Genomic DNA, 65476 nt, shown 5'->3' on the forward strand with positions numbered 1-65476 from the left:
CTTCTCCTTGTTCCCTCCATCTTCCCCAACATCAGGGTCTTTTCCAGGGAGTCTTCTCTTCTCACGTGGTGGCCAAAGTATTGGAGCCTCAGCTTCAGGATCTGTCCTTCCAGTGAGCACTCAGGGCTGATTTCCTTCAGAATGGATACGTTTGATCTTCTTGCAGTCCATGGGACTCTCAAGAGTCCCCTCCAGCACCAGAATTCAAAAGCATCAATTCTTCGGTGATCAGCCTTCTTTACGGTCCAGCTCTCACTTCCATACATCACTACTGGGAAAACCATAGCTTTAACTATATGGACCTTTGTTGGCACAGGGCAGTTTCCAATGTTTCGACTGAACAAAAACCTCGGAGGAATAATAATAATAATAATAATTTTATTATTTATACCCCACCCATCTGGCTGGGTTTCAACCTGGCAGGACCGGGTGCGGAATATTACTCCATTAAAGTTTTCCAGTATTTAAATGGTATCCACATTGTGAGGGGGGGGGGGTTAAAACCCCGTACGAAGTCCCCCCACACACACCACCAGCCCATGTCACGCTTGGTGAATGTTCAACACCCTCCAACGGCACTTCATCAAGGGAGTTCACCGAGAGTTCACGGTGGGTTTAGTGCGTCGAGGGTTAATGGCAATATCCACATATTGAGGATTGCTAAATAATGAACTTTCTCCGCCGATAAATTTGGGCCTGACCTATAAGAAATCTTTTAACACGCTTCAGAAGAAAAAGAAGGATGGCCTGTTTGGTTTTCAAAATCGGTTTTCATCTCATTGAGTGCGGCCATTTACACATTTGCATTCCCTTCACTAAATTGGGCTCTGCCTATAGCCATCTTATTGTCGCACAGTTTGATATTATGCAAGCAGTTTGTTGATCTGCTTCTTATTCCCCGAACCCTTAAGTCAAAGGTGGTGAACTTCCATCCTTCCAGGGCGTAGGAAGCGTGTCACCTGAGAGGGTGACGAAACGGGACACTGCGCGGGGTGGTACTTACCGCGGGGCCAGGCCTGTGGCGCACTCGAGCCACGCATCTTTCCTGGGAGTGACGCAGTAACTCGGGGCCCTGCGCTGCCCAAAATAGCAACATGAGACTTGCATCCGCGAGGCGGACTCCATGGGCAGCTCACAATGCCACCCCCCCCCCCGGGTGGATTGCTGTGGTGCCCCCGCGCACAGATTAACATGCCCCCACTGCTCTGGCTGCCCCTTCCTTCCTTCCTTCCTTCCTTCCTTCCTTCCTTCCTTCCTTCGCCATGGCTCTCCTCCCCCTTGTTTATTTCCCACAACAACCCTGTGAGGTAGGTTAGGTTGAGCATGTGCTGAGCCCGGGGGTAACCCATGCAACGCAGTTAAGGACCGGACCAGAATCCGGAGTTTCCGCTAGGAGTCAGTCTGATGGGGCCAAGGCAGGACACGAGGCAGGAAGCCAGGCAAGGACTGGTACAGGGTCTCAGGCAGGATCTGGCATACAGCAACGTTGCTCCTGGGGCAGGGTCCGACAGCCTTTTATCTCTGTCGGGGTAACGGCCGGTCCTGATCCCCTGGCAACTCACCTCCCTGTCTCACCCGAAGGCGAGCACTCCTCCTGCAAGTACTCAGGTCTCTCCTTAGGCTCAGACCTTAGTCTCTGCAGCTCGGGAGACGTCGGTGGGTTACCAGACCCAGAGGCCGCCTCAGCCTCCCCTGACCCAACCAGTAGTGGAGCAGCTGAAGGCAACGAGGTCATCCCCACATCTGGAGCCAGGGCAGGCTCAGGCCCCTGACTCGGCCCAGCTGGTGCTTGTTGCAGGGGAACCTGTGCAGACTGGGACTCTTCAGGATCAGGCCCCAGGCTTGGCTCAGATGATGCCTGAGGCAAAGGATCCAGTGCGGACCGAGACTCCTCTGGTTCCAAGTCTGAGCCCCAGTCCCAGGCCATCACAGAGTGACAGTCACTGGTCCTATGTCACCCAGTGGGGATTTGAACCCTTGTCTCCTAGGTCCTAGTCCGACGCTGAAGCCATTACACCACATAGGCTCCTAGGCTCTTCTCTTGGTTCTGCCATGCTCACAGGGACACAGGGACACAACCAAGGTTGTGGCTGTTTCCAGACTCTGGAACTCTTGATCTGGAGAAGCTAGGCTGACTCCATCCTTGTAGTTCTTCTACTGGCAGGTGGAGAGCTTCTTGTTCCAACAGGATTTTGGGAACTGTTTTTAATGAAAAGGCTGGTGCACCGCTGTTCTTATTGTCATAGAATCATAGAACTGTAGGGACCCTGAGGGTCATCTAGTCCAACCCCCTGCAATGCAGGAATCTCAAGTACGGCATCCATGACGGATGGCCGTACAACCTCTGCTTAAAAACCTCTGAGGAAGGAGAGTCCACCACCTTCCATCCCACTGTTGAAATGCCCTTACTGTCAGAAATCTCTTTCTGGTGTTGAGTCGGAATCTCCTTTCTTGTAACTGGAAGTCATGGGTTCAAGTGCTACCCTCCGGAGCAGGAGGAAACAAGCTTGCTCCATCTTCCATGTGACACCCCTTGAGATATTTGAAGGTGACTCTCATATCTCCTCTTTTCCTGGCTAAACATACCCGTGGATGCTTTAGTTGAGATTCCTGCATTGTGGAGGGTTGGACTGGGGGTCCACTGGGGGTTCCCCAGTACAATTCCATCATTCTATGCTTCTTTGATCTCCCCAGGTGTATTGCCGCAGGTGAGGGACAGAGAGGAAATGGGTGTTTCTTGGGGTTTCTGTTTTCTGCTGCTGTTGGGCTCTTTTTCGTTCAGGAACCCTATATCTGTGTACATAATTATCAGTTAGTTATTTGTTAGTTCAATGTCAGAGCATTTTACTGAAGTGACAATTGAGCAGATGGAGTGTAAAGAGATTTTTGAGTGATTACGTATGTGTTTGAATTAGTTTTATGCGGCATGAATGCTTCGTTTCGTGCATTTTCTTTCAAATATGTAGGTGAATGAATTTGGGGGACGTAGTGTACATTTCCCCCTAATATCTATGCTGCAGAAGATAAGGCTTCACTAATACAGTTCCGGGCATTGAGATATAGATAGATAGTAGTTAAGTAGGTAGAGATAGATGATAGATAGATAGATAGATAGATAGATAGATAGATAGATAGATAGATAGATGATAGATAGATAGATGATAGATAGATAGATAGATAGATAGATAGATAGATAGATAGATAGATAGATGATAGATAGATATAGATAGATGATACAGTGGTACCTCGCAAGATGAATGCCTCGCAAGACAAAAAACTCGCAAGACAAAAGAGTTTTTTGTTTTTTGAGTTGTTTCGCAAGACGAATTTCCCTATGGGCTTGCTTCGCAAGACGAAAACGTCTTGCGCCTTTTTCTTAAAACCGTCAATGCATTCCTATGGGAAACCGTCAATGCATTTCCTATGGGAAACCGTGCTTCGCAAGACGAAAAATTCACAAGATGAAAAAACTCACAGAACGAATTAATTTCGTCTTGCGAGGCACCACTGTAGATGATAGATAGATAGATAGATAGATGATAGATAGATAGATGATTGATTGATTGATAGATAGATGATAGATGATAGATGATAGATGATAGATGATAGATAGAGATAGATAGAGATAGATAGATTAGATAGATGATAGATGATGATAGATAGATAGATAGATAGATAGACAGATAGATAGATAGATGATAGATAGATATAGATAGATGATAGATAATAGATAGATAGACTGTGGTACCTCGGGTTACATATGCTTCAGGTTACATACACTACAGGTTACATACTCTGCTAACCCAGAAATATTACCTCGGGTTAAGAACTTTGCTTCAGGATGAGAACAGAAATTGTGCTCTGGCAGCACGGCGGCAGCAGGAGGCCCCATTAGCTAAAGTGGTGCTTCAGGTCAAGAACAGTTTCAGGTTAAGAACGGACCTCCGGAACGAATTAAGTACTTAACCCGAGGTACCACTGTAGATACAAGTAGAAAGCAACACTCAGCGTTCAAGATGTAACACAGACCTTGGAAGACTCACTGACTGACTAATGAGCTGACATGCCTTAATCACTGATATAGATGGCAGTGGGTTGTTGCCATAGCAACTGACTTGGCTGACCTTGCACCTGGTGCCTTATCTCATGCATGGGGCGATTTGCACCCATGAAAAAAATTAACTCCTTCCTCCATGTCCAGTTCCTCCAACATGCTCTCGTGTTCATGCCCTTGGCCTTCCCCTAGTGGGCATTTGGTCAGCCCCTAGGAGAACAGGATGCTAGGCCAGATGGATCATTGGCCTGATTCACGAAGCTCCTCTTGTGTTTTAGGACAATGCTCTAAAATGTTGCCATTTATGAGCTGCTGTCTGTGCCCAGGATATTAGAAGCAAAAATGCCGCGGCTTCAGACTCTGCCGTTAATAAGCATCTGGTGCTTATTAAAATGCTATAATGCCCCGGCATTTATAGCAGAGGATGCTCACGGCACTGTTTGCAACCTTGCCCGGGAGCTTCTCAGTAGATTTCGGGAGGAGGAGGTGAGGGCCCCAGCCTTGTCTCGATAAAAGAGGCACCTCGTTGAGATCGTCAACTTTGTGATTGGCACCCCCGCCACCTCCCTAAAGCGTGGCAGGAGGGCCACTCTCCATTTTTATTGCCTGTATAATTCCCTCCTGGGTTTCCTTTCTTTGGCGGTGCGCTGCTGAATGAAACAATCTTCAGAAGAACCGCCAACTTCAAGGCTTCTCGAAGCCGGAAGGGAAGTTTTAAATTAAGTCTCAGGCTAGAATTAAAGAGAAAAGAAAATAATTCAGAAGCAATCAATGTGCCGCATCATGAAATGTGGAGCTAGCTATTATTATACTTGAAGTCTTTGGAGAATCAGATTTTTAATTTTACAAGGTACCTCTGAGATTATAAAGCTTGACCTCTTGTCCGGCTCTTGCCAATTATATTTCCTCTGGTTGTTGCTATATCAAGCCTCTGAAATTGCACGCTTGGTCAAAGCACGAGTTCCTGGAGAATCTACAGTCCCTGCAGAAGAATGGCAGAGGAAAAAGGAACATTTTGGCAAGTTGTGGCTCTGGTTATTACAGAGGCACACCTACACAGATAGGCAGTGGTTCTCCAAGGTTTTTGATGAGGGTCTCTCTACCTGAAGATGCTGGGAATTTGACCTGGAGCCTTCTGCATTCAAAGCAGCCGCTCTACCCCTCAGCTATGGCCCCCTTCCTGCTGGAAGTGCAGAGTACTCCTCAGAGTAGAGACAGGGGAGGAATTTGTTTCGTTGGAATTTTAGTGGGAACCTAATTTGCACATGTGGGACGCGGGTGGCGCTGTGGGTTAAACCACAGAGCCTAAGACTTGCTGATCAGAAGGTCGGCAGTTTGAATCCCCACGACGGGGTGAGCTCCCGTTGCTCGGTCCCTGCTCCTGCCCACCTAGCAGTTCGAAAGCACATCAAAGTGCAAGTAGATAAATAGGTACCACTCCGGCGGGAAGGTAAACGGCGTTTCCGTGCACTGCTCTGGTTCGCCAGAAGCGGCTTAGTCATGCTGGCCACTTGACCCAGAAGCTGTACGCCGGCTCCCTCGGCCAATAAAGCGAGATGAGCGCCGCAACCCCAGAGTCAGTCACGACTGGACCTAACAGTCAGGGGTCCCTTTACCTTTACCTTTACCTTTAATTTGCACATCCTGAACCAATAGGTGCACCAAAATCCAGCTGTCCTTTGAAATTCACCTTTAACCAAAACAAGCCTACAATAATGCATCATCATCATCGTATATTACTTATACCCAGCCCATCTGGCCGGGCCTCCCCAGCCACTCTGAGTGGCTTCCAACAGAATACTAGAAAACTCATTAAAACATCAAACATTAAAAACTTCCCTAAACAGGGCTGCCTTCAGATGTCTTCTAAAAGTCAGGTAGTTGTTTATTTCCTTCACATCTGATGGGAGGGTGTTCCACAGGGTGGGCGCCGCCACCGAGAAGGCCCTCTGCCTGGTTCCCTGTAACCTCAAATCTTGTAGGGAGGCAACCGTCAGAAGGCCCTCAGAGCTGGACCTCAGCATCCAGGCAGAATGATGGGGGTGGAGACGCTCCTTCAGGTATACTGGGCCAAAGTTTGAAAGGTCAGCACTAACACTTTGAAACGTACTGGTGGTTTCCTAAAAAAGCTCAACAATATTGGGGGTTTTACTACAACTGATTCCACATACCGGTGTCTCTTCAATTGTGTGTGGGACTCTTCTTTGTTTACTTATATTTATTAAATAACAACTACAGATGCATACATTGGGAAGCGGGTGGCGCTGTGGTCTAAACCACTGAGCCTAGGACTTGCCGATCCTGCGACGGGATGAGCTCCCATTGCTCGGTCCCTGCTCCTGCCAACCTAGCAGTTTGAAAGCACGTCAATGTGCAAGTAGATAAATAGGTACCACTCTGGCAGGTAGGTAAACGGCGTTTCCGTGCACTACTCTGGTTCGCCAGAAGCGGCTTAGTCATGCTGGCCACATGATCCGGAAGCTGTACGCCGGCTCCCTCGGCCAGTAAAGCAAGATGAGCGCCGCAACCCCAGAGTCGTCCGCAACTGGACTTAACAGTCAGGGGTCCTCTTTAGCTTTACAGATGCATACAACCATATATGAAAAAAAAACAGAAATACAGCAATTGTTTATAACAAAGCAAAAAGATTAGTATGATAAACATTGTCCTGGAATTTACCATTCAAAAAATAAAACCAATAAAGACCATTGTTCTAAAAATCTATTTGTTTCTTTGTTGCATGCTTCTCTACGTCCATTTAGTCATGCTTAGGGCATCACAGGTTTTTTCAGACCTTCCTGAGATTTAAGGGGTCACCCTTCGTTTTCAGTCTTTCTTGGTCCATATTTTTCTGCAGCAAAAAGTAAATGTGGTGTTATTTCCAGGCCCTCTTCAGGTACAATTTTTTTAATAGCCTAGAATGCTAGAACTCTTGTGCAACGGCATTAGGTCTGAACCACACTGTGAGTTCAGCGGACCAGTGGCATTTGGATTTGTGTAGCCACAGACTGGGATCTTCAAATCACTGTTCCCCTCCCTTTCTTTTGTATTGAAAGTTTTATTCCTGTCACAACTAGGTCAGCCAGAGTTCGGTTACAAACTACAAATATCGGAAGGGCAGCAAAAAATAGACTGAAGTCAAAGAGCAGAAAGAATGCTAGCACAGAAACCACCTGCCTCTCTCTGTCTCTCTCTGCTATTTGGGGAAAAACTCCCAAAGTTACAAAAGGTGACAAGGGCAGGTTAGGGCTAACCCATCCGATATTGATCTCCTTTCCTTCACAACAGACCTGGTGGAAAAGAAGCAGTTAAAAGCATTTGGTTCAAAAGAGGAAGGAGCAAAGCTAGGCTCGTGATTCTCTCTTTCTCTCTGGGGGCCTTGAGATTCAGATATCAAAAACTGAGGCTGAGACCTGCTAGCACATCCCCACTGATTTCTTTCTAGGAGGCAATATATTATTATCATCATTGTCATCGTCATCATTTTGTTTTGGAAAAAAGGTGCCCCTGGGCACATTATTATTATTATTATTATTATTATTATTATGCCACTCCTCAAAAGATCTCAGGGTAATTCACAAGATAATATATGCCCCAGAATGCCAGCTTCACAAACAGGGAGGGTGTTTTTGGACTACAACCTCCACCATCCACAGCCAGCATAGCCAATGATCAAGGATGATGGGATCTAGAGGCAGCAATATATCTGAATGGCCATTGCTGGAAGCCACTCGCAAGTTTCCCACAGGCATGTGGTTGGCCCCTGACCTTCTTGTGCATTCTAGGAAGGCATAGGAGTCTCCCACTAGCCCACAGATGACAAGGCTCATTAGGTATAACTGTTTAATTGACACTGAAATGGAGAATGCCTTTGTGTATTGCTGAAAGGATTTAACTGGAAGATTCCAATGAAGCTCAAGAAAAGCAAGAAGAACACTCTGAGCAACTTGATGGGTTGATAATTTACTGCTATTGTTCTCTGGTAGTTCCAACAAGGTGTTTAACTTTAGATCACATGGGAGGCTATGGCACTGCAAATACACCGTCTTGGAAGGGCGGTGGCTATGGGAGTAAGGACGTGGAAATGAGTCTCTTTAAAAGAGTGGATCCAGCCACAGGCAAAATGCAGGCTGTAAGGAGAGAGACCTGTGCTCTGAGGTCTGTTTGGAACCTCGAAGATGCTTCTTTCTAAGAAGATGCTGAGCCAATGCATGGATGAACATATGTTTTACCAAAATCTTTGGATGTATCTGTGATGTTTTTGTTCTTTTGTGAAGAAAGTTCTGCAAGTAAACAATATGATAGCCATCTTCCAATATCTTAAGGGCTGTCACATGGAGAAGGTAACATGCTTGTTTTCTCCTGCTCTGGAGGGTAGGACTCGAACCCATGGCTTCAAGTTACAAGGAGGCAGATTCCGACTCAACATCAGGAAGAACTTTCTGACAGTAAGAACTGTTTGGCAGTACAGCAGACTCCCTCTGGAGGTGGTGGACTCTTCTTCCTTGGAGGTTTTTAAGCAGAGGTTGGATGGCCATTTGTCAGGGAGGCTTTAGCTGAGATTCCTGCATTGCAGGGGGTTGGACTAGATGACCCTTAGATCCCTTCCAGCTCTAAGATTCTTTGGTTCTAAAGCTTTGAATAAAATCGAATGGGTCTGGGCAATTTTTCATTCCATAATGAGTCAGTTTTTATTCATCCAGTTGCTTCAAGCTGCACAATGTTAATATCTGCACTAAGGCTGAAAGCATTATTTGAGACCTAAAGCAGTATAACAATCCCAACACAAATCTTGCTGTAAGCACGGTGCTCCCACCATTTCCTTGTTAGGAGCTCACCGGAAGAGGATTCTGGACAGATCATAAATGGCAATGGGAATATATATGCTCCACTAATTTTGTTCTTTTCAGATCTCTACGAATAAACCTGTTAAATAATAGCAAAGGTATTTTTTAATTGCCTGTCTGAATCCAAAAGCTTTGGTCAAATGTTTTGCTGCAACCTAGATAAAAGCAGGGCTTGGGAGAGACCAGAGTTCGACTCCTTCCTTGACCATAAAGCTTTCTTTGAAAGCCAGTCGCTGCCTCTCAGGGTTGATGGGGGGATTACCGTATTTTTCACTCTATAAGACACACTTTTCCCCTCCTAAAAAGTAAGGGAAAATGTTTATGCGTCTTATGGAGTGAATGCAGGCTGCACGGCTATCCCACAAGCCAGAACAGGGAGAGGGAGTGCTGCGCAGTGCTCCCACTCGCTGTTCTTGGCTTCTGGCTTAGCCACACGAAGCTTCCGCAGGGCAGCGGGGAGCCTTCATCCCGCTGCCCTGTGGAGGCTTGGCGGGCTACCCCAGAAGCCAGAACAGCAAGAAGCTATCCCAGAACCCAGATCCCTCTTGCTGTTCTGCCTTCTGGGATTCAGAATATTTTTTTCCTTGTTTTCCTCCTCCAAAAACTAGGACGGTTGGTGCGTCCTATAGAGCGAAAAATACGGTAAATGAGGAAGGAAAGAACCACACACATGTCACTTCGAGCTCCTTGGAGGCAAAAGTTGGGAGAGAAAGGCAATCAATTAATTAATTGAAACATCTGGAAAAATATTCCATTACAGATGCAGACTGGGGAAAATTTAGTTGAAAGATGAAGGTCTTCTGTATCAAAAAGACAACAGAGCTGGTGTCTGTGTATTATTTAACAGGAGGGAATTCCCTTCTTGCTTTCTGTAATGGTTCTTTAGAATCCCAGCTGCAGCAGTAATGCATAAACGATTACTAAAGTATAAAATTATACTATGTATAAAATTACTATGTCCAAGGAAGAGAGAATGTATTTTACGAAAACAAATTTGTCGAAAAGCGCATGGTTTTTATTTCCTTCTGGAATGAGGCGTTTGATGATTATATGAGACCATAATCACTGTCTAAAGATGTAGGATCATATTCATGGTTTTTCTTTAGTTCAGATAGCTATGTTTTGCTTTTGCTTTCTGCGTTTTTTGAAAAAAAATTACAGGAGGTGACCATTTTGTGCAAGGCTTCCGTTCCTGGAACCCTCATGTTGTTGTTTAGTCGTTTAGTCGTGTCCGACTCTTCGTGACCCCATGGACCAGAGCACGCCAGGCACTCCTGTCTTCCACTGCCTCCCACAGTTTGGTCAAACGCATGTTAGTAGCTTCGAGAACACTGTCCAACCATTTCGTCCTCTGTCAGCCCCTTCTCCTTGTGGCCTCCATCTTTCCCAACATCAGGGTCTTTCCCAGGGAGTCTTCTCTTCTCATGAGGTGGCCAAAGTCTTGGAGCCTCAGCTTCAGGATCTGTCCTTCCAGTGAGCACTCAGGGCTGATTTCCTTAGGAATTGATGGGTTTGGTCTTCTTGCAGTCCATGGGACTCTCAAGAGTCTCCTCCAGCACCATAATTCAAAAGCATCAATTCTTCGGCGATCAGCCTTCCTTATGGTCCAGCTCTCACTTCCATACATCACTACTGGGAAAATCATAGCTTTAACTATACGGACATTGGTTGGCAAGGTGGAGGCAACGAACCCTCATAAGCCCACCTTAAGCGCACATATGCACACATAAGCCCATCCTGCCCCCATTGCACTCCCAGTTCCTCCTCCGTTCTGCCCTATTCCGGGTCCAAAAGCATCGCCAGTCGTGCGTCAATTGGATGTGTGCAAAATTACGTATGCAATCACAGCAGCAAGAATACTTGTGGCAAGAAACTGGAAAAGCGAAACAACACCAACAATAACAGAATGGCAGACACTTATGATAGAATACTTCCAACTAGCAAAACTGATGGGTAAAGTCAGGGGAGCTTTAAATCAGGAAACATATGGAGAATGGAAAATATTTAAGGAATATATAATATTATATTGTACAAATGATACCATCTTAGCAGAACTTGAATGATGCTTGTGAACAAAAATGAATGAAACGAATACCTTAGTGGAATATATGAAAAAGGATATAACGCAAAGCTGTGCGACAAAACCGTGATAATAGAAATAGTATAAGGAAAACAATTGGAAGTTTTAAGCAGAAATTTTTATTTGATGAACATGATTTCTTATAAATTTTTGGTTTTTTCTTTTTTCTTTTTTCTTCATCTTTTCCTTCTTTTCTTTTTCGTCTTTTTAACTTTTTTCTTACTCTTACGTCGTGATGTTTTTTCTTCTGTATTGGATTTTTCTATACTTACCTTTGTTGTAAATGATCATTTATGTCTGTATTTTAAACCAATAAAGATTTACCAGGGAAAAACAAAAAAAGGATGTGTGCAAAATTGCCACTGCCCGTAATAAGAACACTAGCAAAAAAACGAGAGGGTTAACAACGGCTCCTACCCACAATGGTAGGGTTGCCATATTTCAGAAAATGAAAACCAGGACACCCCAAAAGTTTAGGAAAACCCGAAAGTTGTTGAGCCAAAGAACTTGTCTAAGATCCAGGAGAAAGTGCTACCTTTCAGATATCCCCCCCACCCCACCCACCCCCAGACATCAATTCCACCTTTGAAATCCCAGTAATATCTGGGAATATCCAGACATCTGCCAGCCCTTTGTTGTTGTTTAGTCGTGTCCGACTCTTCGTGACCCCCTGGACCAGAGCACGCCAGGCACTCCTGTCTTCCACTGCCTCCCGCAGTTTGGTCAAACTCATGCTGGTAGCTTCAAGAACACTGTCCAACCATCTCGTCCTCTGTCGTCTCCTTCTCCTTGTGCCCTCCATCTTTCCCAACATCAGGGTCTTTTCCAGGGAGTCTTCTCTTCTCATGAGGTGGCCAAAATATTGGAGTCTCAGCTTCAGGATCTGTCCTTCCAGTGAGCACTCAGGGCTGATTTCCTTCAGAATGGATAGGTTTGATCTTCTTGCAGTCCATGGGACTCTCAAGAGCCACAATAGCTATGTTCTGCCTCCTTGGTTGGGGGCAGCAATGCTTCTGAACACCAGTAACTGGAAAGCTCAAATCTTGCTTGCTGGTTTCCAGCAGACATCTTGTTGGCCACTGTGAGGCCAACAAGACGCTGGACTAGATGAGTCGGTGTTGTGACCCAGTAGGTTCTTCCTACATTCTTTTTTTAAAAAAAAATTATTAAGAATTTCAACATAGCAAATTATCCAAAAGTATCATCTTCATCCCCCCCCCCCATTTTCCTCCTCCCTCCTCCTCAAAGGCCTGGAAACAATGCCTTATGAGGAACGGCTAAGGGAGCTGGGCATGTTTAGCCTGGAGAAGAGGAGGTTAAGGGGTGATATGATAGCCATGTTCAAATATATAAAAGGATGTCACATAGAGGAGGGAGAAAGGTTGTTTTCTGCTGCTCCAGAGAAGCGGACACGGAGCAATGGATCCAAACTACAAGAAAGAAGATTCCACCTAAACATTAGGAAGAACTTCCTGACAGTAAGAGCTGTTCAACAGTGGAATTTGCTGCCAAGGAGTGTGGTGGAGTCTCCTTCTTTGGAGGTCTTTAAGCAGAGGCTTGACAACCATATGTCAGGAGTGCTCTGGTGGTGTTTCCTGCTTGGCAGGGGGTTGGACTCGATGGCCCTTGTGGTCTCTTCCAACTCTATGATTCTATGATTCTAACCCTCCCTCCCTCCCCCCAAGACTTCCCTCAGCTCCTCTCTCTGATTTTTCACTACCTGTCATTCTCTGCATATTGTAGAATTGTAAAGATCCTTAAATTATCTGTCTATTATGTTAATCAATAAATTTGTGTATGTTTATTCAAAACCTGCCAAGGAGTCCAGTTCATTTGGTTGTTTTTAAATGTAATTTGTAAAAAGTTCCCATTCTTCTTTGAAGTCACAGTTGTCCTTGTCTTGCAGTTTGTATATCAATTCCGCATAGTCCATCAGTTTCTCTTGCCACTGTTCTTTTGTCGGGGTTTCCTCATTCTTCCATCCTTGTGCTATTAAGACTCTTGCTGCCGTTGTTGCATACATAAATAAATTCTTTATTTTCCTTGGCAGGTGTTTTCCTACAATCCCTAATAAAAATGCTTATGGGTTTTTTGACAAATGTTAATTTAAACATTTTCTTCAACTCATTATAGATCATTTCCCAATTTTATTTTATTTCTCTACATTCCCACCACATGTGGTAAAAAGTCCCTTCTTTTTCTTTGCATTTCCAACACGCATTTGACAGAGTTTAATACATTCTTGCCATCTGTACTGGTGTTATATACCATCTGTTCATCATTTTCATATAATTTTCGTTCAAAAGAGAGCAATCTGTACCTTTTAAGTCTGTTTTCCACAGTTTCCCCCAACTTTCAAATTGTATGTTATGACCTATATCTTGCACCCATTTGATCATGACCGATTTCACCTCCTCATCTTTTGTTCTAGCAAAATACTATATGCACCCTTCAGCAACTTCACTTTCCCTTCTATAACTTCCTCTTGAAATCTAGGCTCTTCCTGTGTTCTTATGTGTGGTCCATAGATAGAAGCAGAAGTGTCTACATAAAAACACACAGCCAGAGAGACAGAGCCTGTAAAGGTTGCATATTTAGATCCAGCTCTCCACAGAAGACCTGTTCCCAACATTTGTCTAACACCCAATCGGTTTACCAGTGGAGAAAACCAATTGTGCATCTCACCTCTCGCTCGGAGACCTAAATCTCTTTATAATTAATACACAAACTCTCGGCACAATAATTATCTCATTAAGTTTTCATGATGCCGAGAATGTTCTCGGGCCAATTTAAATGCCTCGCCTGTGCAAAAACAGAGTCTTTAAAAACACAGATTTATGTGGAAATCAATACTAAACGCAGGCTGCAGTTGTTATAGGATGCTGGGGAATTGGGGGTGGAAGGAATGCCCTCTGTGATTTCAACCCTCCCCAAAGTACAGCCCCCAAAAAGAGGATGAATTACTGAGCATGAGGGTATAATTGCTTTGCTGGTTTGGGAATGGTTTATCGCAGATGGGCGGTGCACGAGGTGAAACGGTTTCTGCCAAAAATAGAAAGGGAAAAAAGCACAACAACCCCAACCAGCCCAGAATAGTATGTCTGATTGCATTGTAATGGTGCCTTCAGGGGCGAGATTAGACTTAAGTATCACTTTGAAGATTCGCAGTGTTGTTTTAAGACCTACTTGCCTCCAGGAGGTTTTGCTAGTGATTTCCGAGTTGTTGCACAGACATCACTCAAAACTTGTCTTGTTTATTTACATATGCAATATAAGGGAGCATTATCAGACCAGCGGTTCAGACTTGTCCATTGAGATATTTGGTGCATCAATGATAATCTTCTTCTCCTTCTCCTCCTCCTCCTCCTCCTCCTTCTATCTGACCCCCCTCCTATATATTGTTGAACTACAAATCCCATCATTCCTCCTAACCCAATGGCCATGGTGGCTGGGTAGGGGAGGATCTGTACCACAGCTGTCAACTTTTCCATTTTCTTGAGAGGAATCCTATTCAGAATAAGGGAATTTCCCTTTAAAAAAGGGAAACGTTGACAGCTATGATCTGTACCCAAATCACCAATGCATGAGTGCTATAAAGGGAACTCTATGATGTCATATCCTCTAAATTTTCTGGGATTTCTGGGAATGGAGTTGAGAGATGACCTAACCTGGGGAGAAAACAGTAAAGACCTGATGAAGAGAGCACAGCAGAGGTTATATTTTCTGAGAATCCTCCGGAAAAATAATCTCTCAAAGGACCTGTTGATGGCATTTTACGATTGTACTGTTGAGAGTGTATTAACTTATGGTCTCTGTGTGTGGTTTGGGAGCTGCACGGTCAGGGGAAAAACAATGCTGTCCAGGGTTGTAAAGACTGCGGAGAGAATAATTGGGTGCACTCTTCCCACCTTGGATCAAATCAAACTGACAACTGGGAAACACTGGCCTGCGAGTGCTCCAGTTGCAGAACAGCCTTTACCAAATGTGTCAAGGGCTTTGAATACACTTGAACGCAGGACACAAGAGAGAAATGTGCTAGGAGGAAAGCACGCTTGGAAAACCCTACCATGATCAACTTCCGCCTGGAAACCAATGTCCCCACTGTGGAAGGACGTGTGGATCCAGAATTGGCCTCCACAGTCACTTATGGACTCATTGTTAAAACCGTGTTTATGGAAGACAATCTTACTTGCCAAAGAAGAATACTTTTAAGGCACCCCAGGCTCCCGACTGGAGGAAAGGCAAAACAGAAACGGAACAATTGAATAAGCCTATAAATATTTGGCTTTTAAAAATAAGCCACTAATGCTGCAGTCCTGCGCACACTTGCCTGGGAATAAGTCTTGCTGAACTCAATAGGGCTTACCTCTAAGTAGGTAAATTGATTTATTTGATTCATTAAAGGGTTTTTTAACTGTATGTCTTCACTTAGGTCTCAGGGCGATGGCCAAGGAAAGACCCAAAATGGTTCTACAAGGATTCTTTAGTTGGTTCTTTAGTTGGTTCTAGTTGTATTTAATGGTTCTACAAGCATTACAGAACATTGGACTGGATGTCCCTTGGGATCTCTTCCAGCTCTACAAATCTAACCATTAAATACAAATGTATAGAGTAGCAAATGTCTGCTCAATGTAAAGGTTCTTAAGAGTAACAGTCAGGGGCGTCTTACCCATAAAGGCTAGTGGCGCAGGGCGCCAAGTTCTGGAGGGGGCCAGGGAAGAGGCGGATGCTGGACATGGCGTCTCCCGGCATCAGCTCGCCACCCTCGCCCGCCTCCGCCATGCCATGCCGAAGCAACGCCACGCCCGAGGCCTCCACCTGCCATGGCCACCATGGCACGAAGCGGCCAGCTGAGCTGGGAGCCACTGCGTCAAGCCTCCATCTTTTCCCGGCCAGAGGAGTCACCCTCCAGCTGCTGCCCACCTCTTCCAGCCCCACCGGCAGAGCCGTCCTCCCTAAAAAATCTCTGGGAAACGGGGGAGGGGGGAGCGCCGAAGAGAGCTTTGAACCACAGCACCGGAAATGGTTAATAGTAATAGTAATGAACTGACTGGTTTCTGTTTGAAAACCAAAACTGGGAAATATCCCACACAGCTCTAATAAATCGAACTAATAATGGCATTCAACACTTGCCGATGTGGTTTTCAGTTACATTCGCAAATGGGTTTGTGTGTGGCGGGGGGAAAACATATGTCATTCCTCCGCCTGCAATCTGAGAAGCCATGTGTGACTCTGAGCCATCAGCCGCCAGGCAGGGAGGATGAATCCCCTTCTTTCCCTGTTTCCTCCTGCCTCAAAAACGATAGATCTCAACTGCCGCTTACACCTGGCAGAGGACAGCAGTGGGGGAAATCAGTGGTGGTGGTGATGGCGGAAAGCACATGGAAAGAAACAGGTCATACATGCAGGTATCGAGGGGCGTTGGGTGGCTGAGTGACTGTCATGGACTGGTTGGACACAGAGGAATGGCGAGAGGAACCAGGTGGGAACCCCTGAGGGAAGAAGGCTCAGAGCCCGGGGATTGGTGGTGGGATGATGATGAGTGGTCAGAGGGAGAGGACTGGGAAGAGGAGGTGTCAGAAGCTGGGGAGGCAACAGGGCTTAGGGAGCGGGGAGAGTCTGTGGCAGAGAGAAGTCCAGAATCAGAAGATAAGATGAGATAAAAAGGTAAAGGGACCCCTGACCATTAGGTCCAGTCGTGACCGACTCTGGGGTTGCAGCGCTTATCTCGCTTTATTGGCCAAGGGAGCCGGCGTACAGCTTCCGGGTCATGTGGCCAGCAGGACTAAGCCGCTTCTGGCGAACCAGAGCAGTGCACGGAAATGCCGTTTACCTTCCCACCAGTGTGGTACCTATTTATCTACTTGCACTTGACATGCTTTCAAACTGATAGGTTGGCAGGAGCAGGGACCGAAGAATGGGAGCTCACCATGATGCGGGGATTCGAACCGCCGACCTTCTGATCGGCAAGTCCTAGGCTCTGTGGTTTAACCCACAGCGCCACCTGCATCCCTTTTAAGATAAGATAGATAAGTTAAAACTTTATTCACATTAGCCAGTGGCCATAGCAACAGTAAAACATTACAGTATACACAGAAAAGGAAGTTTGATATAAGAGCACAATTTAAAGTCCTGAATCAGCCGTCAGTTAGTGGCCCTTATTCTGATTGCCCCTGCTATGAAGATAGCCAACTTTGCTGTTATCTGCTCATTTTGATCTGATAGAAGAAAGGACATTGTGGCAGTGGTTGAGCGCCCTGGGATGGTGAGTACGAGTGGGGTGACGATCTCATTCCTCAGGTCTTTGTAGAGAGTGCAAGACAGGAGGAGGTGTTCTGCTGTTTCGGTGCTACCGTCTCCAAAGGGGCAAAGACGTTTCTCAGGCGAGATCTTTTGGAATCGACCCTCAAGTACCACAGATGGCAAAACATCCAGTCTTGCTAGTGTAAAAGCACACCTGTATTTTGGGATAATAAATTTGTGCAGATATGGGGCCAGAGAATCAAAATGGAGAGGTGGAAAATGAACATACCAAGAGCAGAATTTCCTTATAGTGGCCAGGTTGTTCTGATGCTCTATATCTTTTAGACGTTGACCATTTAGACTGTTTGCTTTAGTAGGGCCCATAGCGAGTAGGTGTTGTGGGGATAGGCCACTAGAGAGAAGTTTTTGATAGACAGTTTTAAGCCAGGCACTTTTATGGGAGTCTTGAAGTACTAAGGATAGTAAACCGGGGAGATTTGAGTTTAGGCGGAGCCAGAAGTTAAGAGTTCTTTGCTAAGTCCGTACTTCTACTGAAGGGAGGCCTGCCTCCAGTCTCAATGATGGGTTTGGGGTGCATGGAGGTAAAATCTGCCTTAGAAACTTTGATTGAACAGCTTCCAAAGTGCTAAGGTGGTTACCAGTCCAAATCTACGCCCCGTATAGTAGCTGTGTTAGGGGTTTAGCTTGGAAGAATTCTAGGGCTGATGGTATATGTTTGCCACCCTTTGTATGGAAAAAGAGAGTCAAAGTCTTGGCATTTTGGGATGCTTTTTCTTTTGCACATTTTTGGTGTGCTCCCCATAACCCTCTGGACTTAAGGAAGATAAGGTCCAAATATTTGAAAGCTTTGACCTGTTTGATTGGCTGATTGTCCATACGCCAACTGTGGGGTCTATATTTTCTTGAGAAAACCATAACTTTGGTTTTCTGATAGTTTACGTCCAGGTGTTCTCTCAGAATCAGAAGCTGAAGCAGGAAAGGTGAGGGAGGCCAAGAGGCAGGGATGAGGCAGGCTGGTGAAGAAGCCAGGTGGTTGTCCCCTCCTGCTGTGACACGCTCCCTTCTGCTCTGGTCTCCCAGAACCAGGAGAGGCATGAAGCGAGAGGAGCAAAGATAGACATGCAGGCGTAGTCTCCAATTGCTTGGGAAGGACCCAGGAGTGGGTGAGGCTTAGGCTGCTGTGGGGAGGTGGTGTGATGGCCTGGGAATTGGATTCAGAGGCTGAACCTGAGGAATCCCAGCCTGCATAGGAGTCCCTGCCTCCAGGACCAGCTGAGCCGGAGCTGGGGCTTGAACCTGAAGGGCCCTCACCTGTCCCGGATCCTCAGGAGAGGACACCAGCTGAATCTGCTCTGGCTCCGGAGGTGATCGAGGACCCATTGCCTGCAGGTGCTCCACTCTCAGCCCCGTCAGGGGAAGGTGAGGTTGCCTCTGGGTCCAGTAACTAAGTTCTCACAGGAGGAGTGCTCGCCTCCAGGCCAGGAGAGGCGAGTCACCTGTGGACTGGGACTGCCCTATGCTTCGGGGCAGATAAAAGCCAGCCAGCCCAGTCCAAGGTTGCAGGAGCAACACTTTTGGTAACCTGTTCCTGCCTGCACCCTGCCCTGCTCTCCTGCCAGAGTTCCTGACCACACCTGACTCCTTGCCTTGGACCCAGCTTCAGCCTTGACAGACAGCCTCCATACCGCACCCTTGACCTCGGACTGGACTTGGACCACGCCGCACGGTAACACCCCCGGGACCAGCACAGGCAGGGACCTTCAGTTCCTGCAACTAAAGGTAAAGGTAAAGGACTCTTGGACGGTTAAGTCCAGTCGAAGGTGACTATGGGTTTGCAGCACTCATCTCGCTTTCAGGTCAAGGGAGCCGGTGTTTGTCCACAGACAGCCTTCCGGGTCATGTGGCCAGCAGGACTTAACTGCTTCTGGGGCAACAGGACACCGTGACGGAAGCCAGAGTGCACGGAAACGCCATTTACCTTCCCACCAGAGTGGTACTTATTTATCTACTTGCGCTGGTGTGCTTTTGAACTGCTAGGTTGGCAGGAGCTGGGACAGAGCAATGGGAGCTCACCCCATCACGGGGATTTGAACCGCTGACCTTCTGATCCACAAGCCCAAGAGGCTCAGTGGTTTAGACCACAGCGCCGCCTGTGTCCCTAGTTCCCACAACTGCCTCATAGGGGAAAGCGATACCAGGATGAGTTTCTGTACCCATTAGGCCTGGCACTCCTGAGCAGACCCTGTTTCTTCTAATAAAGAGTTAACTTCACTTACTCTGTGTGATTTATTGCTGCCTCGCTCCTGACACCCTCTTCTGGCAGAGACATGGTAGTGCAAGGGAGTGGGGAACCCGGGACCAGAGCGCCAACACTCCCTTTACACTTTACCCAGGTTACATCCCTCATTGCTCAGTGACCTCCTTGCCTGCTTTCACCTGCTTGGAATGTGACCTTGAACTGTGATAACGGCTTCTCCCTGTAACCCATGTTGAAGCAGACATGGAGCAATGGATTCAAGCTACAAGAAAGAAGATTCCACCTAAACATTAGGAAGAACTTCCTGACAGTAAGAGCTGTTCGACAGTGGAATTTGCTGCCAAGGAGTGTGGTGGAGTCTCCTTCTTTGGAGGTCTTTAAGCAGAGGCTTGACAACCATATGTCAGGAGTGCTCTGATGGTGTTTCCTGCTTGGCAGGGGGTTGGGCTCGATGGCCCTTGTGGTCTCTTCCAACTCTAGGATTCTAGGATTCTATCCTTGTTATTAAGAGAAGAATGTATTCATCCCTTTTTCTTCATAGTAGTGGAGCAAGTTCAATAAGCCTGCTCTTCTCGGAAAGTCCCAGGAGTCATCCTGGAAGAGGAGGCAGAGGGGCCTCTCCACAGGAGCTCAGATGTTTGTCTTAAGCCTGTTTTCAAGACTTACAGATTCTTCCCCCACCAGATATTGCTGCGGGGTGCAGCAGAGAATTCCTGCAAGGAACTGTTGAGCTCTATCCTGATCAGAGCATGTCCTTGGATGCTTTGAAATCTCTTGAACTGTTAGATCTTCAAATTATTATTTTCTTCTTTTGTCCAGCGGAACCCCTGGGCTGCTGAAGATGCTGTGCAGCCCTGCTTGATGTATATTCAGTGAGCCATATATCTATAGCTTAGTGTGTAAATTATTTGTTGCTTATGTTTTCTTCACTGGGTGGGCTACTGCAGCCAAGGGATGGGAGGTCCTCAGTCCAGATGAGATGGGACCTGGCTACAACTGGTGAATAGTGGTTATACCTGCATATTCTGTGTTTCACATTTCTTCTCTCTGCAGTCGTTTGCTTTTCCTGCCTCCTAAACCGGAGGTGTTTGCAATCAGGCCATAGTAGCTGCACCAGCATGTCAAAAGACGGGGCCGCCTGAAATTGATGGACCATGCAGAATTAGATAAACTAACAGGAAGGATTCGAAACCTGAGGGACCAGAGATTTCTCTGGAGTAAATTTATGGACTATTTGAAAAGTAATTGTGATGGACAGATTACACTAGTAGGTTTGCAAGAAGTTTTGTAAGGTGAATTATTTGAAATATTGCAAAAAAAAAAAAGACAATGAGGAGAATTAATAGTTAAAGATAACTAAAGGTAATATGAAGAAATGCATAATAAGTGATAAGAATGGAAAATCATCAGAGGCGTTGACGGAAGTCAAAAAAATATTGTATAAGATATGAAGTTCTGTTGTATGAATATTAATTAATATGTTAAAAACTAATAAAAATGTATTTTTTAAAAAAAGAAAAGAAAAGACAGGGCCACCACTGAAAAGCCCCCTCCAAGCAGATGAAAACCACCATCTTGTAATGGGACAGTGAATTGCGGGGCAAATGTTGACTCGGTTCTAACTTGACCCAGAGAAGTCGGATTCTACAACCTGCAAATGTACAGTCAAGCAGTGGCAGAGCTTCATGCTCTGGCACCGGGGGGCGGAGACCGGGTGGGGGCGGGGTGGACTGTCCGCAGGGGTAGGGTGCCCAGCAAGGGTGGGGGGGCAGCCGCAATGGCACCCTGCCAGAATCATGCTGGCGGTGGCGGTACGCTCCCCCTGCACTCCTCCTCCTCCGCCAGTGCAGTCAAGAAACAGCGTTGAAATCTCATGCCCTCCAACCCCCCGCTGATCAAAATTGGGAGGCTCAGTTTTGGATCCCGAACTCTTGCAGGAGTCACCTGACTCATGCAAGGCGGAGAAAATGAGTGTCTTTTGGTCTGGTGCCCTGGCGTGAGCTAAATAAATTGTGTGAAAGCACTGGACCAAAAAAATTGGGACATTCTGGGTTGCAATCAGAAGCTGGGATGGCTTCTGTAATTCTGGGCTGTCTCACTCAAATCAGGACAGTTGATGGATATAGGATCTGCCTTAGGGCTGAAGGCAGCCCTGTTTAGGGAAGTTTTTAATGACTGATGTTTTAATGTATTTTCCATATTTTGTTGGAAGCCACCCAGAGTTTTTGTTGGAAACCAAGCCAGATGGGTGGGGTATAAATAAATTATTATTATTATTATTATTATTATTATTATTATTATTATTATTATACTTAGAAACTAAGTAAAATAAGGGTCTCTCCAAGCCCTACCTGGAGGTGCCAGAGGTTGAAACCAAGAACTTCTGCATGAAAAGCAGACGCTCTACTACTGAACTATGGCCCTTCTCTAAGCCAGCCTGATCTTACGGGGTGGGGGACTCCAATGACTCCTGGATTTCAGCAAGCATGGGGAGGGTTGCTATTGGGTGGGCCTGTGCCAGAAGTGGCACCCAGGTCCCCTCAGGGTTTCTTGAGAGTAAGCTGGCCACTCCCAATGGACCCAAGACTAGGGCTGATGGCAGGGAAGTGTGGCATTGCTGCAATCCAGAGGCTAAGCAGGGGAGCATTTGGAGAGGCTCCAAAAGGCACAGGCAGTACTATATTGTTGTTGTTTAGTCATTTAGTTGTGTCCGACTCTTTGTGACCCCATGGACCAGAGCACGCCAGGCACTCCTGTCTTCCACTGCCTCCCGCAGTTCGGTCAAACGCATGTTAGTAGCTTCGAGAACGCTGTCCAACCATCTCGTCCTCTGTCATCCCCTTCTCCTTGTGCCCTCCATCTTTCCCAGCATCAGGGTCTTTCCCAGGGAGTCTTCTCTTCTCATGAGGTGGCCAAAGTATTGGAGCCTCAGCTTCAGGATCTGTCCTTCCAGTGAGCACTCAGGGCTGATTTCCTTCAGAATGGATAGGTTTGATCTTCTTGCAGTCCATGGGACTCTCAAGAGTCTCCTCCAGCACCAGAATTGAAAAGCATCCATTCTTTGGCGATCAGCCTTCGTTATGGTCCAGCTCTCACTTCCATACATCACTACTGGGAAAACCATAGCTTTAACTATACGGACCTTTGTTGGCAACGTGATGTCTCTGCTTTTTAAGATGCTGTCTAGGTTTGTCATTGCTTTTCTCCCAAGAAGCAGGCGTCTTTTAATTTTGTGACTGCTGTCACCATCTGCAGCACTATATGTGTGTGTGTGTGTGTGTGTGTGTGTGTGTGTGCGTGCGTATTATATATATTAAAAACTGTAGAACTGTAGAGGTGGAAGGGACCCCAAATGTCATCTAGTCCAACCCCCTGCAATGCAGGAATGGTGTTTGCAATGCTCTCCCCCCCCCCTTTATGTGGCTTTTTCTTCTCTTTTTTATTTTGTTTTGAACGGCATCTTTTATTATTATGTATTTTTGCAAAAGGGTGTTCTGCATAGATAGAGGGCCAGCTTTAATACAGTTAACCCACTCTGCTTTCTTGAACTGGAACTCTGCATATTGCAAATTGTGATAATTGTATCCCCTGATTCATTGCTTGATGCTCACTATCTGGGGAGGCGGGGTTTGCAGTGCCGACCTTTGAACCCCTGCGGCAAAATTCGTAGATCTGGGACTCTCCCTTAGGAATGCTTGTCAGCCACAGCCTGGAGCAAATGACAGAAGAGGCAAGCTGGGAGGGTGAAAGTTGAAGAGTTGTATAAGCTCACAAAATGCAGCCTGGCCCCTCTTAGCCTAAGACTAAGTGAGAAAAGCCCTGGAGAACCTAGCTGCCCTGCCTGGGTTTTGGGTTACAAACCTGCCCCCGCTTCTCATGACATTTTGACATCTGCAGTTGAATCACCCAACCTGCAGTCTGAAAGAATTACCCAGGGAAGGCCCCAGATTAATTTTTCTGTCAGGGAAAGTGAGAGCCAAGGAGTTTTTCCAAAGTTGCATTCTGGATTTTTCCTTACAACTGATTACAGTGGTACCTTTGGATGCGAACAGGATCCGTTCCGGAGCCCCGTTCGCATCCTGAGTAGAATGCAACCTGCGTCTGCGCGTGCGTGGGTCGCGATTTGCCGCTTCTGCGCATGTGCGTGACGTCATTTTGAGCGTCTGCGCATGCACGAGTGGCGAAACCCAGAAGTAACACATTCCGCTACTTCTGGTTCGCAGAGCGTAACCTGAAAATGCTCAACCTGAAGCATATTTAACCCAAGGTATGACTGTAGTGTTGGGACGCGGGTGGCGCTGTGGGTTAAAGCCTCAGTGCCTAGGGCTTGCCGATCGTAAGGTCGCGGTTCAAATCCCCGCGGCGGGGTGCGCTCCCGTTGTTCGGTCCCAGCGCCTGCCAACCTAGCAGTTCAAAAGCACTCCCGGGTGCAAGTAGATAAATAGGGACCGCTTACTAGCGGGAAGGTAAACGGCGTTTCCGTGTGCGGCTCTGGCTCGCCAGAGCAGCAATGTCACGCTGGCCACGTGACCCGGAAGTGTCTCCAGACAGCGCTGGCCCCCGGCCTCTTGAGTGAGATGGGCGCACAACCCTAGAGTCTGTCAAGACTGGCCCGTACGGGCAGGAGTACCTTTACCTTTACCTTTATGACTGTAGTAATATCAGTATGCAAACAAAACACTTGCAGAAATCCTTCCATTGCCAGGAAATCCCCTAGATCAGGCACGTCCAACAGGTTGATCGTGAGAATCAACCACCAAAGCATCTTAAGAAGAGCATAAGAACAGTTCCCTGGATCAGGCCAACATTGCTTGGACTACTGCAATGCGGTCTACGTGGGGCTACCTTTGAAGGTGACCCAGAAACTACAACTAATCCAGAATGCGGCAGCTAGACTGGTGACTGGGAGCGGCCGCCGAGACCACATAACACCGTCTTGAAAGACCTACATTGGCTCCCAGTACGTTTCTGAGCACAATTCAAAGTATTGGTGCTGAAATTTAAAGCCCTAAACAGCCTCGGTCCAGTATACCTGAAGGAGCATCTCCACCTCCATCGTTCTACCCGGACACTGAGGTCTAGTGCCGAGGGACTTCTGGCGGTTCCCTCACTGCAAGAAGCCAAGTTACAGGGAACCAGGCAGAGGGCCTTCTCGGTGGTGGCACCCGCCCTGTGGAACGCCCTCCCACCAGATGTCAAAGAGAACAACAGCTACCAGACTTTTAGAAGACATCTGAAGGCAGCCCTGTTTAGGGAAGCTTTTAATGTTTAATAGGTGATTGCATTTTAGTGTTTTGTTGGAAGCTGCCCAGAGTGGCTGGGGAAACCCAGCCAGTTGGGTGGGGTATTAATAATAATAATAATAATAATAATAATAATAATAATAATAATCCCATCTAGTCCAGCATCCTGTTATCACAATGGCCAACCAGATGCCTGTGGGGAAAATCCACAATCAGGATTCGAACACAGGAGCAACTCTCCCCTCCTGTGGTTTCCAGCCACTGGTACTCAGAAGCATCACTGCCTCAAACTGTGGAGGCAGAACATAACTATCAATGCCTGGTAGCTATTGCTAACCCTCTCCTCCATGAATTTGTCTAACAATGCCACTCAGGTTGGTGACCGTCACAGCCTCCTGTTGCACCCAGGCCCAGATGGCGGGGGGCATATGGGCCACTTGGATCCGGGCCTCCGATTCCAAAGGGGGCCTCGGTCAGCATATTCACAATCACAGGGGATGCACTGGGGCGAATGCAGAGGCACAAAGGCAGTGGTGGCGGTGGGGGGATTCCCTGGGGCCATGGCTGGCAGTGCGAGAGGAAAGCTTCCCTGGCGTCCAGGGCGGTGCCTGTGATTGGCTCCGCAGAGGAGTGCGGAATGGGCGCTGGGTGGGTGGAGGCGACCAAGACTCCAGCAGCCAGCACCCCACGAACGTGGTGGTGGACCATGCTTTTCATGCTGTTGAAAGTTGGTGAGTTTTTGTTTGAAATCTTGTTTGCCAAATGACATAAACCACAATAAGGTGAAGTGGCTTGATTTTTCCTGCGTAATTGAAGAATTCGCAGAAAAGAAAGCTAGGAAAGCATTTTTAAATGTAAATACTTAAAATAATCCTTTTCCCCATGTATTTTTAAAAAGCACTATTGTATATCTATATTTTCCATTTTTTCTTTATATGCAGATACGGTTCAAGCCTTGAAATAAAATTATTTGTCAGCATAATTTTTGTGAAAATTATTTATATACTTACTTATTTATAAGACTTCAGTTATCCCAAGGTAAAAAAAAGGGGGCCACATTATCTACCTGGCCCAGGCCTCTGCCAGGCTCTGCAAGGTTCTGGTGGCAGGGAGTTCCACAGTTTGTGCTGCATGGAGAAGTCCTTTGTTTTATCTGTCCTGGACCTTCCAGCATTCTCCTTCCTCAGATATCCATGATTCCTAGTGTTATGAGAAAGGGAGAAAAGCTTTCCTCGTGTCTGCTTTCTCTATGCCATGCTTAGTTTTTATAAAACGGCCCACAGTCTGCTTGCCACCCATTTGACCCAGCCCCTTTGGAAACCGCTTTGCAAAACAGGTCATGGATTATTTTGATTTACGTTGACCTGTTCTCCCTCCCCTCCAACGCATTTGGCAGTTAAGACCTGGTTCCAGGTTTATGTTGGGCAAAGCGTACCAGTAGTGCTGCCCTATAATTTCTGCTAATCAAGGCAACATTCCTATTAGAAAAATCATTATTCTTTTGCTTAAGCTCTGCAATTTTCTTCTCTGTGTGTGTTTGTTAATCAATTTTGCAAGCCGCCGCCTGGAGAGAATGGACGGGAAGAGTCCTCAGCGGCTAATGTGGAACTTTCTCTCGCAACAAGACTTATCTGAAGAGGGCTTGGATTGCCTGCGCTCCCTAAATAGCATGATCTTAATCTCATCCTCGGATCCCGCCCCTTATCCCCTCCCCTTGAATTATAGATGTAGCAGAGCTGATCTAATAAGACTTTGGGCAGCTTTGCAAAACTCGAGAGTCCTGGTGACAATCTGGCATATGCGTAATTCATAATAATAATAATAATATTTTTTAATTTATACCCCACCCTTCCCGGTTCAGAAAACCGGGCTTAGGGCAGCTAACAACAAATTTAAAACACTTAATTGATGCAACAAAAAACAGCATAAAATACAGTATAAAACGTGAATAACAATAAATTCACAATTCAAAAATCAATTTAAGGGGGAAATCCATCCAATAAACATTAGATGATCACCAGGGCTAGGTGGTTGAATTGGTCCTACTTGGGCCAGCAGGGAGACCAGGGGAGAATTAGCTGTGGGATCCCAGAGCGGGTAATCTTCATAAAAAGGGGAGGAAGGGGAATAAAAGATCAGGCTAAGTTCAAATTGAAAGCCAGGCGGAATAGCTCTTGTCTTACAGGCCCTGTGGAAGGAGGTTAAATCCTGCTGGGCCCTGGTCTCCCGGGACAAAGCATTCCACCAGGTCGGAGCCATCACTGAGAAGGCCCTGGCCCTGGCGGAGGATAATCTGTCTTCCTTAAGGCCTGGGACCTCTAAACTGTAATTCACAATATTATTTTTTAAATCCAGCCTTACAAATAACTCCCCTGAATGATTCCACACACAAAAACATACTAGCTCACCCTAACCACGGATGGAATTTTTTACGAGTCTCAAACTGCTTTTTAGATGGCTGCTTTGAACTGCTTTTTGGAAACTTGCTTTAAACTGCACTTTAGAAAGTAGCGCTAACTGTTTGTTCGAAGTTTTAATTGCTTTAGTAATATGTTTCCTGCCTTTCTTCCTCTCAAGGAAAGTGCAAGGTACAGTGGTACCTTGGTTCTCAAACTTAATCTGTTCAGGAAGTCTGTTCCAAAACCAAAGCATTCCAAAACCAAAGCACGCTTTCCCATAGAAAGTAATGCAAAATGGATTAATCCATTCCAGACTTTTAAAAACAATCCCCAAAACAGCAATTTAACATGAATTTTGCTATCTAACAAGACCACTGATCCATAAAATGAAAGCAATAAACAATGTACTGCAGTCACACAATCAATCAGTAGCTGATTTGGGTTCCACACAGTCACAAAAACAAAACAAAATGAGCTGCAAAAACAAAAAACGCAAAATAAATAGCAAAAGCAGGAAGACCTCAGCGTAACACTCAAAATGCAAGTGTGACACTCAAAACGGAAGTGTGGCACTCAAATCGGAAGCGTAACACTCTAAATGGAGCACGTTTGGCTTCTGAAAAAGTTTGCAAACCAGAACACTTACTTCTGGGTTTGCAGGGTTTGGGTTCCAAGTTGTTTGAGTACCAAGGCGTTTGAGAACCAAAGTACCACTGTATACATTTATTAAGAAGAAAGCAAACCAATATAACCCCACCCCAAGTTCTGAGCAACTCTATGCTGGGATGAAAAGAGAGTTGCACCCAAATCAGATGTCTGTCTCAGTCTATTTGTTTGGTATAGATTTGTCCACCTCTTGAGATATCATCACCAAACTCAGCACACGTGTTCCTGAGGAGGGAATGGCAGTCATTGTCACTGTTTGAATGCTGGGCACCATTTTGAATCAAGATGGCAGACGGACACATGACTTTGGCATGACTTCACCCATTTTGAAGTATAGGTTCAGCCACCTCTCAGGATAACCGCCACCCAAATTCAGCTCAAGAGTTTCTGAGGCGGCGGTGGAGGTTTGGGTGCCTGGCGCCATTTTGAATCAAGATGGGAGACCAAAACGCAGGGTCAGGGTGTGACTTCGCCTGCATTTTGACGTAGGTTTAGCTGGCTCTTGAGGGTTTCCAAGATGGAGGGTGGTGTCTTTGTTGACGTCTGGATTCTCGGTCCCATTTTGGTTCAATGTGGCATTTTGGTTCATACTTTGGCATGACTTCATTGTGATTGGTTCAAGTGCACAAATTTCACTATCCATATAAAAAACACTGACTATTTTGGGGTTTCTACAAATTCCCAGGTAGTGCCAGGCACTCCTTGCTAATAGTAAAAAAAAGAATAAAGAATCCTTCACCTAAGAGCCACAGTGGGTGTGTTGGCCGCCATTTTCTCTCCCTGTTTTGGCCACGCCTTGGGTCCCAGAGTGAGTGCAGAATAGTTCCCAGTGTTGATTCCTCTCCTCCCTTTCTCTTAGCATTTATTTATTTTCTCGCTTTCCCTTCCACGAGCAGCCAATCCATCAGACCGAGCTGAACAGATAGAAGGAAGAATTGTGATTGCCGGAGGAATATCACGGCAATTAGGGGAGGCCATAAAGAGTTCCTTACATATGAAACTACTCAGTGGAAGTGATAAATGGCTTGTTCTCTCGACTCTCGCAGCCCACCCGCCCCCTTCCCCCTCCCCACACAATGGTGTCTCTTTGGCTCCAATGAAACGCCAGCCCTTTCCCTTCCCTCCCCCCAAACACATGTGCCGCACATTTGCTCCCGCTGAAAAGATCAGGCGTGCGGATCAATGGCCTTGCAGGCTGAATGATTCCTTTCTCCTTCCCACGTCGAGCTCCAGCGCCGACTGAACGTGTCACAGTCAAACGGTCATTTGGAAAGACACGGCGAGACCACAACCGAGCTGGCCTCCGGCCAACTGTCAGCGGCAACTACAGGAGTCTCACAGCTTCATAACTGACGCCACGGACCCTGCTGGCGCATGGCAAAGCAGGGAAAGCTTCAGCGACCTGTCAGCTGCATAAGATTGATGAAGTTCGGGCAATTTTGCATCACACATGCGTGGGACTTTGGCCAGGGCTTCGCCCACAGTTTGGCATAGTTGCCTCTCGAGATACGGTTTCTAAACTCAGCATGAGGCTTCCCAGGATGAGTCTTTGGTCTTGGTTGGTGTTCGGACTCCAGGCACCATTATGATTCAAGATGGCAGGCCCAAATTAGACTCTGGCTTAATCTTGTCCAGTTTTAGGCGGGTTGAGTCCAAACTCACAAATCACCAGCATCGGTTTGAAAAAAGCAAACATTTTTATTATTATTACTCCAAATCTCAGCTAGCTCCATCCTGTCAAACTCAGACAATTTGGCATCGCACACACACACATATATACATGCGTGCACACCCTAGCTTGCGCACTGACAGGCACATGGGCATGGGTGATCTTTTGATGCAGGAGAAAACAAAAAGGTCAGCCTGAACCAACACAGTGAGACCAGTTAGGAAATGTTTTATAGGAAAATATGGACTAGTCATCCACAAAACGATGATGATGATGATCATCATCATTATTCCTTTTGCGGGCCTGATATTTCCATACCCGTCGATTCTGGGAAGGAGCTCTGCTCCTATTGAGATTTCTGTCTTATTTGACTCTCTGTCCACTTCTACGTACAAAATGATACACCCTTCCCTGTCCTTAAGAGAAGAAGAACAGAAGAAGAGCCTGGATCAGGCCAGTTGCCCATCTAGTCCAGCATCCTGTTCTCACAGCGGCCAAAGCGAAACGAGCAAGCAGGATTTGAGCGCAAGAGGAATGCTCTCCTCTCCTACGGTTTCCTGCAATTGGCATTCAGAAGCATCGCTGCGTCCAGCTGTGGAGGCAGAGTGGAGCCATCATGGCTAATAGCCATTGATAGCCCTTCTTATAGCATTTGTCTCCAGAGATCATCCTGTCCCGCTGGTTCTCTCCGTTCCACGAGTTTCCATTCTGCTGTGGTGCCTGCGCAATGCACAGCGCATGGAAGGATCCTTAAGATGTGAGCTGCTGTTGCAGCCCCAGATCCTCTCTCAACCCTTTTCAGCCCATGGACACATTTGCAAATGGTCGTGGGCATCACAGCCACATATGCAATGCGTTCTACGTGGGGCTACCTTTGAAGGTGACCCAGAAACTGCAATTAATCTAGAATGCGGCGGTTGGCTGGTGCCTGGAAGCGGTCACCGGGACCACATAACACCAGTCCTGAAAGACCTACACTGGCTCCCAGTACGTTTCTGAGCACAATTCAAAATGTTGGTGCTGACCTTTAAAGCCCTAAACGGCCTCGGTCCAGTATACCTGAAGGAGCGTCTCCACCTCCACCGTTCTGCCCAGACACAGGTCCAGCGCCGAGGGCCTTCTGGCAGTTCTCTCCCTGCGAGAAGTGAGGTTCTTTCTCCACAGTTGGAGACAGCAATGCTGGAAAACACAGGCGGGCAGAGTTGCACTTGTGTTTGAGTCCTGCTTGCAGGCATCTTGCAACCACAGTGAGAAAATGATGCTGGACTCAATGGTCCCTTGGCCTGGTCCAACAAGGCTCTTCTTGTGTCCTTACAAGCTGTAGCCTGGCAACTTCTGCCAGTTTGTGAGAAGAGGCAAGGTTCAAAGCCAAGGCTTCCTGCCTCACAGCTTCCCCTCTTAGCCCCCACGGCCGTGACTCAAGGCCCATTTCACTGGAGAGGAATGCCTGAATCAGGCCAGAAGGCTCTGTGACCTTCAAGAAACCATGGAGATGCCTGCCTAACCTTTGACGGAGAGCGGTCTTCTCCGGCCTTTTGAATCCCGGGCAACAGTTGTCTCCACCTCACTCAATCCATTTGCAGGCGGACAATTGGGCTTTTGTCTTGGGGAAATGACAAATAGGATTTGTCAGAGTGCCTTGACCTATCTATTGTGAGGACCCAGCAAGACGTTAAATAAATCCCCCTGATTCATCCAGAGGCTTGCCTTCCCTTCGCCACATCCTTTCATTTGCTGCTTGCCTGGCATGCGTTTCTCTGTGTGTGTATGTGTGTCCAACTCAGAGTGGGCTTCCTTTGGGGCCCACAAACACTATGAAATGGGGAGGGGGTTATTGGAGGGTATGGAGTAGGATGCCTCCAGAGCTTTTTTTCAGTCAAAACTCACGGGAGCTCAGTTCTGGCACCTCTCAGGTGGGCACCATTGCCATTCTAAGAGAAGAAGGGAGGTGTTCATGGTGAGTTCTGGCACCTCTTTTTCTAGAAAAATAGCACTGGATGTCCCTATTTCCATCAGAGAAATGATGGAGGACACAGAATAGGATGTCCCTATTTTCATTGGAGGAAAGATGGAGGGTATGAAATGTAGCCACCACAGAACCATGGAAAGACCGACACTGGCTCCCAGTACGTTTCCCAGCTTCTAATTTGATCCTGGAATGCTTCGCTTTTCCTCAGGACGTCTCAATCTTCATCGGGGAAATGTGCGTTTGCTAATTGTGGCTTTTTACCCTGTGCTTTTAGCTGTTCCTGTCTTAGCTGTAAGCCACCCTGAGTCCGTGTCAGGAAAAAAGCTGAGATATAAATAAATATGATGATATTATTAGTATTAATAGGAGGCCCCTATTCCCCTCACAGAACTACAGTTCTCAGAGTTGTGAAGAGGGATTAGCTGTTAAGCCCCTCTGAGAATTTCAGCTCTGTGAGGGAAATAAAGAGTCTTCCTAACAACTCTCAGCGTCCTCATCTCACAGAATATCACATAGAATCAGAGTTGGAAGGCACCCTGAGGGTCATCTAGTCCAACCCCCTGCAAGGCAAGCACCATGGCTGAAGAATCCCTAACAGATGCCCCCCTCCAACTTCTGCTGAAATAGCCCCAGTGGACCAAGATGGCTGCTGAGTGCTTGAAGCAGGGTTTTGAGCTCTAAGGCCAACTCTAAGGCTTCCGGGTTCTGGGGCATAACATCGATTTTGAGAGGTGGGAAGTAATGTGGAATAAAACAATCAAATTCACGGCGTGTGCGGCACTTAAAGAAAATCAATGAAGATGATATATCGTTGGTACATCACACCATGAACTTGCCAAAATGTATAAAGGTCAGGATAAATCATGTTGGAAATGTAGGAAGAAGGAAGGAAACTTCCTACATATGTGGTGGACTTGCACTAAAGTTAAAACCTTCTAGGACAATATCTAAAATGAATTTAAAAGGTATTGAAATATAATTTCAGTAAAAAACCAGAAATATTTTTATTAGGGTTAATTGATGAGGAAATCCACAAAAAAGATGTAAACCTATTCATGTACGCCACAACGGCAGCAAGAATCCTCCTGGCCCAGAGATGGAAACAGTAAGAACTCCCCACCCTAGATGACTGGCAGATAAAGATGGTAGAATTTGTGGAGTTGGCGAAGCTGACGGGGAAAATTAGGAATCGACCCGATGAGAGATTCCTAAAGGATTGGAGCCAATTTATATATTATTTAAAAGAAAACTGTAAACACCTGAAGACGTTTGTAGCTTTAACATGAAACGTTTGGTAATAAGGACAGAAAGAGCTAATTTACAAATGAGAGTGTGATTTTTAAACGATTATTTAAAGTAAAGAAGGGATTATGGAAATGTGATAAATATGTTAAAGGTATAGGAAAGTCAAACCTCTTGATTCTGAAGGAAATCAGCCCTGAGTGATCACTGGAAGGACAGATCGTGAAGCTGAGGCTCCAAGACTTTGGCCACCTCATGAGAAGAAAAGACTCCCTGGAAAAGACCCTGATGTTGGGAAAGATGGAGGGTACAAGGAGAAGGGGACGACAGAGGATGAGATGGTGGGACAGTGTTCTCAAAGCTACCAAGATGAGTTTGACCAAACTGCGGGAGGCAGTGGAAGACAGGAGTGCCTGGCGCGCGCTGGTCCATGGAGTCACAAAGAGTCAGACACAACTAAACAACTCAACAACAACAACAACATAGTGCTGCCTGTGTCTTTTGGAGCCTCACCAAATGCTTCCCTGCTTAGCCTCTGGATTGCAGCAATGCAATCAACTAAACAACAACAACAGGGTTCATCCAAAAAGAGAAAAGCTCCAGCGAAGGAGATTCCACCACTTTGTGAGGGAGTCCATTCTACAGGCCGGCGATCGTCCCCGAGACACAAGGGTCTTCAATAGATGCCCATCTGCACTCTTTCAAAACGGCTGTGCAGACATTCCCACAGAGATGCTGTTTGCTTGATGGAGCTGAGGCCAGCAAGAGTAGCTCTTGCTGTGTGTGTGTGTGTGTGTGTGTGTGTGTGTGTGTGTGTACACCATTTCTGTTATGTACAAGCCGATAAGGTAATGGGGGTGGATGAGGGGAGAGAAGGAGAGAGCAGCCCGGCCTGCCTCGCCTGTGCGCGTCGCGTGACCCAGCATTGTAAATTGTCCATAGATCAAAGATATTGCCTACATCCAGCATTTAATGCTATCGGTAAAAATATAAGAGGAGGCAAAGAGGTAATAGCTCACGGAGAAGAATGAATAATCTGTGTGAAATATTGAGCTTGTAAAAGCAGCATTTCTCCTCCTGACTGGAGTGCTGGTATTTCTTGCTGTTTAATTTACATAAATCAATTTTTGTCTCATTTTTTTTTGGTTTTGGTTTTTTAAAAGAAGTCATAATAACAAGAGATGCCTCGGCAGGGCGGCTCCCAGGTGGTGGAACAAAAGTTCCCCTAGTTGCAAGGCGGAGGTTGTTTTCTGCCATAAACATGACCTCAGAATCACTCCAAAGGGAAACCAAAAGTTAATAATAATAATAATAATAATAATAATAATAATAATACCCTGTCCATCTGGCTGGGTTTCCCCAGCCACTCTGGGCGGCTTCCAACAAAACACTAAAATACAATAACCTATTAAACATTAAAAACTTTTTTTTCACTTTGACATCTGGTGGGAGGGCGTTCCACAGGGCGGGTGCCACTATCGAGAAGGACCTCTGGCTGGTTCCCTGTAACTTGGCTTCTCGCAGTGAGGGAACCGCCAGAAGGCCCTCTTTGTACAAAAACGCCCCCAAGCCCTTGATCTTTCAATTGACTTGCCTAAGAACAGAGTGCCACCTTTCGGAAATTCCCCCAGAAGTCAATTCCACCTTTGAAATCCTGGTAATATCGAGGAAAATCCAGACATATTCTGAAACATTCTATGATTCTCTGTGTTGTTGTTGTTTAGTTGTTTAGTCGTGTCCGACTCTTCGTGACCCCATGGACCAGAGCACACCAGGCACTCCTGTCTTCCACTGCCTCCCGCAGTTTGGTCAAACTCATGCTGGTAGCTTCGAGAACACTGTCCAACCATCTCGTCCTCTGCCATCCGCTTCTCCTTGCGCCCTCCTTCTTTCCCAGCTTCAGGGTCTTTTCCAGGGAGTCTTCTCTTCTCATGAGGTGGCCAAAGTATTGGAGCCTCAGCTTCACGATCTGTCCTTCCAGTGAGCACTCAGGGCTGATTTCTTTCAGAATGAATAGGTTTGATCTTCTTGCAGTCCATGGGACTCTCAAGAGTATCCTCCAGCACCATAATTCAAAAGCATCAATTCTTCGGCGATCAGCCTTCTTTATGGTCCAGCTCTCACTTCCATACATCACTACTGGGAAAACTATAGCTTTAACTATATGGCCCTTTGTTGGCAAGGTGATGTCTCTGCTTTTTAAGATGCTGTCTAGGTTTGTCATTGCTTTCCTCCCAAGAAGCAGGTGTCTTTTAATTTCGTGACTGCTGTCACCATCTGCAGTGATCATGAAGCCCAAGAAAGTAAAGTTTCTGTGATTCTGTGTGGAGGCCACCAAGTCTGGCCCCAGATCTAGCCTTTCCTTATATTTCCTGCAGCACCGTTAGTCAACCTTTGTTCTCCAATGCTGGACTACCAATCCCATCCTACCTGTGTTGACATTTCCATTCCACCTTAAGGAACAGGCATGAGATTGCTGGATGTCACATGTCTGTTTACACTCCAGCACAGCTTGCTAGGAACTTCCATTTGTGTATAGCTTTTGCTTTTGCTGTGCTCTCCGAGACGACATGAGATAGAGAAGACATGTTTCTTTGTTCTGATTTATGTTTAATAAATCTGTGGCTGCAGCATGACTTCACATGTCTCACGCCTACTTCTGTGTGTGCAGTACACTCTGCTAATTGCGTGTCCAGGCTTTTGAAGTTCGGGTCTCTGATTTACGTCGGAGCACGGGCCGATGGAAGGAGATGTCCGAATTGGGCTTGCCAGCTGGCCTCCCATACCCCTCTGCATGCTGACAACCTGACCACTGTAGAACGTGACTTTGCATGATGGGAATTGGAGTCCAACAACGTCTGAGGCCCCAAAGTTGATGAACCCTGTCTCACAGCATGATCAGAAGTCCCTAGGAAGTTCCAAGCAGGGCATGAGAGTGATAGTGCCTCCCTCCTCGGTCTGTAACTAGAATCTGCTTCTCATAAGTATCCTTTTATGTGGAAGGCCAGTTTAGCTGACATGCCCAATAGCCATCAACTTATATATATGTTATTTTCTTTACTGCCATCCAAAAAGCAAACTATACAAAGTTTGAACATCAACTAGACTGAAACAAACTTGCAGAAATGCTTACAGTGTTTTATAATGGACTCTCCTTCATTGGAAAAATATTAAATAGAGGTTGGGTGACTACCTGTCAGTGATTCATAAGCTGCCAGAGATTCATAAATTGGACTAGATGTTCCACCTATATTCAGCAAATGGTCTCTACCATATTAAATAATTTCTTTTTGCTATTTGATGACCCTCTTTTCTAACTAGGGAAGGATGAATTTGTCAATTTTGGTTTCTCTCCGTTTCTCATTTTTCCATTCTTAACTTCAGTTCTCTACATCGACACATATCTTTGTTATTTTGTTTGTGTGTTTTTAAAAGCCATCATGAAGAGTCATCAGCATTCTAGTATGAATTTGTCCTAATATGTTTGGAAGCAGTTTTTTCCATATATATATATATATATATATGCAGGTTTTGGTGTCCTCGGGTGTCTTCCCGTGTAAAAGTTGGGGTGTCTAGGCGACGTTTCGACGAGGTCTCACTCGTCATCTTCAGGCTGGTGCTTTCGGCTTCTTGTTACTGGAACAGAGCAGGATCTCAGTGTTTGAGTTCCTATAAATACTGTTGAGGAGGTGTGGTGTATAGCCTCCAATGTTCTGGGCAGAGAGGAGGTTCCCAGGCTAGTGTGCCTTTTCTTCTTTTGTTCCTTAATTACTTGAGGGATATCTTGAGTGATTTCTTGAGTGATTTCCTGAATCCCACTTAGGTGGGTCATTAGGTGTGGATTAGTTGCTAAAGCCTTCGTGTCTTGAACTCTTGAACTTTGTGAAGAGTTTTTCTGAGAAGATGGCTGTACTGCACTTGGTTGTGCTCTGGCTTGGCTTCGTGTATAGGGGCGAGCTGTGGTTTTGTGGCCTGTGCCAGCCAGATCTGTGTAGGGATTGCAGGGGGGTGCAGCATCCGGAGGTGCCACCCTGGTTTGGCTACTGGATGGTGTCTGTAATTTATCTGTGGAGAGGGTCTGGGTTTGGGTCTGGTGTGGTTGATTGGTGATGGCGTTCTGTGTGCCTCTGGATCTGGTGTCAGATTTTGTGGGGAGGGCTAATTTCCAGATGTCTGGCAAGCGGGATGTGTCGTCACGCTTGTTCATGTTGTGAGGGTGTTTCTCTATCTCGATGGCTTCCATGATTATTCTCTTGTGGTGATGTTCCATGTTAAAGAGCAATTTGGAATCTGCAAAATTAATTTCGTGTCCTGTTTCTTTCATGTGTTGGAAAAGAGAGGAAGTTTTTTCTTCTTTTTTGACGGCATTCTTGTGTTCTGCGATCCGTGCATTTATTCGTCTGTTTGTTTGTCCAATGTACGTGGCTGGGCAGACTTTGCAGGGTATTTCATAGACCCCTTGGTTTTCCAACTGAATTTTATCCTTGGGGTTTCTGAGGATATTGGCTATTTTTTGGTTGGTGCAAAAGGCTGTTTTGATATTGTGTTTATGGAGGATTTTGCTAATTTTATCTGTAGTGCCCTTGATATAAGGAAGGAGGGCTATGCCATTGTTTTCTTCTGTGTCTTGGATTTTGGGGGGTGTTTCTTTTTGGATTAGCTTCGTAACCCTGTTTTGCTGGTATCCATTGGCAATTAACACATTTGAGAGATTCTGTAACTCAGTTGTCAAGTGGTCTTCGTCAGCCAGGCGTTTGGTTCTGGAGATGAGAGTCTTGGCTACGGAGTTTATTTGTGCAGGGTGGTGGTGTGATTGTGCATGTAAGTAGCGGTTGGTGTGTGTTTTTTTCCGGTAGATAGTGTGTCCTAGGGAGCCATCAGGTTTTTTGTAGATTAGGACGTCAAGGAAGGGAAGTTGGTTGTTGGCTTCTATTTCCATAGTGAATTGTATTTTGGGGTGTAGGCTGTTGAGATGTGTGAGGAAGCTATCCAGTTTTTCCTTCCCGTGTGGCCAAATTACAAAGGTGTCGTCAACATATCTGAGCCAAAGTTTGGGTTTGTGTTCTGACTTGTCTAAAGCATTGGTTTCAAAGTGTTCCATGTACAGGTTAGCGATGACCGGTGAGAGGGGTGATCCCATAGGTGCTCCTTCTATCTGTTTGTATCTTTGTCCATTGTGGATGAAGTACGTGTTGGTTAGGCAGTGGTTGGTCAGGTCCAAGATGTATTCGGGGGGATTGTATTTGTTTTGAATGGCTGTCAAGGCTTCATTAATGGGCACTTGTGTGAAGAGAGATACAACATCGAAGCTCACAAGTAGGTCATTGGGTTGTAGGTTTTGCTTCTTTATTGTTTCTATGAACTGGAAGGAGTTTGGAACGTGTGAAGAGATGGATTCTGCATAGGGCTGAAGTTGCTTGGCGAGAAATTTAGCGAGATTTTGTAGAGGTGAGCCTATGGAGCTGACTATTGGTCTGAGTGGTGTTCCTTCTTTGTGTATCTTGGGGAGGCCGTAGAGTTTGGGGCATCTGGATGATTTTTCTCTGGGGATGATTCTTAGCTGGATTTCTTCACTGATAGGAGAGGCTTTTATTTTGGATTTGGTGGTTTTTTCCAGATAGGTGGTGGGATCTGTTTTTATAGGTTGGTAGGTAGGGTCTTGGAGTAGATTTGATAGTTTTGCTTGGTAGTCCGATGTGTTCATCACAACAGTGGCATTACCTTTGTCTGCTGGGAGAATGATTATGTTGTTGTCTTTCTTCAGGTTGGTGAGTGCTTTCTGTTCTTCTTTGTGTAAATTGCTTCTGGGTGGTTTGCTGGAGCAGAGGATGTTGGTGACTTCAAGTCTGATTTTATTGGCTTCATCTGGATTGATTTTGGTTAGGCTAGCTTCGACTCCGCATATGATGTTTTCCGTGGGGATGCGTCTCGGGGCGACTGCAAAGTTGAAACCTTTGGAGAGTACTTTGGTTTCAGTTGAGGTGAGGATCCTGTCTGATATGTTATGTACTGTTTGTTTCATGGGTTGTTGTGGAGGGTGGCTGGGCTTCTGGCGTTTCTCTAGTTTGTGGAGTTTGTTGGTGTGTGTGTCTGTCTTGTGTGAGGTCTCCGTTTCAGCTCTCCAGACGGCTAGTTGTTTGCATTTGTCCCAGAGTGCAGGGTGGATTTTGTTACAGAGTTTGAGGTGAAGAGTGAGATATGTTGATGACACCTTTGTAATTTGGCCACACGGGAAGGAAAAACTGGATAGCTTCCTCACACATCTCAACAGCCTACACCCCAAAATACAATTCACTATGGAAATAGAAGCCAACAACCAACTTCCCTTCCTTGACGTCCTAATCTACAAAAAACCTGATGGCTCCCTAGGACACACTATCTACCGGAAAAAAACACACACCAACCGCTACTTACATGCACAATCACACCACCACCCTGCACAAATAAACTCCGTAGCCAAGACTCTCATCTCCAGAACCAAACGCCTGGCTGACGAAGACCACTTGACAACTGAGTTACAGAATCTCTCAAATGTGTTAATTGCCAATGGATACCAGCAAAACAGGGTTACGAAGCTAATCCAAAAAGAAACACCCCCCAAAATCCAAGACACAGAAGAAAACAATGGCATAGCCCTCCTTCCTTATATCAAGGGCACTACAGATAAAATTAGCAAAATCCTCCATAAACACAATATCAAAACAGCCTTTTGCACCAACCAAAAAATAGCCAATATCCTCAGAAACCCCAAGGATAAAATTCAGTTGGAAAACCAAGGGGTCTATGAAATACCCTGCAAAGTCTGCCCAGCCACGTACATTGGACAAACAAACAGACGAATAAATGCACGGATCGCAGAACACAAGAATGCCGTCAAAAAAGAAGAAAAAACTTCCTCTCTTTTCCAACACATGAAAGAAACAGGACACGAAATTAATTTTGCAGATTCCAAATTGCTCTTTAACATGGAACATCACCACAAGAGAATAATCATGGAAGCCATCGAGATAGAGAAACACCCTCACAACATGAACAAGCGTGACGACACATCCCGCTTGCCAGACATCTGGAAATTAGCCCTCCCCACAAAATCTGACACCAGATCCAGAGGCACACAGAACGCCATCACCAATCAACCACACCAGACCCAAACCCAGACCCTCTCCACAGATAAATTACAGACACCATCCAGTAGCCAAACCAGGGTGGCACCTCCGGATGCTGCACCCCCCTGCAATCCCTACACAGATCTGGCTGGCACAGGCCACAAAACCACAGCTCGCCCCTATACACGAAGCCAAGCCAGAGCACAACCAAGTGCAGTACAGCCATCTTCTCAGAAAAACTCTTCACAAAGTTCAAGAGTTCAAGACACGAAGGCTTTAGCAACTAATCCACACCTAATGACCCACCTAAGTGGGATTCAGGAAATCACTCAAGAAATCACTCAAGATATCCCTCAAGTAATTAAGGAACAAAAGAAGAAAAGGCACACTAGCCTGGGAACCTCCTCTCTGCCCAGAACATTGGAGGCTATACACCACACCTCCTCAACAGTATTTATAGGAACTCAAACACTGAGATCCTGCTCTGTTCCAGTAACAAGAAGCCGAAAGCACCAGCCTGAAGATGACGAGTGAGACCTCGTCGAAACGTCGCCTAGACACCCCAACTTTTACACGGGAAGACACCCGAGGACACCAAAACCTGCATTCCTGTACCCGTGAAAATCTACGAAAGCATATATATATATATATACACACATACATATACACACACACGCAAAGCTGTTTTGCCTGGTATAACACGTTGCATGCTATGCCCTCAATGTGTTCATTTTAACGTGTACTTCACCCTAGTTTATGCATTCCTGTATGTATTATTTAGATGTGGAACTGGATTGCAAAATTCAGGGCAGTGCAAATTTCAATGAACGGTTGTGCAGTCATGAACACAATTCAGACATAAATTCAAAGCCATATACAGTGGTGCCTCGCAAGACGAAAAGAATCCATTCCGCAAGTCTCTTCGTCTAGCGGTTTTTTCGTCTTGCGAAGCAACCCTATTAGCGGTTTAGTGGATTAGCGCTATTAGCGGTTTAGCGGCTATTAGCGGCTATTAAAGGCTTAAGGGATTAGCGGATTAGCTGCTAAAAGGCTATTAGCAGCTTAGTGCCTTAGAAAAAGGGGGTGGGGAGCGGAAAAAAATTGCAAGAATCGCAAGACATTTTCGTCTTGCGAAGCAAGCCCATAGAGAAATTCGTCCTGCGAAGCGCATTGAAAAACAGAAAACCCTTTCGTCTAGCGGGTTTTCCGTCTTGCGAGGCATTCGTCTTGCGGGGCACCACTGTACTTTGTCCACCCAGTTCTCTGCCATAGTAGGAATTGGACATAATAAATATTATCCACCCCAAACATCTGTCATGCATGAATTTCACACCCATATAAGCTTGCAGCCACCACCAGCATCAGCTATCAGATGACTGATTGATCTGACATTAAGCCAGCAATGGGGAACCTTTTTACAGCTTGAGGGCCAAATTCCATTCTGGGCAACCTTCCAGGGGCCACATACCAGTAGTGGGTGGGGCCAAATGAAAAAATGGGTGAAGCAATGCATGTAAATTTTTCCCTTTGCACAGTAAGCTATTTTTTATATGCACTCGCAAATCACTCTCCATCCTGGCAACCAAGAGGAATAATCTGAGTTCAAAGACATATCCCAACAAAAATACTAAAGGGAGATGTGACTGGGGAAGGGATGTGGCCAGGGAAGAGTTCTGAGGGCCAGATAGAGAGGCTTGGGGCCACATTATGTAGCAATGGATTTAGACACTAGGAGAGGATATAGTGTCTAGTCATTATCACATGAATGAGATCAGCAGATTACCATCCTTTACAGCTTAAATTTGGAAGCTAAAATAAGGACGGTTTAACCGTCTAGAAACAATAATCCAGGATGCTTTAAGGCAGACTGATTTCATCCTGGTAGTACCCATTTTCTTACCCTTCAAAACAAGAATCACACACACACACACGTTGCTTTGTGAAGAAATAAAAGTAGCATTTACTTACATAATCTAGGTCTTGAAGCAGCAGTTACAGTAGCAAAATTGAGCAGGTTTATAGCTGCCTATCTAAGTTGCAAAAGTAAAAAATGTTAGTTCAAAAATGCTGTCTGAGCTGCAGAGCTCAGACCTGCACATCTGGTCAGATATGAAGCTTGATGGAGAAAGTGGAGGCTGCCCTGGCAGGAAAGATGTGTGCAGTGTTAGAGCTTCTTGCCAAGGCAGACAAAGCAAGGGATCTCACAGAGTCCCTGCTAGCAAATTTTGCAGGAAAGCTCTGTGAGCCTCTGCCCTTTCATGTGCCCATCTGGCGAAGCATGAATTATTGGTTTGACTGCAATAACGCCCCACACATTTAACCCCTGAGCCAGAGTTTTCAAACTCCTGCATTAAGTATTTAACTGCTTCTGTATACAGAGGCTCTGTTATAATAGCTTTGGAATGAATTGTCTGGGCGAACGCTCTCCACCCTTCGCCAACCTTGGTATCACCGTTAGTTTGCATTGATTTTATCATTTTGACAAAAGTATATATATATATATATATATATATATATATATATATATGAGAAAGTCAGCCCAAACCGCAATAACAACCACCACAAAAGCTAGATCAATTTTTATACAGAAAGAAAAATGAATCCTGTGCTTTAATTCTGCCTTCCTGCGCTATCAATCGATTTGACAGCGTCTGGTGCTTTTGTATTACCAACTGCAGGAGTCCCAGTTAAAGGTTGCAGTTTAATTGTGCCGGGCTCTTAATTTAGACGGGGTTTGGAAAGCATGAACAACAAGTGCAATCTCTGTCTAAAAATAGGACTGGCGTTTTTGTGTTTTGCTAAGCACCTTTTACGATGCAGTTGATTTTAATTGACTTCAAATTTCCAGTTTTTAATTCCACCCCCCCTCCATCGCCCGTCTGGTTATTTAATGCCAGATGCTGAAAAGGGGCAGGGATTTGGTTCTGGAAATGAATTGCTGAGAATTTGTACACTGGTTTGCAATCAGCCCGAAGCAGAGGATTGAATTTACCATTTAAAGAAAAGGTGAGCAAAAGTCCACATGACAAAGTTTGCAAAAATTATGCATGTTTTTCTCCATCTCTTGTGGACATCCAAAGTAGCTGAATTTTGGGGGGTTCAATGCAGATAAAAGAAAGTTCTTCATGCAACCTCAAGGACCATCTCTTCCCATATGAACCTACCCAGACTCACCTTCTGAAGCCCTTCTTCACGTGTCTCCTCCTTGAAAGGTCTGGAGGGTAGCAACCAAGAACAGGGCCTTTTTTGCAGTGGCTTCCCATCTGTGGGATGCTCTCTCCAGAGACACTCACCTGGTGCCTTCATTATACACCTTTAGGCACCAGTCAAAAACATTCTTTTTTAACCAGGCCTTTGATTGATCTGATTGACATCTTAAAGGTAAAAAAGGTAGAGGACCCCTGGACTGTTAAGTCCAGTCAAAGGCGACTACGGGGTTGCAGCACTCATCTCGCTTTCAGGCCGAAGGAGCCAGTGTTTGTCCACAGACAACTTTCCGGGTCATGTGGCTGGCATGACTAAACCGCTTCTGATGCAATGGAACACCATGGCAGAAACCAGAGCACATGGAAATGCTGTTTACCTTCCTGCCACAGTGGTACCTATTTATCTACTTGCACTGGTGTGCTTTTGAACTGCTAGGTTGGCAAGAGCAGGGACAGAGCAAAGGGAGCTCACCCCGTCACAAGATTCAAACCGCCGACCTTTTGATCTGCCAGCCCAAGAGGCTCAGTGTCTTAGACCACAGCGCCACCCGCATCTCTAATTAAATACCATTTTAAAATGTGGCTGTTTTGAGGGGATGTTATTGGGTTGTTGTTTTTATTTTAATTATACATATTGTGGTTTTTATGTTGATCTTTTCTTATGTTGAACCATCCTGAGACCCCTGAGTATAGGGCGCTATATAAATTCAATCAACAACAACAATAACAATAACATTTAAACTTGTTTCATAACTTAACAGTGTGCTTTGTAAATAAGAACTTTCTTTTCTCTGTCCTGAACCTTCCAACACTCAGCTTTATGTCCACAACTTCAGGTGTCATGAGAGAGGGAGAAAATCTTTTCTCTATCAGCCTTCACCATAACTTTTGCAAACCTCCATCATGTCACCTTTCACTTGCTTTCCCTCGAAACTAAAGAGTCCCAAATGCTGCAATCCTTTCTCCATGGCAAGTTGCTCCATCCCCACGATTATTCTGGCAACCCTTTTCCGAAACTTTCCCAACTCTACAATATTCTTCCTTGAGATGAGACGACCACAACTGTACACAATATTTCAAATGTGGCTGCGCCATAGACTTGTATAATTCCGGTTCCGTCCCCCATCCTTGTCTTTGCTAAATTCTGCAAGGGGCTGAGATACAGGAGGAAGAAGCTGATAGGCAGTGCCCCCCCCCCCGGACTTGTTGTAAGCAAGATGGCAGGCAGGTGGGTTTTTAAGTTCGGAATAGAGTAGTTGCTTTGGAAGACGATCATCAGGTATCTGCACAACATGACCAGTCCAACGAAGTTGATGCTGAAGAATCATTGCTTCAACACTGTTGATCTTTGCTTCTTCCAGTAGACTGGTATTAGTTCACCTGTCTTCCCAAGTGATGTGTAAGATTTTTCGGAGACACCGTTGATGGAATCTTTCGAGGAGTTGGAGATGGCGTTTGTAAGTCGTCCACGTTTCACAAGCATACAGTAAGGTTGGTAGTACAATAGCTGTGTACACAAGCATTTTGGTTTCCCTGCGAATGTCCCAGTCCTCAAACACTCTGCACTTCAATCGGGAGAAAGCCACGCTCGCAGAGCTCATTAAAACAAAGCATACAGTAACAGAACCTTCCTTAAATCCACCATTAAGTCAGCAGCAACAAAAGTCCTCAGCACCATTACCAGGAAATCATTCCTCACACTATGATCCAAAGGCCTAGGCTTTGTAGTCCCACAAAATCAGGGCCACAATACTGAACGCACTGCTTCTGGTGGATTCAAGGCCTGCACCTGAGTCATGGGTGCCACTGACAGAGAGACTCCTGCAAAGATCTCAGGGCATTCAATAGCTTTGTAAACAAGCATTTTGGTTTCCTTGGGACTAGGGCGGGCACTTCTTGGGAGGAAAAAAATGACAAACCTAGACAGCATTTTAAAAAGTAGAGACATCACCTTGCCAACAAAGGTCCGTATAGTAAAAGCTATGGTTTTCCCAGTAGTGATCTATGGAAGTGAGAGCTGGACCATAAAGAAGGCTGATCGCCGAAGAATTGACACTTTTGAATTATGGTGCTGGAGGAGACTCTTGAGAGTCCCATGGCCTGCAAGAAGATCAAACACATCCATTCTTAAGGAAATCAGCCCTGAGTGCTCACTGGAAGGACAGATCCTGAAGCTGAGGCTCCAATACTTTGGCCACCTCATGAGAAGAGAAGACTCCCTGGAAAAGACCCTGATGCTGGGAAAGATGGAGGGCACAAGGAGAAGGGGACGACAGAGGACGAGATGGTTAGACAGTGTTCTTGAAGCTACAAACATGAGTCTGACCAAACTGCGGGAGGCAGTGGAAGACAGGAGTGCCTGGCGTGCTCTGGTCCATGGGGTCACGAAGAGTTGGACACGACTGAACGACTAAGCAACAACAAACAACAGGGCGGGCACTAGGGCGGGCACTTGGAAGCTATAGCCAGTGCGAGGAGACAGACGATAGGTGGCTCTTGACTCTGGGCAACCCTCCCCCAAAAAAGCTCAACAACTCAGGACAATCTCCCCCCATTTTCTTAATTTTGTGTCCTCAAACATAGGGGGCATCTTATACACGGGGGGGGGGGGGGTGCGTGTTATACACGGAAAAATATGGTACTCCTGACCTTAGGACTGGACTGGACCTTGTCTAGGGACTCTGCCTCCAGGCAAGCACCCTCCTGAAAATTGCCTGGTTGGCTGCCTTCTCCCTCCACTGAGCTCTGCCATGGCTAAAAGCACAGGGCTACGACAGCCATCTACCTTTGGCCTCTGCCCGTCTACGCGAGTCAAGGGCAAGAGAAGGGTAAGGGTAGTGAGGGAAAGGAAAGGCCAAATGTGGGGAACTCAACTCTAAAAAAGGTGGGGGGAAGATTTGGCGTCATGAGAGTATTTGTGTCCCCCATCTCCCCGACCTGTCCTTTATTTTGCCTGACCTGTCTCGTATTTTCCCCCGGCCAAAGGTGGCAATGCTAGCGGGCTGGTGCCCGATGCTTTCTAACATGCCAGTCTGGGTCCTTCTTGCAAGCTTTCCATTGGAATTGCCTCTCCCCCAGACGCCCGATTTCAAAGCAGAACAACAACAACAGAAAAGGCATCCTTTGTCCTCTAACTCAGCTTCTGAGCACCACAAACACGGCTGCATTCAAATCGGCAAGTATTCTGTGCATTATTAACCGGGAAGACGAAATAATAATTTGTGTCATTTTATATGACAAAGCACAAACATTGAAAGCTCTGCTCCATCGCACCTCCATTTCAACATGCTCTGTAATTATAGGCAGTGTCTTCTTCAGGAAAGAGAAAACAAGGGATATTAAGGAGGGGGTGAGGTGTGGGAGGCAGGAGACGGCGAGAGAGAGATGGAGATGGAGTTTTCTTTGAACAGATGAAAGACGTGAGTCCACTCTCATGCTAGCCGTGGAAGCAAGGGGGAAACTGTAATGTGTGCTGTCTGCAGCGGGCGTTTTAGAAATCTGCCACTATTTCAAAATGTGAAACCTGGATTTGAATGTCAGCCACGATTCTGTAAAACAGGGATAGACAACATCAAGCCCAAATGCTTTATTAGGACTTCCAGATCTCTGTTTGGCCCACAGTGCTATTTTGTTGTTTAGTCGTTTAGTTGTGTCCGACTCTTCGTGACCCCATGGACCAGATCATGCCAGGCACTCCTGTCTTCCACTGCCTCCCGCAGTTTGGTCAAACTCATGCTGGTAGCTTTGAGAACACTGTCCAACCATCTCGTCCTCTGTCGTCCCCTTCTCCTTGTGCCCTCCATCTTTCCCAACATCAGGGTCTTTTCCAGGGAGTCTTCTCTTTTCATGAGGTGGCCAAAGTATTGGAGTCTCAGCTTCAGGATCTGTCCTTCCAGTGAGCACTCAGGGCTGATTTCCTTCAGAATGGAGAGGTTTGATCTTCTTGCAGTCCATGGGACTCTCAAGAGTCTCCTCCAGCAACAGAATTCAAAAGCATCCATTCTTCAGCGATCAGCATTCTTTATGGTCCAGCTCTCACTTCCATACATCACTACTGGGAAAACCATAGCTTTAACTATACGGACCTTTGGTGGCAAGGTGATGTCTCTGCTTTTTAAGATGCTGTCTAGGTTTGTCATTGCTTTCCTCCCAAAAAGCAGGCGTCTTTTAATTTCGTGACTGCTGTCACCATCTGCAGTGATCATGGAGCACAAGAAAGTAAAATCTCTCACTGCCTCCATTTCTTCCCCTTCTATTTGCCAGGAGGTGATGGGCCCAGTGGCCATGATCTTCGTTTTTTTGTTTTTTGGCTGAACCATACCCACCTGTAAAACATATTCTCCCCCTCTTGGTTGATCATTCAGGAGCTTCATAAGCTTTCTTCAGCCTGAACATTACAGCGACCAATGCCAACTGACACCAGCACACTTAGGGTTCGGCAGAGTTTGTGCACCTTGCGTAACAGACCTCAGCAACTCAGCAGTTTGGCTAATCTACTTTATTTACATATAAACACACCCGGAGCACTGCAACATGGTTCCCTCTCTTTCTAGCATCAGACAGCAAAGAGAAAAAGAACAAAGGACAATAGTCCCAACTTCACAGAACACAGTAACACAAACATCCTGTCTCCGTCACTTCCCACTCTGTGGAGTCAAAACACATACCGTCATGTGAAAAACAACAATCCCATGACTGCAATCATGGAGCAGGAATTCTAACATACCCCAGGATCCCTTCCAGTTCCCCTGTTCTATGATTCTGTGAAATGTGGGGAACCAAAACTTAAGATTGGAAAAACGAACTGCAAGAAACCGAAACTGATAGATTCACCCACCCTGTACGGAACAAACCAACCAATGCCGCAATGTTTTAGGGTAATTTTTGTAAGCTAATTGTTTACTGTTTGCACATTTTTTGGGGCACGCTCTTTTGCTTGGCGGTCTGCATTGCAAAAGTGAGAGGAATGTGAATTTTGAAAGGCTGGTGTGTTTCAGTTTCCATGTTGCATTAAAAGTACAAATTTTTTTGCCTATAAATGTGAGCTGAATTGGATTTCTCCTCGCTCTCTAGTCTCAACATATGGCAGACCCTTTGCCTTTTAATGAGGACACCTCTGTCATCCCAGAAATATGCATGCATGCACACACCTTGTCCGATTTATTGCTGAAACAGACCAGAGCAGCCCTCTGGGGTTCTCCTTTTCCATGCACAAACTCGCTTTCGTTTCGAGTTTCCAAAAAGTTGCCAGGCGCCCAATGCAAACTTTGGCTGAGGTCCTGCCAACCTGCAGATGAGCCTTGCATGTTTACCCATCGCGGTTTTGTCATCCGTGGGGAATTGTGACATTTGCAGGGCTGTCTATGCCTCCACGTTTCATGGTGATCAGATGAGGCTGCCAAGCCGCTCTTGAAAAAATGCCCCAGGGAAGAATGGACTCAAATCACCCAGGTTTTTCCCCAGGAATTTAAACCTGATTTCTTCATAGCAAGCACTCCTGGCATTGGCTTATCTTGGTCTTTCCATACGCTTTAGCCCTCTCAAAACCTTCAAGAATACGAGGGTGAATTCTTTGTTCGTCAGCAAAGAGGTGCCCCTGCTAACAAGCACCCAAATTAGGGAATTGTGAATCAGTCAGTTTCAGTTTTTGTCATTTGCCCAGTCTTAAAGCTCAGCTCTCCACATTCCCACACCAGTTTGCAATTTTTTTTGGGGGGGGGGATCATACTGAAGATTTCTCAACATTTTTGTGTGCATTTCTTCTATTATACAAATTTTTGTAAACAATTTTGTCTAATATATTTCTTTTTAACAAAACAATTTCACCAAATACGGAGCAAGCTTGTTTTCTCCTCTTCTGGTGGGTAGGACTCGAACTCATGGCTTCAAGTTAAAAGAAGGGGGATTCCGACTCAACATCAGGAAGGACTTTCTGACAGTAAGAGCTGTTTGACTGTGGAACGCTCTCCCTCCGGAGGTTGTGGACTCTCCTTCCTTGAAGGTTTTTAAGCAGAGATTGGATGGCCACTTGTCTCGGATGCTTTAGCTGAGATTCCTGAATTGCAGGGGGTTGGACTAGATGACCCTTGGGGTCCCTTCCAATTCTACAACTCTTTGATTTTTATGATTCTGTATGCATCTTTCTTTTCTTTGCCTGGAGTTTTCTTGGCAGGGATACTGGAGTGGCTTGCCAGTTCCTGATAGACAGCATCTTAAAAAGCAGAGACATCACCTTGCCAACAAAGGTCTGTATAGTTAAAGCTATGGTTTTCTCAGTAGTGATGTATGGAAGTGAGAGCTGGACCATAAAGAAGGCTGATCACCGACAAATGGATGCTTTTGAATTACGGTGCTGGAGGAGACTCTTGAGAGTCCCATGGACTGCAAGAAGATCAAACGCATCCATTCTTAAGGAAATCAGCCCTGAGTGCTCACTGGAAGGACAGATCCTGAAGCTGAGGCTCCAATACTTTGGCCACCTCATGAGAAAAGAAGACTCCCTGGAAAAGACCCTGATGTTGGGAAAGATGGAAGGCACAAGGAGAAGGGGACGACAGAGGATGAGATGGTTGGACAGTGTTCTCAAAGCTACCAGCATGACTTTGACCAAACTGCGGGAGGCAGTGGAAGAGAGGAGTGCCTGGCGTGCTCTGGTCCAGGGGGTCACGATGAGGCGGACATGACTAAACAACTAAACAACAACAACATGGATCTTTCTTAGTTATTTTCACCCATAATTATTTTCACTAATATTTTCCAGCAACTGGTTTTCAGAGGCTCAACAGTGGGGAAAGGATTGCTCTTAGCTCTGCCTTTCTGCATGTATTTAAAGCCCAAGTCTGAGCATTGTTCCCAAACTTTGTGATCATGACAACACCTGAACATGACTACTTTTACAGAATATTGCTTGGTTAACTTGTTGCATCTGTAGGCTCCAGTTGAACACCATTTACCAATCTTATGCTATGAGTGTAGATCTTACTTGCCTTGAGACAGGCCCACTCGCTGAGATTATCTGTCAATTATTGTTCAGGACTGGTCTACCTGTTGGAAAAAGCCAAACCTGGGGGGGGGGGAATAACTCAACCAGAGACACACCAGGCAACCTCCTTTGTCACAGGACATTTCTGCTGCATCTCCGTGTTGACCTATAGGCTCCAATGATATCCAGTGTAGAGAGGGGCTGGCATTTAACTTCCCGGGTGAAGACCGACTAAGAGGAAGTGAGGCCAGAACCATGGATGATGCAGAGACGTAGTGGGCACCCTCCTCAGTCCCTGGGTACCTTGGTGTCTGGGAGGGATTAGAATACTTGTTATGGGGTTTTGGCAAGCCTGTCATGGCACACAGATTTGGGAGCCTTAACTCAGCCAGATACTCACAAATCATTTATGGAGGAATAAGATGCTTCCATGGTTGCAACAAGTTGGTTTTAGTAATGTGTTTCATCTGCTCTCGTTTTATATTATTGTGCTGAGTTCTCATACCTCACCCTGGGAATGTTTGTGATGGAAAAAAAATAGTTTCAATCAATCAATAAAAAGAGAGCAGGCAAAAGTCTGGAGTAGGTGTGTCTCTGGAGACCCTGCGCTGAAATGCGCAAGCTGTAGATTCTAAATCCTGCAAGAATTTGCTGCTTCCTGGCTTATCCAAACCTGAAAAGGCTTGTTTTGTTTTGTTTTTAAAAGGAAAGGCACAGAAACTCCCACCAGCGTTTTTGGCTCTTGCAGAGGTCCAGCGGTGGCAGAAGCCGATCCTATTTTCTGCTTCACTGAGATGTTTTTTCTCTCCCCTGGCCGTGGCGCACTCATGCTCCCAGCTGGCGCGGCAGATACCCACAGCCTTTGCATTAAGCCTCCTTGGCTTCCCGAGGAAAGGGAGGACTTGCTGGTCCTTTTTATTCCGGGAGATAAAGCCTTTGGGAATGCCTCCGGATCCAGATGTACACTGTCTGAGACAAAGATGGGCCGGCAGCTAGGCGAGCAAGGGGCACTTTCTGTTTTCCATGCGTGGCACGATTCTCCGCAGGAAAGCCAGAGATGTCCAGCAACCTGGCTTTACTGCCAGCTGCATGCAATTATAGGTATTCAAGGGTATCTTCACAGCACCCAAGCCTGCCCAAGCAGGCATCACCCTCTATCTCCCTCCCTCCCTTCCCTCCTTTCTTTCTCCTTCTGTCTGCTAGAAACATTGCAGCGGCCTCAGTTTGTCGACCGTCCCCAAAGCGAGCCGGGAAGATAAGCTGGTTAATCGAGTCCTATTGTTTGCATTATGCAGAAGTAGGGAGTCTTTGCAGCCCGAGGGCCACATTTACACATAGTCAGCCTCCTGAGGGCCACACAGAAGTGGTGGGAGGGGTCAAAAGTGGGCAGGGTAATGCCTGTTTCTGCAGTAGGCTACATTCCAGGCATGTGAAAGTCATGGGGTTCTACCGAGACACACAAACTGTTAGAATTCCTGCTCCGTGATTGCAGTCATGGGATTGTAGTTTTTCACATGACAGTATATGTTCCGTCTCCACAGAGTGGGAAGTGACGGAGAGAGGATGTTTGTGTTACTGTGTTCCGTGAAGTGGGACTATTGTTCTTTTTCTCTTTGCTGTCTGATGCTAGAAAGAGAGGGAGCCATGTTGCAGTGCTCCGTGTGTGTTTATATGTAAATAAAGTAGATTAGCCAAAATGCTGAGTTGCTGAGTTCTGTCACGCAAGCTGCGAAGACTCTGCGGATCCCTAAGTGTGCCGGTGTCCGTTGGCATCGGTCTGAAGAAAGCTTATGAAGCTCCCAAACGATCGACCAGGAGGGAGAGAACATGCCAGTCAGGCATGTGTCTCTGCTAGAGTCCTACTCGAGTGTAGGCTGAATTCCTGACACAAACACCACAGATCTCTCCCTCCTCCTTCCAGGAAAGTGTGAGGCATAAGAGCGGTGCTGGACTAGGCCTGTGATCCACTCAGCCTAGCATCCTGTTGTCACCGTGGCCAACCAGATGTCCGTGGGCAATGCACAAGCAGGATTGGAACACAAGAGCAGCCCTCTTCCCTCCTGTGGTTTCCAGTAATGGATATTCAGAAGCATTGCTGCCTCTAGCTGAGCAGAGTCATCATGGTTTGTGGGTATCAATAGTTCTCTCCTCCGTGAATTGTCTAATCCTCTTTAAAGACATCTAGCTTGGTGGCCACCACTGCCTCCTGTGGAACGCCCTCCCAGCAGATGTCAAGGCAATAAACAACTATTTTACTTTTAAAAGACAACTGAAGGAAGCCCTGTTTAGGGAGGTTTTCAATGTCTGATGCTGTATTGTTTTTAATATTCGGTGGAAGCTGCCCAGAGTGGCTGGGGAAACCCAGCCAGATGAATGGGGTATAAATAATAAAGTATTATTATTATTATTATTATTATTATTATTATTATTAACCTTGTACAAACACAGGTATAGAGAGAGATCCACTTGCACTTGACCATGCTAGCTCCATGCTATTCTGAACCATACAGCATGTAACCTCCAGCATCTCCACTGATAGCTTGCGCTGAGCAAAACACTTGTTCCAAGGATGCTGAATACAGCTTTGGTATAATAATCCAGATGTTGGGGAGGGCTGCTGAAGACATGGACCAAGTGCTTAGTGTAATTTCACCCATTTTCCCAAATTGCACCAACAGCCAATACTCCTAGCACATCTTAACATGCGGGTTCTCAGGTCAGGAAAAGCAAATTCTTCCCTCCACTCATCCACATCAAGAAATTTGGTTGTTGCTTATTAAACCTCTGGTGCATCCCTCGAAACACCTTGACTGCTCTACCCGGGCAGGATCCTTCAAAGTCACCGGGACAAAACCCAAGGTGTGGAAGAATTGCTGGCATCCGTTCAAGCAGCCAATCTCATGTCCCCATTTCACGGGCTTTCAAATTGGGGGGCAAGGAACCCTCTGCCCATCATGGCTTTGCTTGGGATTCTAATATTGATGCCTCGCTAATCCCTCTCAGTTCAGAGAGTTTCTGAATTTGAATTTGAGATCAGAAACAGGTAGGTAATTAGCTATTCATGAGAGAAGTCTTTTCTTTTCTTTCTAAGAAGTAACGAACATGTGAGCTTGTGGGTATCTCCTAGCCAAGCGGAATGGAAATGCGGCCTATTCTTAGCTACAGAAAGAGCAAAGGTGGTTGCAGAGAAAAAGAGTTTCAGCTACTTTCACAGAGTCACAAAACATTTAGCATATTTGGCAACAAGCATGGAGCAACACATCGGGATACCTAACCGCTAACATGCAAGGTGGCCAACAATCCATCTGTTGTTGGTGAACAGCTCCTGCACTATTCTGATGTGATGGAATAAACATTCATAAAATGTTGTGTTTTTTTTTTAAGGGCAAGGTGTGTGTCAACAATGTGATTCACAGTGGTACCTCGGTTTAAGAACAGTCCGGCTTCAGAACAATTCAGTTTACAAACTCCGCAAAACCGGAAGTAGTGTCCCAGTTTGAGAACTTTACCTCGGTCTAAGAAAGGAACCTGAACAGTGGAAGGGCACCGGCAGTGGGAGGCCTCATTAGGGAAAGGGCGCCTCGGTTTAAGAACGGTTTCGGTTTAAGTACGGACTTCTGGAACGGATTAAGTTCGGAAACCGAGATACCACTGTATTTGCTTACTTGTTGAATTTCTACGCACCCTCCATTCAAAGTGCAGAGGGTGTTTTACAGTATGTTGTTGTTTAGTCGTTTAATCGTGTCCGACTCTTCGCGACCCCCTGGACCAGAGCACGCCAGGCACTCCTGTCTTCCACTGCCTCCTGCAGTTTGGTCAAACTCATGCTGGTAGCTTTGAGAACACTGTCCAACCATCTCGTCCTCCGTCATCCCCTTCTCCTTGTGCCCTCCCTCTTTCCCAACATCAGGGTCTTTTCCAGGGAGTCTTCTCTTTTACAGTATACAAATGCGAAAACACACAACGTAATAACAAATGAAACAGTGGCCCCCAATTACATACACAGCTTAAAAGGCCAAAGCTTGTTCAATCAGCTGAAGGCCTAGGAGAAGATGAACACTGTCACCAGATGCCTAAAGTTATGTAGTGAAGGCACCAGGTGAGCCTCTCTGGGGAGGGCACCCAAACAAATGGGGAGCCACTGCAGAAAAAGGCCATTATTGTATTGCTGTCCTCTGGGTCTCATGGAGGAGACACATGAAGAAGGGCCTTAGAGGATGATCACATGGGGAGAGGCAGACCTTGAGATATTGCAATAGAATGTTGACATTGCAGGTTCCGTCAGGGAAGTGAAAGTCCACAACATCTTATTCACAACATCTTAGAGAGCCAGTGTGGTGCAGTGGTTAAGAGCGGTAGACTCGTAATCTGGTGAACCGGGTTCGCTTCCCTCTCCTCCACATGCAGCTGCTGGGTGACCTTGGGCCAGTCAAACTTCTCTGAAGTCTCTCAGCCCCACTCACCTCACAGAGTGTTTGTTGTGGGGGAGGAAGGGAAAGGAGAATGTTAGCTGCGTTGAGACTCCTTCAGGTAGTGATAAAGCAGGATACCAAATCCAAACTACTCTTCTTCTTCTTCTTCTTCTTCTTCTTCTTCTTCTTCTTCTCCCCCTCCTCCTCCTCCTCCTCCTCCTCCTCCTCCTCTCACTGGGGCAACCTGCAGTGAGGAGAGCCAGTGTGGTGTAGCTGTTAAGAGCGGTAGACTCGTAATCTGGTGAACCGGGTTCGCGTCTCCGCTCCTCCACATGCAGCTGCTGAGTGACCTTGGGTCAGTCACACTTCTCTGAAGTCTCTCAGCCCCACTCACCTCACAGAGTGTTTGTTGTGGGGGAGGAAGGGAAAGGAGAATGTTAGCTGCTTTGAGACTCCTTAAAGGGAGTGAAAGGCAGGATATCAAATCCAAACTCTTCTTCTTCTTCTGCATGCGATGGGAGACGTTGGAGGCCACCAGAGTGCAAAGGTGGTTATAGATGTACATGGTTCTCCCTCTCCTCGTTTCATCCCCCCAACAACTCGGAAAGGCAGGTTAGGCTGAGACGTAGCAACTGGTCCAGGGTCACCAAGTAAAAGCTTCAAGTGGGGATCTGAACCCTGGTCTGTCCCAGGTCCCAGTCGGACACTGTCACCACGACACCACCCTGCCTCCATCACCCTGGCTTCTACATGAAATGGATGCCGCCCAGGAAGTGCCAACCTTGTGAAGAATATTCGGCATGCCGGCAATATCTGGAGGAGGATTAGACATTGACATTTGTAGAGGAGGGTTTTGGGTAGCCATTCCTTTTGGCTCGGCGTACATCTGCAGGCAGGCCAGGCTACAAGTCAGTCAAGGAGAAGAAGGCAAGATGGGGAGGGAGAGAGGTGGAAGAAGGTGTGAATCAAAATAGTGGGGGAGACACTCCACAAAGAGAGAGAGAGAGAGAATTAAACGAAATTTCTCACCACTCAGAATATATTATCCCTGCAGCACATCCTTGAAATTGCGCGATGAATTGCCCGGGTAATTTGCTCTACACCTACAATGCCTTCCTTTCCCCCTCAGCCCATCCTATTCTCAACAGCGATCATTTGGGAGTGCGTTTCCTGCGCATTTCAATCCCGAAAGAAATATTTGGCAGAGCGGGACAAAAGGCAGGCCTCCTCCATGCCGTCACGGGTCACCCGCTCGATGCGGCTAATGTTCCCACGTCTCAATTGCCTGCTCCACTTCTGCGCCCACCTCCCTTTCCAGCAGCACTAAGCGGCTGTCAACAGACGGATGGGGGGGGCAGGCAGGGAGAGATGGAGGTCTCTTCTTTATCTCCCATTTAACCCTTGCTTGGAGTGTGGTTGACGTGACCAGCTTCAAATACAGCTCCACTCTCCTTCAAGAAATGCAGCTGGGCTTGAGGACAGCTGCATTGGGTCCTAGACCAGGGAACCCGCCTGAAGTGCGAAGGCTCAGCAATGCTTGTCCACTTCTGAACAATAAATGTCCTGCTGTAGTACAAATTAAGAGAATAAGAAGAGTCTTGCTGGATCAGGCCACAATATGATTTCAGCAAGGCATTTGACAAGGTGCCCCATGATATTCTTGTAAAGAAGCTGGTAAAATGTGGTCTTGACTATGCTACCACTCAGTGGATTTGTAACTGGCTGACTGACCGGACCCAAAGGGTGCTCATCAATGGTTCCTCTTCATCGTGGAGAAGAGTGACTAGTGGGGTGCCACAGGGTTCTGTCTTGGGCCCGGTCTTATTCAACATCTTTATCAACGACTTGGATGATGGACTCAAGGGCATCCTGATCAAATTTGCAGATGACACCAAACTGGGAGGGGTGGCTAACACCCCAGAGGACAGGATCACACTTCAAAATGACCTTGACAGATTAGAGAACTGGGCCAAAACAAACAAGATGAATTTTAACAGGGAGAAATGTAAAGTATTGCACTTGGGCAAAAAAAATGAGAGGCACAAATACAAGATGGGTGACACCTGGCTTGAGAGCAGTACATGTGAAAAGGATCTAGGAGTCTTGGTTGACCACAAACTTGACATGAGCCAACAGTGTGACGCGGCAGCTAAAAAAGCCAATGCAATTCTGGGCTGCATCAATAGGAGTATAGCATCTAGATCAAGGGAAGTAATAGTGCCACTGTATTCTGCTCTGGTCAGACCTCACCTGGAGTACTGTGTCCAGTTCTGGGCACCACAGTTCAAGAAGGACACTGACAAACTGGAACGTGTCCAGAGGAGGGCAACCAAAATGGTCAAAGGCCTGGAAACGATGCCTTATGAGGAACGGCCAAGGGAGCTGGGCATGTTTAGCCTGGAGAAGAGGAGGTTAAGGGGTGATATGATAGCCATGTTCAAATATATAAAAGGATGTCACATAGAGGAGGGAGAAAGGTTGTTTTCTGCTGCTCCAGAGAAGCGGACACGGAGCAATGGATCCAAACTACAAGAAAGAAGATTCCACCTAAACATTAGGAAGAACTTCCTGACAGTAAGAGCTGTTCGACAGTGGAATTTGCTGCCAAGGAGTGTGGTGGAGTCTCCTTCTTTGGAGGTCTTTAAGCGGAGGCTTGACAACCATATGTCAGGAGTGCTCTGATGGTGTTTCCTGCTTGACAGGGGTTTGGACTCGATGGCCCTTGTGGTCTCTTCCAACTCTATGATTCTATGATTCTATGATTCTAGACTGCATCAACAGAAGTATCAATGGAAGTCATAGTACCACTCTGTTCTGCCTTGGTCAGATCCTGGAATCCTGTGTCCAGTTCTGGACACCACAGTTTAAGGAGGATATTGACAAGCCGACAGGTGTGCAGAGGAGGGCAACCAAGATGATCAAGGGTGTAGAAGCCAAGCCTTATGAGGAACGGTTGAAGGAGCTGGGTATGTTTAGCCGGGAGAAGAGGAGACTTAAATATCTGGAGGGCTGTCACATGGGGAAATGCAACAAGCTTATTTTCTTCTGCTCCAGGAGGGAAAACCTGAAGCAATAGATTCAAAATATTAAAAAAGAGATTCCGACTTAGGAAGAACTTCCTGATGGTAAGAGCTGTTCGATGGTGTAAGGGACTCTCGATGGTGTAAGATTGTGGACTCTCCTTCGTTTGAGGTTTTTATGAAGAGTTTGGATGGCCATCTGTATGTTGTGATGCATCCGGGGAGACAGGGGCAATTGGCAGGCCCCCAGATGGCTCCAGCCCACCGGCTGGTGGCTGGGCAAACTCGGAACAGCATCAAAACTGCGACTCAATCCTCAGAGACCTTTAGAGACTGAGCACGCAAGCCAGCAGAGATAAGAACTCTTTGCAACAGAAGTAGCGGACAGAGGCATATGTAAGCATATTTACAAGCGTTTAGTCAGCATTAGAACAAAGGAAAAACATGTCTGCTTCCCTTCGTGTCCAAGCAAAAAGCATAGGCAAAAGCTATATACAACGGAAGTTCCCAGCAGACTGTGCTGGAAGTAAACAGACATGTGACATACAACAACTCCACATGCCTCTTCTAAAGGTGGAACGGAACTATATCCTAACATCGTCATGGATTCTTTAGCTGAGATTCCTGCGTTGCAGAGCCTTGCCCTAAGATGACTTTTGGGACCCCTTCCAAAGCCGCAGCTCTATGATTCTATGATAGTCTAGCATCCTGTCCTCATCGTGGCCAACCAGATGCCCACAGGAACCTACAAGCTGAACCTGGGTGCAATAATGCTCCTCCCCAACTGTGTTTCCCAGAAACAGGTACTCAGAGGCTGATTATTCCATCAGACTTCTTTCCCCCCTCAACTGTCACCAGCAGGCAGCCATTCCAACAGACTTCATCAGTGGGAGAGAGATGAGAAGCAAAAGGATTGATTTCATAAGCTTTGCTGGGGGTTCAGCAACACCAGGCAACTCCTAGTCAATCTAAAAACAACGGTCAGGAGAGCATGAGACTTTGAATTTCAGGGCCATGGGTTCAAGCCCCATGTTGGGCAAAATATTCCTGCAGTACAAAAGGTTGGACTAGATGACTCTCGGGTCCCTTCCAATTCTACGGTTCTGTGATTCTCTAAGTGCTCAGAAATTGTCCAGTATGCGGGACCACCTCTCCTGGTCTGCCCCGCAGAGGACCTTAAGGTCCACGAATAACCATAGTTTAGAGGTCCTGGGCCCTAAGGAAGTCAGACTATCCTCCACCAGGGCCAGGGCCTTCTCAGTGATGGCTCCGATCTGGTGGAATGCTCTGTCCCAGGAGACCAGGGCCCTGCAGGATTTAACTTCCTTCCGCAGGGCCTGTAAGACAGAGCTATTCCACCTGCTTTCAATTTGAACTTAGCCTGATCTTTTATTCCCCTTCCTTCCCTTTTTATGAAGATTACCCGCTCTGGGATCCCACAGCTAATTCTCCCCTGGTCTCCTCACTGGCCCAAGCTAATGTTTATTAGATGGATTTCCCCCCTAAATTGATTTTTGATTTTATTGTTATTCACATTTTATACCGTATTTTATGCTGTTTTTTGTAGCATCAATTAAGTGTTTTAAACTTGTTGCTAGCTGCCCTGAGCCTGGTTTTCTGAACTGGGAAAGGCGGGGTAAAAATTAATAATAATAATAATAATAATAATAATAATAATAATAATAATAATAATTCTATCAACAGCAAACCACAACTGCAAACCCAAATCTTATGTAGAAGCTCTATTTTTTAATATACCCAAAAGACAATAAGAGGCTACCACATAAGGACCAGTGGCTTGGATATTATGATAATTTTGGAGGTGCTGAGTTAATTGATCTGTCCCCCATTCCACTCGTTCACTGGTGGATTCTGTCCTTGTCGTTCCTTCTCAATGACATCCCTGCCTGCCCCCTCCTCTTCCTTTCAATTTGCCAATTGCATGAAAAAATTACTGGGTGTTCACTAAAAATAAAAGTGCCATCCAAAAATTGATGGAGTACAAGTTATTAAGATGTATGTGTCTGTAAATGGGGAAGAAGGGGATGGAGGAGTGTCAGAGAATAAAGTAGACCGGTAATTCGGAAACTGGTTTACACTATGACATAAATTGTAAGACCCAAATTATCTTTTGTCGTTGATACCAGCCGTGCCTTGGTGAAGCCCAGAGTTCCTTTATTTCCACTACGATAGTGCTGCATCTGTGTCTTAAAGATGTTGTCAAGGTTTTGTTGAGAAACAGAAGCTCCCTTAGATATATGGGGCTACTATACAGGGCTCAGATTTGGACTGGTAACCACCTTAGCACTTTGGATGCTGTTCAATCAAAGTTTCTAAGGCAGATTTTTTTCTGTACCGCCATGCGTCCCAAACGCATCATTGAGACTGGAGGCAAGTCTCCCTTCAGTAGAGGTATGGACTTGGCAAATAACTTTTTAACTTCTGGATTCACCAAACTCAAATCCCCCTGGTTTACTATCCCTAGTACTTCAAGACTCCCATAAAAGTGCCTGGCTTAAAACTGTCTATCAAAAACTTCTCTCTAGTGGCCTATCCCCACAACACCTACTCACTATGGGCTCTACTAAAGCAAACAGTCTAAATGGTCAACGTCTAAAAGATATTGAGCATCAGAACAACCTGGCCACTATAAGGAAATTCTGCCCTTGGTATGTTCATTTTCCACCTCTCCATTTTGATTCTCTGGCCCCATATCTGCACAAACATTATCCCAAAATACAGACGTGCTTTTACACTTGCAAAACTGGATGTTTTGCCATCTGCGATTCTTGAGGGTCGATTCCAAAAGATCCCGCCTGAGAAACGTCTTTGCCCCTGTGGAGATGGCAGCACCGAAACAGCGGCACACGTCCTCCTGTCTTGCACTCTCTACAAAGATCTGAGGAACGAGATCATCACCCCACTCGTACTAACCATCCCAGGGCGCTCAACCACTGCCACAATGTCCTTTCTTCTATCAGATCAAAATGCGCAGATAACAGCAAAGGTGGCTATCTTCATAGCAGGGGCAATCAGAATAAGGGCCACTAACTGACTGCTGATTCAGGACTTTAAATTGTGCTCTTATATCAAATTTCCTTTTCTGTGTATACTGTAATGTTTTACTGTTGCTATGGCCATTGGCTAATGTGAATAAAGTTCTATCTATATCTCTATCTATCTATCTATCTATCATCTATCTATCCCTTAGATATTCATTGAAACCCCGTCATCATAAAAACCTTCTGTTTTTTTCCAAAAATCAACTTCCATTTTTCTAAAAAAAAGTATTTACGTGCTCAATCTCTGAATGGCCAGAGACTTCAGGGATTCTGGGCTTTTACTGAGGGTCCAGTCAGTGGAAATTGTGATTTATAGATTTATTGGGACACCCACTGTACGATTGTATCTTACGCACATTTAACTTGTTTGATTTCAGCCTTGCATGGCTGAAGGCGGGCTGGTTGGAATTGCGCAAATTAAATGCAGACAAGTTTTCCCCAAGGCAAAACGAGCTTTTGAGCTCTCTGCCCTGATTACCAGGCAAAACCCTGTCTGTGAGCCAGCTCTGGAAGCAACTGGGGACAGCTCTGCGGGATCGCACAAGAATTTAGACAGCCCCGCAAGATCTTGTGAGAGCGTCCCAGAGCCGGCACACTGAATGAGCCGTCCCCAATGAGCAAGGCAGAGAGCTTAAAAGCAAGGCAGCTGCAAAGGAGTATTTCAAGTATAGGTGTTTTTGTGGATATCTGCCTTTGGAAACGAACCCTTGCAATCGTGCTGCAGACCGTACGGTTGATGCAAACTGAGCACAGGTTGAAAGGGCTGCGGATACAAACTGATCACAGAATGAAAGGACTCACAGCATGAACAATCCATCTGGCTTCCCCATCAGGCTTGCAGGGAATACCTCAAATCAAAGCTTCACACACAACCAAGAGCCTTAACCAGCACGTCAGCTGACTCCCTGCTCTCTCCCTACCAGCCAGGTGAGGATGGGTGAAGAAAGGCCCATCCATTGGTTTCTACGGCAACAGAGCTCACTTTTCAAAGTTGCAGGTGTGGTTTTACCCAAAAAAAATTGTTATTAATTTTCCAAAGATTTTTTAAACAAACACACAAATAGACAAACAAACATAAATCTCAACCGTATTTAAACCAAACTTGGTAACATTGTTGAGGAGGATTACCAGGTAGAAAGGACGAAATTTAAAGACTGTTTAGTAAAGTATGTTTAGTTAAATTAATTGGAGAAGCTTGCAAATAACAGATAGGCTTAGGACATAATCAGGTAATAGGATGAATTAATATGTTTAATACAGAATCGGAAAGGGGGGAAAAAGATGTTAAGTGACTACGTTAATTTTATAAGAATGGTGGTTTTGGAAAACCGTTAAAATGATATACAGTGGTACCTCAGGTTACATACGTTTCAGGTTACATACGCTTCAGGTTACAGACTCTGCTAACTCAGAAATAGTGCTTCAGGTTAAGAACTTTGCTTCAGGATGAGAACAGAAATCGTGCTCTGGTGGCGTGGCAGCAGCAGCAGGCCCCATTAGCTAAAGTGGTGCTTCAGGTTAAGAACAGGTTCAGGTTAAGTACGGACCTCCGGAACGAATTAAGTACTTAACCCAAGGTACCACTGTACACTGAAATTCAACCAGGGGGATATGAGGAAGTCAATAAGTCGCAGGTGTTGGTACTTAGCTGAGCGGCTATGGGACTAGCCTGACCTGTTCAACAGGTTCCAGGTCATACATTTCAGCCTCGCAGGTCCCACATCACAGCTTTGCAAGGGGCCCAGGGTTTCGTACACACTGACACACACACACCATACTCATAACTGCATTATATCAGGGACTCAAAGAAAAAGCTTTAGTAATAATAATAATAATAATAATAATAATAATAATAATAATAATAATAATTTATTATTTGTACCCCGCCCGTCTGGCTGGGTTTCCCCAGGCACTCTGGGCGGCTTCCAACTGGGCGGCTTCAAAGATGAAAAATACACTAAAATGTCACATATTAAAAACTTCCCTGAACAGGGCTGCCTTCAGATGTCTTCTGATTGTCAGGTAGTTGTTTATCGCTTTGACATCTGATGGGAGGGTGTTCCACAGGGCGGGCGCCACTACCGAGAAGGCCCTCGAGTGTTAAAAACAATACAGCATTAAATATTTAAAACTTCCCTGAACAGGGCTGCCTTCAGATGTCTCTTAAAGATAAGATAGCTGCTTATTTCCTTCACATCTGAAGGAAGGGCGTTCCAGAGGGTGGGTGCCACCACCGAGAAGGCCCTCTGTCTGGTTGCCTGTAACTACACTTCTCACAGTGAGGGAACCGCCAGAAGGCCCTCGGAGCTGGACCTCAGTGTCCGGGCAGAACGATGGAGGTGGAGACGCTCCTTCAGATATACTGGACCGAGGTCATTTAGGCTTTGGTGCATAAGGCTAGGCCTTGGGTTCACCACTGAAATTGTTTGGCAGATGTTTCAGGCAGACAGAAAAAGAATATGTGCATATTTGGGGGGTTTTTTGGGGGGGAGATGGTTGTGTTTACTAATTTACAGCTCCACGTGGCTGCCTTGAAGACCAGGAAAGTGGGGGTGGGTGTTTAAATCTCTCTTTTAGTGACATTTCCTGGATTCCCCCGCCTCGTTTCCCCAAAGCTGCTATTAGCTCTGCAGGGGGAAACATGTCTCTACCCAAAAAAAGCAGTTTGGCCTTTAGAGATCTTGCAGAGATGCCGCAGTCAGGATGAGTTGTAGCAAAAAAGAGCAAAGGGTTTTGTGACACCTTAAAAGATTAATGCAGTGGTTCCCCAAATTTCCAAGCCACTTGATTCCACAAACTCATCCCCAGCACACACACAGACACACCCTACGATAAAGAAAGCATTATTCAGAAGAGTGGTTTGCCTGACCTGCTAAGGAAGACAATCACACAATGAAATTCAATTAATTGTACCAATTAATTGCAACTTTATTCAAAATCCAGTTACAGCACCAATTAATTGCAACTTTATTCAAAATCCAGTTAAAGAACCAATTAATTGCAAATTTATTCAAAATCCAGCTAAAGCAGTTTAGTTAATTCAACAAAACTGATGAACCTGTTACAGTGATACCAGCTTTTCAAAGTCTGATGGTCATTTACACTTCTGGCACACACAGCCCCCTAAATAATCCCCTCTGTCAATGGCATGACCACCCAGTTTGGGAACCACTGACATAAAGTATCCAAGAAAATCAAACCCAGCAAGAGAGACTTCTCAATTCCACCATGCATGTATAAAAAGGTTTACTCACACATCATTCGGTTCATAATAGGATCCCAGAAGGCAGACTTAGCTTAGAAAAGTAACATATACAGTGGTGCCTCGCAAGACGAAAAGAATCCGTTCCACGAATCTCTTCGTCTTGCGGTTTTTTTCGTCTTGCGGAGCGAGCCCATTAGCGGATTAGCGCTATTAGCGGCTATTAGCGGCTATTAAAGGCTTAAGGGATTAGCGGATTAGCTGCTAAAAGGCTATTAGCGGCTATTAAAGTCTTAAGGGATTAGCAGATTAGCTGCTAAAAGGCTATTAGCGGCTTAGACCAGCTGATAAGCGGCTTAGCGAACAGCTGTTAAGCGGCTTAGTGAACAGCTGTTAAGCGGCTTAGGGGCTTGGGAAAAAGGGGGGGGAGGGAAAAAAAAACCAGGAATCGCAAGGCATTTTCGTCTTGCGAAGCAAGCCCATAGCAAATTTGTCCTGCGAAGCACCTCCAAAACGGAAAACCCTTTCGTCTAGCAGGTTTTCCGTCTTGCAAGGGGCACCACTGTACCAAGAAACTATCTCATTAGAAGACAGTCCTTTTGTCCTCTCTTGGCTGGAAGCCAAGAGAGCATCTTTGGCTAAGCAGATGTTGCTTCTTCGATGCATGTAGTCACAGAGAGAGAGATGGCTGCCCTGCCCTGTGCTTTTGTTGTTACCTGCACAGGTGAGGCCACGCCCACCTCTAGTTACGTGCAGAGGAAGTCTGTCCCAGCCCAGAAGGAAACAGGAAGTTTACCTGCTGGCTGGACAAACATTCCTCCCCATGTGTAAACATGTTCACACTAGGAATGTTGTACTTGACTGCTCTTGTGTTTCACATCGCACATTTCCCAAAGGCCAGCACAAACACACACTCAGCCACCTCCTGCCCTGAGTCTGCCTTCAGCCACCTATTAGACATTCTCCGGTTACTGAGATGATCTTGCATTACGGACCAATTGAATTTGCTCTCAATTCCTTGGCTGTCAAGAGTGCAGCTTCCTCTGCCCCCCCCCCCCCCGTCACCGCCCAATTTACCAGTCTACAGAAACTGAGGCTGGCATCTCATGTGATGACAGAGAAAGGCAAGTCCCAGGTATATTGACTCCACATAAATTGTGAATCACCTTGCCGACAAAGGTCCGTATAGTTAAAGCTATGGTTTTCCCAGTAGTGATGTATGGAAGTGAGAGCTGGACCATAAAGAAGGCTGATCGCCAAAGAATGGATGCTTTTGAATTATGGTGCTGGAGGAGACTCTTGAGAGTCCCATGGACTGCAAGAAGATCAAACCTCTCCATTCTTAAGGAAATCAGCCCTGAGTGCTCCCTGGAAGGACAGATCCTGAAGCTGAGGCTCCAAGACTTTGGCCACCTCATGAGAAGAGAAGACTCCCTGGAAAAGACCCTGATGTTGGGAAAGATGGAGGGCACAAGAAGAAGGGGACGACAGAGGATGAGATGGTGGGACAGTGTTCTCGAAGCTACCAGCATGAGTTTGACCAAACTGCAGGAGGCAGTGGAAGACAGGAGTGCCTGGCGTGCTCTGGTCCATAGGGTCACGAAGAGTCGGACACAACTAAACCACTAAACAAACAAACAAACAAACAAAATTGTGAATGGAAAACGTATCTAAAACTCTCTGTGTTATCTCTGCCTCTTTATAATAAATGGGAGTAGTTTCTGGGAAAGAGCCACGGTCCTACATTTTTGCATCCTAAAGGGATAAGCAGGAAATAATAGCCAGCCAACTAGCTT

General features: G+C 46.0%; 1 long non-coding RNA gene across 1 annotated transcript; it reads left to right on the forward strand.

The window, feature by feature from the left end:
- The first annotated feature begins 17173 nt into the window (after nt 1-17173).
- On the forward strand, nt 17174-60551 carry LOC310657788. The gene is made up of 2 exons (XR_014501937.1): nt 17174-17261; nt 59963-60551. It is a non-coding gene; the product is annotated as an uncharacterized lncRNA (long non-coding RNA).
- Nucleotides 60552-65476: the final 4925 nt, after the last annotated feature.

The sequence above is a fragment of the Podarcis tiliguerta genome, assembly GCF_965153285.1.
Source record: "Podarcis tiliguerta genome assembly, chromosome: 9".
In the NCBI taxonomy this organism is placed as follows: domain Eukaryota; kingdom Metazoa; phylum Chordata; class Lepidosauria; order Squamata; family Lacertidae; genus Podarcis; species Podarcis tiliguerta.